This window comes from Rutidosis leptorrhynchoides, chromosome 1 (genome assembly GCF_046630445.1).
Source record: "Rutidosis leptorrhynchoides isolate AG116_Rl617_1_P2 chromosome 1, CSIRO_AGI_Rlap_v1, whole genome shotgun sequence".
In the NCBI taxonomy this organism is placed as follows: Eukaryota; Viridiplantae; Streptophyta; class Magnoliopsida; order Asterales; family Asteraceae; genus Rutidosis; species Rutidosis leptorrhynchoides.
This window is the reverse complement of record NC_092333.1, coordinates 257,302,009-257,374,097: the sequence shown is the minus strand read 5'-3', so window position 1 is coordinate 257,374,097 and position 72,089 is coordinate 257,302,009. Positions and strand designations below refer to the sequence as shown.

At 34.6% G+C, this 72,089-nt stretch overlaps 3 protein-coding genes across 4 annotated transcripts; all 3 read left to right on the top strand.

Moving 5' to 3' along the window:
* The first annotated feature begins 36,873 nt into the window (after positions 1 to 36,873).
* LOC139886545 (uncharacterized) lies at positions 36,874 to 42,405 on the top strand. Of its 2 annotated transcripts, none has more exons than XM_071870385.1 (2): positions 36,874 to 39,545; positions 42,289 to 42,405. In XM_071870385.1, the coding sequence occupies exon 1, from the start codon at positions 37,005 to 37,007 to the stop codon at positions 39,519 to 39,521; it is 2,517 nt and encodes an 838-aa protein (XP_071726486.1). In that variant the 5' UTR covers positions 36,874 to 37,004; the 3' UTR covers positions 39,522 to 39,545; positions 42,289 to 42,405. The 2 variants fall into 2 exon arrangements, with proteins under 2 accessions (XP_071726486.1, XP_071726485.1); XM_071870384.1 differs by having other exon boundaries at positions 42,278 to 42,404.
* A 23,237-nt stretch (positions 42,406 to 65,642) lies between these two features.
* On the top strand, positions 65,643 to 68,248 carry LOC139869128 (uncharacterized). The gene is made up of 11 exons (XM_071857452.1): positions 65,643 to 65,671; positions 65,761 to 65,920; positions 65,993 to 66,017; positions 66,268 to 66,357; positions 66,439 to 66,610; positions 66,685 to 66,758; positions 66,851 to 66,920; positions 67,024 to 67,095; positions 67,677 to 67,810; positions 67,913 to 67,986; positions 68,079 to 68,248. Exons 2-11 carry the CDS (start codon positions 65,773 to 65,775, stop codon positions 68,171 to 68,173), a joined length of 954 nt encoding a protein of 317 aa, XP_071713553.1. The 5' UTR covers positions 65,643 to 65,671; positions 65,761 to 65,772; the 3' UTR covers positions 68,174 to 68,248.
* Positions 68,249 to 68,660: 412 nt separating this feature from the next.
* On the top strand, positions 68,661 to 69,428 carry LOC139869118 (dirigent protein 16-like). The gene has a single exon (XM_071857445.1). It carries the CDS (start codon positions 68,661 to 68,663, stop codon positions 69,426 to 69,428), a length of 768 nt encoding a protein of 255 aa, XP_071713546.1.
* The last annotated feature ends 2,661 nt before the right edge of the window (positions 69,429 to 72,089 follow it).

Genomic DNA, 72,089 nt, shown 5'->3' with positions numbered 1-72,089 from the left:
AAGTTGTTGGTACATCTGCTAATAATGTGTTGGAATGTAAAAGGTTCCCTGGTAATGATGGTGTATATCTCAAGGTTATAATAAGGTTAGTCAGACTGAAAAGTCGAAGTTGACTTGCTGGAGCTGTGACAAAACTGGCTGCTTTGAATAGGAGTCGCAAAGTTATTTTTGCTAATAAATGTAGTGACCCGAACTTTTCCATGTTTATATATATTAATTGAGATTGATATTTACATGATTAAATGTTTCCAACATGTTAGGCAATCAAACTTGTTAAGACTTGATTAATTGAAATATGTTTCATATAGACAATTGACCACCCAAGTTGACCGGCGATTCACGAACGTTAAAACTTGTAAAAATGACATGACGATATATATATGGATATACATATGGTTAATATGAGATTATGATAAGTAAGTATCTCCATAAGTATATTAACAATGAGTTATATACATATAAACAAGACTACTAACTTAAGGATTTCGAAACGAGACATATATGTAACGATTATAGTTGTAACGACATTTAAATGTATATATATATCATATTAAGATATATTAATATATCATAATATCATGATAATATAATAATTTAACATCTCATTAGATATAATAAACAATGGGTTAACAACATTAATTGAGATCGTTAACTTAAAGGTTTCAAAACAACACTTACATGTAATGACTAACGATGACTTAACGACTCAGTTAAAATGTATATACATGTAGTGTATTTAGATGTATTAAAATACTTTTGGAAGACTTCAAGACATATATCAAAATACTCATACTTAACGAAAATGGTTACAGTTACTTTCCCATTCTTTTCTTTCATCAAGAATTCTAGTCGTATTCTTACCCGTATTATACACAGCTTCAAAACGTACTTACTATGGGTATATACCAAAAGGAACTAGCATGGGATTCCACTCTTGATTATGTCATGTATGACTCAATTTTAACTTCTACCATGAGCTAGTCAACTAACTAGAACTCCTTTTAACCCCACTCACCACTCACCAATTACCACTCATCATTCACTCCATTTCACTTCCAATTCTCTTTCTAATTCTCTCTCAACGCACACACACTATTATGAACGTATTTTTCCAGTAGTTAATCATCATCTTCATCAAAAATAACTTCAAGAATCAAGCTATAATCATCATAGGAAGAACACTTCAAGAACACTTCAAAAATCCCTTCAAGTTTACTAATTTACTTCCAAGCTTTCTAATCCATTCCAAGTCATCATCTAAGATCAAGAAACCTTTGTTATATACAGTAGGTTATCTTTCTTATTCAAGGTAATATTCATATTCAAACTTTGATTCAATTTCTATAACTATAAACTATCTTAATTCGAGTAAAAATCTTACTTGAACTTGTTTTTGTGTCATGATCCTACTTCAAGAACTTTCAAGCCATCCAAGATCCTTTGAAGCTAGATCATTTCTTGTCACTTCCAGTAGGTTTACCTACTAAAATTTAGGTAGTAATGATGTTCATAACATCATTCGATTCATATATATAAAACTATCTTATTCGAAGGTTTAAACTCGTAATCACTAGAACATAGTTTAGTTAATTCAAAACTTGTTCGCAAACAAAAGTTAATCCTTCTAACTTGACTTTTAAAATTAACTACACACATGTTCTATATCTATATGATATGCTAACTTAATGATTTAAAACCTGGAAACACGAAAAACACCGTAAAACCGGATTTACGCCGTCGTAGTAACACCGCGGGCTGTTTTGGGTTAGTTAATTAAAAACTATGATAAACTTTGATTTAAAAGTTTTTATTCTGAGAAAATGATTTTTATTATGAACATGAAACTATATCCAAAAATTATGGTTAAACTCAAAGTGGAAGTATGTTTTCTAAAATGGTCATCTAGACGTCGTTCTTTCGACTGAAATGACTATCTTTACAAAAACGACTTGTAACTTATTTTTCCGACTATAAACCTATACTTTTTCTGTTTAGATTCATAAAATAGAGTTCAATATGAAACCATAGCAATTTGATTCACTCAAAACGGATTTAAAATGAAGAAGTTATGGGTAAAACAAGATTGGATAATTTTTCTCATTTTAGCTACGTGAAAATTGGTAACAAATCTATTCCAACCATAACTTAATCAACTTGTATTGTATATTATGTAATCTTGAGATACCATATACACGTATACAATGTTTCGACCTATCATGTCGACACATCTATATATATTTCGGAACAACCATAGACACTCTATATGTGAATGTTGGAGTTAGCTATACAGGGTTGAGGTTGATTCCAAAATATATATAGTTTGAGTTGTGATCAATACTGAGATACGTATACACTGGGTCGTGGATTGATTCAAGATAATATTTATCGATTTATTTCTGTACATCTAACTGTGGACAACTAGTTGTAGGTTACTAACGAGGACAGCTGACTTAATAAACTTAAAACATCAAAATATATTAAAAGTGTTGTAAATATATTTTAAACATACTTTGATATATATGTATATATTGTTATAGGTTCGTGAATCAACCAGTGGCCAAGTCTTACTTCCTGACGAAGTAAAAATCTGTGAAAGTGAGTTATAGTCCCACTTTTAAAATCTAATATTTTTGGGATGAGAATACATGCAGGTTTTATAAATGATTTACAAAATAGACACAAGTACGTAAAACTACATTCTATGGTTGAATTATCGAACAGACACCCTAATTGACGCGAATCCTAAAGATAGATCTATTGGGCCTAACAAACCCAATCCAAAGTACCGGATGCTTTAGTACTTCGAAATTTATATCATATCCTAAGGGTGTCCCGGAATGATGGGGATATTCTTATATATGCATCTTATTAATGTCGGTTACCAGGTGTTCACCATATGAATGACTTTTATCTCTATGTATGGGATGTGTATTGAAATATGAAATCTTGTGGTCTATTATTATGATTTGATATATATATAGGTTAAACCTATAACTCACCAATATTTTTGTTGACGTTTTAAGCATGTTTATTCTCAGGTGATTATTAAGAGCTTCCGCTGTTGCATACTAAAATAAGGACAAGATTTGGAGTCCATGTTTGTATGATATTGTGTAAAAACTGCATTCAAGAAACTGATTTCGATGTAACATATTTGTATTGTAAACCATTATGTAATGGTCGTGTGTAAACAGGATATTTTAGATTATCATTATTTGATAATCTACGTAAAGCTTTTTAAACCTTTATTTATGAAATAAAGGTTATGGCTTGTTTTAAAAATGAATGCAGTCTTTGAAAAACGTCTCATATAGAGGTCAAAACCTCGCAACGAAATCAATTAATATGGAACATTTTTAATCAATAAGAACGGGACATTTCAGTTGGTATCCGAGCGTTGGTCTTAGAGAACCAGAAAATTTGCATTAGTGTGTCTTATCGAGTTTGTTAGGATGCATTAGTGAGTCTGAACTTCGACCGTGTTTTCTTTAAAAATGATTGCTTAACATTTTTGTTGGAAACTATATATTTTTAACATATGAATATTATGTGATATATTAATCTCTTAACCTGTTTGATATTATGTGATAGATGTCTACCTCTAGAACAAGTCCCATTGACTCACCTAATAATAATGAAGAGTCAAATGTAAATTGGAATGATTCGTGGACTGATTCACAAGTTCCCGAAGAGGAACCGGAAGAAGAGTCGGAACCGAAAGAAGAAATAGAACCGGTGGGGGAAATAATAAAACGGTTAAGTAAAAGAGAATCCTCAACCAACCGACCAAGGTTAATTATGGTCAATGGTGTTTCCGCCAAGGAAGCAAAATATTGGGAGGATTACCAATTCTCCGATGAATCGGATTCCGACGAGAATTCCGATGATGTTATAGAAATTACCCCAACTGAATTTAAAAAGGCAAAAGAAAATAATAAGAGAAAGGGCATAAAAATAGAGAAATCTAATTCCAACCCCGATGAACTTTATATGTATCGTCAACCCCCGAAGTCCTTAAGTTGTAACAATGACCCGAGAACCTCTAAACCACCAGGTTTTTCTAAACCAATGTGGACAACGGCGGCTCGTATTAGGGGAACATCATATATCCCTAGAAACTTGGCAAAACGAACCAAAACAGAAGAAGAAGAAACAAGCGAATCGTAATAAGATAGTTGTATTCGTGTGGTGTAATATATGTAATATAGTGTGCTTATGCTTTATGATATATGTAAAAATTGCTTGTATTAATAAGTATTTTTTTTTTATGAATCTAACTCTTGTCTATTTTACAGTATAAAAACACAAAATGGATAGACAACCCAATATTTTAAGAGACCTACCCGGAGACATGATTGATGAAATCCTGTCTAGAGTCGGTCAGAATTCTTCGGCACAACTATTTAAGGCGAGATCAGTTTGTAAGACATTCGAAGAACGTTCCAAGAATGCCTTGGTTTATAAAAGGCTTTCGTTCGAAATATGGAGGATATCACATTGGGAAATCCATAAGTTACGATGTGTTTACTTTGACGCATATATTGCGGGGAACCCAAATGCTATTTTACGCAATGGGTTAAGAAATTATTTTGACTCAATATATCCGAATATTGGACTTCGTGATTTAGAAAAAGCGGCTAACATGCAACATAAAGAAGCATGTTATGCTTACGGATTAGTAATGTTCGCTTCTCACCAAAGTGAGAACAAGAACATCGGCCTACAACTATTAAACAAAACGTTCCCACAAGTGACGGAGTCGGTAATTGGGGTAAAAAATGAGGTTTTTAGATTGTTACGAGACTGTTGGACATTACGTAACCCTCGTCCCTTTGACGACGTTACAATACGCTGTCTTATCAACGGCCATAACGGTTATGTTCCACAAGACCAAGGATGGGAAGTAGTCCTAGTAAAACCAGAATGCATGACTTGTTTCTGGACGTATGAATTACGTGTCTTTATTGCCTTTGTTGAACGACTTGTGTACTAGCTAGAATTATCTTCACAACTATCTTGTATCAAAGTTATTGTGTGCTATATTTCATGCTTTATGTAAAATAAGCGGTATTGTAAGTTTGTAAAATATTGTATAAAAGTTTGAACGCGAAATATTATTATAATCAGTTTTTCATATAGAATTATAGTAGTTGAATTGTATATTAGCTACTAAGTATGAACTTAACGGGTAGGTACTACCCGAATTTAAACTTATAAAACGCTAATATGAAGAAAAAGCTTTTATAAATGAGTTCATATTATGCTACGAAATACTATTAACTACTCTTAATATTCTGTATGAATAACTTGTTCCATTTGACTATTTTGAAGGAAATGGCACCGACTACTCGACACACCGTGAATATGAATGAAGAGGAATTTCGTACTTTTCTAGCTTCAAACATAGCCGCAGTACAGGCTGCGCTACATACCAACAATAACCTTGGATCTAGCAGTACAGGAAATCGTGTAGGATGCACCTACAAAGAATTCACTGCCTGCAAACCTTTGGAAATTGATGGAACCGAAGGACCGATCGGATTGAAACGGTGGACCGAGAAGGTCGAATCGGTGTTTGCCATAAGTAAGTGTACTGAAGAGGACAAAGTAAAGTACGCTACGCATACCTTCACAGGTTCGGCGTTAACATGGTGGAATACCTATCTAGAGCAAGTGGGACAAGACGATGCGTACGCACTACCGTGGTCAGCATTCAAGCACTTGATGAACGAGAAGTACCGTCCCAGAACCGAGGTCAATAAGCTCAAGACAGAACTTAGAGGGTTACGAACCCAAGGATTTGATATTACCACATACGAAAGACGATTCACAGAATTGTGCCTATTATGTCCGGGAGCATTCGAAGATGAGGAAGAGAAGATCGACGCGTTTGTGAAAGGATTACCGGAAAGAATCCAAGAAGATATAAGTTCACACGAGCCCGCCTCCATACAACAGGCATGTAGAATGGCTCACAAACTAGTGAACCAGATTGAAGAAAGAATTAAAGAACAGACTGCTAAAGAGGCCAATGTGAAGCAAGTCAAAAGAAAGTGGGAGGAAAACGGTGATAAGAATCACCAATACAACAACAACAGCAATTACAACACTAATCGCAACAATTATCCCAACAATCGCAACATCAATCGCAACTACAACAAACGGCCCAACAACAACAACCACAACAACAATAACAGCAACTACAACAATCATCCCAACAACAATAATAACCGCAACAAAAACAACAATCAGAAGCAGCTATGTCAAAGGTGTGAAAAGTATCACTCGGGGTTCTGCACCAAATTTTGCAACAAGTGTAAAAGAAATGGTCATAGCACGGCGAAGTATGAGGTCTACGGACCAGGGGTTAATAGAATGAAAGGAACAAATGGTGTCGGAACGAGTAATGGCGGAGCAAGTAGTGTCGGAGCAAGTTATGCCAATGTAGTTTGTTATAAATGTGGAAAACCGGGCCACATTATTAGAAATTGCCCGAACCAGGAGAACACGAATGGACAAGGCCGTGGAAGAGTTTTTAATATTAATGCGGCAGAGGCACAGAAAGACCCGGAGCTTGTTACGGGTACGTTTCTTATTGACAATAAATCTGCTTACGTTTTATTTGATTCGGGTGCGGATAGAAGCTATATGAGTAGAGATTTTTGTGCTAAATTAAGTTGTCCATTGACGCCTTTGGATAGTAAATTTTTACTCGAATTAGCAAATGGTAAATTAATTTCAGCAGATAATATATGTCGGAATCGAGAAATTAAACTGGTTAGCGAAACATTTAAGATTGACTTGATACCAGTAGAGTTAGGGAGTTTTGATGTGATAATCGGTATGGACTGGTTGAAAGAAGTGAAGCAGATATCGTTTTTTACAAAAATGCAATTCGCATTATACGAGAAAAAGAAAAACCCTTAATGGTGTACGGAGAAAAGGGCAACACGAAGCTACATATTATTAGTAATTTGAAGGCACAAAAAACTAATAAGAAAAGGTTGCTATGCTGTTCTAGCACACGTCGAGAAAGTACAAACTGAAGAAAAGAGCATCAATGATGTTCCCATTGCAAAAGAATTTCCCGATGTATTTCTGAAAGAATTACCGGGATTACCCCCACAGCGATCCGTTGAATTTCAAATAGATCTTGTACCAGGAGCTGCACCAATAGCTCATGCTCCTTACAGACTCGCACCCAACGAGATGAAAGAACTGCAAAGCCAATTACAAGAACTTTTAGAGCGTGGTTTCATTCGACCAAGCACATCACCGTGGGGAGCTCCTGTTTTGTTTGTCAAGAAGAAAGATGGTACATTCAGGTTGTGTATCGACTACCGAGAGTTGAACAAACTTACCATCAAGAACCACTACCTACTACCGAGAATCGACGACTTATTTGATCAACTACAAGGCTCGTCTGTTTATTCAAAGATTGACTTACGTTCCGGGTATCATCAAATGCGGGTGAAGGAAGATGATATTCCAAAGACTGCTTTCAGAACACGTTACGGTCATTACGAGTTTATGGTCATGCCGTTTGGTTTAACTAATGCACCAGCTGTGTTCATGGACCTTATGATCCGAGTGTGTGGACCATACCTTGACAAGTTTGTCATTGTTTTCATTGATGACATACTTATTTACTCAAAGAATGACCAAGAACACGGTGAACATTTGAGAAAAGTGTTAGAAGTATTAAGGAAGGAAGAATTGTACGCTAAGTTTTCAAAGTGTGCATTTTGGTTGGAAGAAGTTCAATTCCTCGGTCACATAGTGAACAAAGAAGGTATTAAGGTGGATCCGGCAAAGATAGAAACTGTTGAAAAGTGGGAAACCCCGAAAACTCCGAAACACATACGCCAGTTTTTAGGACTAGCTGGTTACTACAGAAGGTTCATCCAAGACTTTTCCAGAATAGCAAAACCCTTAACTGCATTAACACGTAAAGGGAAGAAATTTGAATGGAAGGATGAACAAGAGAAAGCGTTTCAGTTATTGAAAAAAAAGCTAACTACGGCACCTATATTGTCATTGCCTGAAGGGAATGATGATTTTGTGATTTATTGTGACGCATCAAAGCAAGGTCTCGGTTGTGTATTAATGCAACAAACGAAGGTGATTGCTTATGCGTCTAGACAATTGAAGATTCACGAGCAAAATTATACGACACATGATTTGGAATTAGGCGCGGTTGTTTTTGCATTAAAGACTTGGAGGCACTACTTATATGGGGTCAAAAGTATTATATATACCGACCACAAAAGTCTTCAACACATATTTAATCAAAAACAACTGAATATGAGGTAGCGTAGGTGGATTGAATTGTTGAATGATTACGACTTTGAGATTCGTTACCACCCGGGGAAGGCAAATGTGGTAGCCGATGCCTTGAGCAGGAAGGACAGAGAACCCATTCGAGTAAAATCTATGAATATAATGATTCATAATAACCTTACTACTCAAATAAAGGAGGCGCAACAAGGAGTTTTAAAAGAAGGAAATTTAAAGGATGAAATACCCAAAGGATCGGAGCAGCATCTTAATATTCGGGAAGACGGAACCCGGTATAGGGCTGAAAGGATTTGGGTACCAAAATTTGGAGATATGAGAGAAATGGTACTTAGAGAATCTCATAAAACCAGATACTCAATACATCCTGGAACGGGGAAGATGTACAAGGATCTCAAGAAACATTTTTGGTGGCCGGGTATGAAAGCCGATGTTGCTAAATACGTAGGAGAATGTTTGACGTGTTCTAAGGTCAAAGCTTAGCATCAGAAACCATCAGGTCTACTTCAACAACCCGAAATCCCAGAATGGAAATGGGAAAACATTACCATGGATTTCATCACTAAATTGCCAAGGACTGCAAGTGGTTTTGATACTATTTGGGTAATAGTTGATCGTCTCACCAAATCAGCACACTTCCTGCCAATAAGAGAAGATGACAAGATGGAGAAGTTAGCACGACTGTATTTGAAGGAAGTCATCTCCAGACATGGAATACCAATCTCTATTATCTCTGATAGGGATGGCAGATTTATTTCAAGATTCTGGCAGACATTACAGCAAGCATTAGGAACTCGTCTAGACATGAGTACTGCCTATCATCCACAAACTGATGGGCAGAGCGAAAGGACGATACAAACGCTTGAAGACATGCTACGAGCATGTGTTATTGATTTCGGAAACAGTTGGGATCGACATCTACCGTTAGCAGAATTTTCCTACAACAACAGCTACCATTCAAGCATTGAGATGGCACCGTTTGAAGCACTTTATGGTAGAAAGTGCAGGTCTCCGATTTGTTGGAGTGAAGTGGGGGATAGACAGATTACGGGTCCGGAGATTATACAAGAAACTACCGAGAAGATCATCCAAATTCAACAACGGTTGAAAACCGCCCAAAGTCGACAAAAGAGCTACGCTGACATTAAAAGAAAAGATATAGAATTTGAAATTGGAGAGATGGTCATGCTTAAAGTTGCACCTTGTAAAGGCGTTGTTCGATTTGGTAAACGAGGGAAATTAAATCCAAGGTATATTGGACCATTCAAGATTATTGATCGTGTCGGACCAGTAGCTTACCGACTTGAGTTACCTCAACAACTCGCGGCTGTACATAACTTTCCATGTCTCGAAATTGAAGAAATGTTTTGCTAAAGAAGATCTCACTATTCCGTTAGATGAAATCCAAATCAACGAAAAACTCCAATTCATCGAAGAACCCGTCGAAATAATGGATCGTGAGGTTAAAAGACTTAAGCAAAACAAGATACCAATTGTTAAGGTTCGATGGAATGCTCGTAGAGGACCCGAGTTCACCTGGGAGCGTGAAGATCAGATGAAGAAGAAATACCCGCATCTATTTCCAGAAGATTCGTCAACACCTTCAACAGCTTAAAATTTCGGGACGAAATTTATTTAACGGGTAGGTACTGTAGTGACCCGAACTTTTCCATGTTTATATATATTAATTGAGATTGATATTTACATGATTAAATTTTTCCAACATGTTAAGCAATCAAACTTGTTAAGACTTGATTAATTGAAATATGTTTCATATAGACAATTGACCACCCAAGTTGACCGGCGATTCACGAACGTTAAAACTTGTAAAAACGACATGACGATATATATATGGATATACATATGGTTAACATGAGATTATGATAAGTAAGTATCTCCATAAGTATATTAACAATGAGTTATATACATATAAACAAGACTACTAACTTAAGGATTTCGAAACGAGACATATATGTAACGATTATAGTTGTAACGACATTTAAATATATATATATATCATATTAAGATATATTAATATATCATAATATCATGATAATATAATAATTTAACATCTCATTAGATATAATAAACAATGGGTTAACAACATTAATTGAGATCGTTAACTTAAAGGTTTCAAAACAACACTTACATGTAACGACTAACGATGACTTAACGACTCAGTTAAAATGTATATACATGTAGTGTATTTAGATGTATTAAAATACTTTTGGAAGACTTCAAGACATATATCAAAACACTCATACTTAACGAAAATGGTTACAGTTACTTTCCCATTTTTTTCTTTCATCAAGAATTCTAGTCGTATTCTTACCCGTATTATACACAGCTTCAAAACGTACTTACTATGGGTATATACTAATAGGAACTAGCATGGGATTCCACTCTTGATTATGTCATGTATGACTAATCAATTTTAACTTCTACCATGAGCTAGTCAACTAACTAGAACTCTTTTTAACCCCACTCACCACTCACCAATTACCACTCATCATTCACTCCATTTCACTTCCAATTCTCTTTCTAATTCTCTCTCAACACACACACACTATTATGAATGTATTTTTCCAGTAGTTAATCATCATCTTCATCAAAAATCACTTCAAGAATCAAGCTATAATCATCATAGGAAGAACACTTCAAGAACACTTCAAAAATCCCTTCAAGTTTACTAATTTACTTCCAAGCTTTCTAATCCATTCCAAGTATTCATCTAAGATCAAGAAACCTTTGTTATATACAGTAGGTTATCTTTCTTATTCAAGGTAATATTCATATATGAAACTTTGATTCAATTTCTATAACTATAAACTATCTTAATTCGAGTAAAAATATTACTTGAACTTGTTTTTGTGTCATGATCCTACTTCAAGAACTTTCAAGCCATCCAAGATCCTTTGAAGCTAGATCATTTCTTGTCACTTCCAGTAGGTTTACCTACTAAACTTGAGGTAGTAATAATGTTCATAACATCATTCGATTCATATATATAAAACTATCTTATTCGAAGGTTTAAACTCGTAATCACTAGAACATAGTTTAGTTAATTCTAAACTTGTTCACAAACAAAAGTTAATCCTTCTAACTTGACTTTTAAAATTAACTACACACATGTTCTATATCTATATGATATGTTTACTTAATGATTTAAAACCTTGAAACACGAAAAACACCGTAAAACCGGATTTACGCCGTCGTACTAACACCGCGGGCTGTTTTGGGTTAGTTAATTAAAAACTATGATAAACTTTGATTTAAAAGTTGTTATTCTGAGAAAATGATTTTTATTATGAACATGAAACTATATCCAAAAATTATGGTTAAACTCAAAGTGGAAGTATGTTTTCTAAAATGGTCATCTAGACGTCGTTCTTTCGACTGAAATGACTACCTTTACAAAAATGACTTGTAACTTATTTTTCCAACTATAAACCTATACTTTTTCTGTTTAGATTCATAAAATAGAGTTCAATATGAAACCATAGCAATTTGATTCACTCAAAACGGATTTAAAATGAAGAAGTTATGGGTAAAACAAGATTGGATAATTTTTCTCATTTTAGCTACGTGAAAATTGGTAACAAATCTATTCCAACCATAATTTAATCAACTTGTATTGTATATTATGTAATCTTGAGATACCATAGACACGTATACAATGTTTCGACCTATCATGTCGACACATCTATATATATTTCGGAACAACCATAGACACTCTATATGTGAATGTTTGAGTTAGCTATACAGGGTTGAGGTTGATTCCAAAATATATATAGTTTGAGTTGTGATCAATACTGAGATACGTATACACTGGGTCGTGGATTGATTCAAGATAATATTTATCGATTTATTTCTGTACATCTAACTGTGGACAACTAGTTGTAGGTTACTAACGAGGATAGCTGACTTAATAAACTTAAAACATCAAAATATATTAAAAGTGTTGTAAATATATTTTAAACATACTTTGATATATATGTATATATTGTTATAGGTTCGTGAATCAACCAGTGGCCAAGTCTTACTTCCCGACGAAGTAAAAATCTGTGAAAGTGAGTTATAGTCCCACTTTTAAAATCTAATATTTTTGGGATGAGAATACATGCAGGTTTTATAAATGATTTACAAAATAGACACAAGTACGTGAAACTACATTCTATGGTTGAATTATCGAAATCGAATATGCCCCTTTTTATTAAGTCTGGTAATCTAAGAATTAGGGAACATACACCCTAATTGACGCGAATCCTAAAGATAGATCTATTGGGCCTAACAAACCCCATCCAAAGTACCGGATGCTTTAGTACTTCGAAATTTATATCATATCCGAAGGGTGTCCCGGAATGATGGGGATATTCTTATATATGCATCTTGTTAATGTCGGTTACCAGGTGTTCACCATATGAATGACTTTTATCTCTATGTATGGGATGTGTATTGAAATATGAAATCTTGTGGTCTATTATTATGATTTGATATATATATAGGTTAAACCTATAACTCACCAACATTTTTGTTGACGTTTTAAGCATGTTTATTCTCAGGTGATTATTAAGAGCTTCCGTTATTGCATACTAAAATAAGGACAAGATTTGGAGTCCATGTTTGTATGATATTGTGTAAAAACTGCATTCAAGAAACTGATTTCGATGTAACATATTTGTATTGTAAACCATTATGTAATGGTCGTGTGTAAACAGGATATTTTAGATTATCATTATTTGATAATCTACGTAAAGCTTTTTAAACCTTTATTTATGAAATAAAGGTTATGGTTTGTTTTAAAAATGAATGCAGTCTTTGAAAAACGTCTCATATAGAGGTCAAAACCTCGCAACGAAATCAATTAATATGGAACGTTTTTAATCAATAAGAACGGGACATTTCAATAAATGCCAAAGAATCTGACGCGGATACGTTGTTTAAACTTTTACTTTGGTTTCAAGAGTTTTTCGGGTACATAACTGTGGGTTACATGTAGTTGGATCATCATCTCGATTGCTCATCATTCGAAGTGTCTTCAGAAATTTTCGAAGGGTTTGAACACAGATTGTAAGCGTTAACATACATTTGATGTTCTAACACAGTTTTGAAGTCAAAATATAGTTTGTGAAAGATGTAAGGATCTAAGAGTGATGATTTTGGTCATATCTCAAGTTGAATTTTGAGTTTCAAAATCAGAATATGTAATTAAACTTTGAATGAGTATGGTTGTTTTGATTTCTATAAAAGAATGTATATTGTTGTGAAAGTAGGGAGTATAATGGATGATTTGCTGAATCAGATTCGAAGAATGTAACATATTAATTGTGAATTTATATATCTCTCGGGTATTACCTACCCGTTAAAAAAAATTTCACAATTAATATTTTGTACAAAAGAATTTTATTACAGTCTTTATGAAAATATATATATGTATATTTTCTTCAGATGTAACATAGATTTAATGAGTTAATGTTAAATTAAACTCATTTGATTTACGGTTGAAACTAGAATTGAATAATCCCTAAAGGTTTAAAAAGTACATAACTTTTACGCAGTATTTCTTTAATGACATTGAAATTATGAATCAATACTTCGTTATTTGTTGATGTATGATGTTCGGTTCGTGGAATTCTTGTGAATTTCGCAAAGTACGAATGATGTTATCTGAAAAGTTTCGGGTACATCGATGATGAAAGTGTAAAATCAAATATATACTTGATTTATTATGAATTGGAATTTGTTGAATTTCGACAGAGATTGTAGTTAACGCTGGTTAAGTTGCGGTCGAAGGACGTACATTATTGCATATTTGTAATATGAATTAATCGAGTAGTTAAGATTCACACACAATAGCTTAGCACGGAAAGATTTATTTCAATATATATATATATATATATATATATATATATATATATATATATATATATATATATATATATATATATATATATATATATATATATATATATAAATATACATATAATTTCTTCAGAGGGAATGAGTTAATTCTTCATAACTCGTTGATACAATATACATGTTATTGATTCGTAATGATGTCCACATTGATTCTTGAACTGACGGAGATTGTGATGTTATCTGTGTTGTTGATTCGGATGTTGACTGTACTGACGATGCTGGTAACGCTGACGGTACTGTTGATGATGTTGGTAAAGCAAGTTTAGCTTGTTAATCACACAACATTTTTGTCAGGGTTTCTACTCTTCCTTCTATCATTTTGGTTCGCTTAACTGATTTATGGTTAGGGCTAGATTAGATAATCTCTAAGACTTTAGAGATTACATAATCGCCGCGTAATGTTTCTCCAATGAAGTTATGAATTAATACTTCGTCAGTTATTGTTGTTGGTACTCCTTGGTATCTATGGTGCGTATGACGTTGATGCTCGTTGGACAGATTGTGAAGTTGAGGTTTATGACGCGGTTGTGGTTGGAGGTGGTAATGGTACTTTTGGCGTTGATGATGGTGGTACTGGTTATGCTGCTGATGCTGCTGCTGGTGTTTGTAATCTCTGCACCATATTCTCCAAAGCCACTACCCGAGCGCGAAGCTCATTGACTTCTTCTATTACACCGGGGTGATTGTCGGTTCGGACGAGCGGATAAATAAAATCTAAAATTTGATGTAATATAATAATCGTGACGAGATACTCTGGAAATGAGCGAGAAAATGGTGTTTCGGACAGGTTCGCCGGTAAGTGCTTCAGGTTCTTCGTCAATAGGGCAATGTGGTGGATGGAAGGGATCACCTTCTTCTTGTCTTCAATGATTGAGGAGGCTACGAACCCATCCCCAATTCATCCAGAATAGGTGATGACTGATTGGTTGATCTATTCCGGTCACACTGCTTTCGGAGCTTGAATGGGATTCCATTTCGGAATCTGAGTGACTTGAACTGATGACGAATTCCATTTCGTACGATTGGATAAAGGATTTTTTTTTTTCGATATGAAATGATTTTGGCTAACGGATGGTATTATAATTACATAGAATATATATATATATATATATATATATATATATATATATATATATATATATATATATATATATATATATATATATATATATATATATATATATATATATATATATATCAAAAGATTTCGTAGATTACGGAGGACTTTGTGGGATATGTCAGGCAAAGTTTAAAGTAACAGATACGATAAGATATGATTTAGCAGATATGCCAAGATATGAATTTTTGTCTATACACTATTCATGCAATCAATGCAGCAAGACGTGTCTTAGACTAAAAATGATAAGCATGTAATTTCCTGAAGATGATAAGTAGTTAATTTTCGACACAAAATGATAAGCAAAACTTTTGACATGCAGACACGGTCGAAGTCCAGACTCACTAATGCATCCTTTCGACTTATCAGTTAGACACACTAATGCAGACCTGGTTCGCTAAGACCACCGCTCTGATACCAACTGAAAGGACCCATTCATATACATTATAAATGATTCACAATAGTTGATTACATTACGAGGTATTTGACCTCTATATGATACATTTTACAAACATTGCATTCGTTTTTAAAAGACAAACTTTCTTTACATCGAAAGTTGACAGGCATGCATACCATTTCATAATATCCACTATCCAACTATAAATTGATTTAATAATAATCTTTGATGAACTCAATGACTCGAATGCAACGTTCTTCGAAATATGCTATGAAAGACTCCAAGTAATATCTTTAAAATGAGCAAATGCACAGCGGAAGATTTCTTTAATACCTGAGAATAAACATGCTTTAAAGTGTCAACCAAAAGGTTGGTAAGTTCATTAGTTTATCATAATCATTTATTTCCATCATTTTAATAGACCACAAGAATTTCATTTCCAGTTCTCATAAATATACGTCCCATGCATAGAGACAAAAATAATCATTCATATGGTGAACACCTGGTAACCGATATTAACTAGATACATATAAGAATATCCCCTATCATTCCGGGATCCTCCTTCGGACATGATATAAATTTCGAAGTACTAAAGCATCCGGTACTTTGGATGGAGTTTGTTAGGCCCAATAGATCTATCTTTAGGATTCGCGTCAATTAGGGTGTCTGTTCCCTAATTCTTAGATTACCAGACTTTAATAAAAAGGGGCATATTCGATTTCGATAATTCAACCATAGAATGTAGTTTCAATTACTTGTGTCTATTTCGTCAAATATTTATAAAAGCGCATGTATTCTCAGTCCCAAAAATATAATGGGTAAAAAGGCAAATGAAACTCACCATACTGTATTTCGTAGTAAAAATACATATAACGTCATTGAACAAGTGCAAGGTTGGCCTCGGATTCACGAACCTAAATTAATTATATATATTTATGTGTTGGTCAATATTTGTCTAACAAATTAGGTCAAGTCATAGTGTACCACAATCCTAATGCTCGAGACTAATATGCAAAAGTCAACAAAAGTAAATTTGACTCAAAATAATTTCCAAAAATCTATACATGATTAATATATAGTTTAAATATCGTCGTTTTATATTTTTAAATATTTTTTAAAAGATTTATTAGAGTAAATAATATAATTTATTTATTAATAAATAAAATTTTATATTAAATTTATATAATAAAATATACTTTTATATATATTAAGTAATAAAATTTATAGGGTTCATTTAATATCATAAAGATAATATGATAGGTATTATTAAAGTAAGTTATTACACGTAGTAAAATATGTTTTTATCATATATTTATTTGATAAAATAATATCTATAATGATAGTAAGTAAAAGTTGTATTATTTTGTAATAATAATTATTATTATAAAAATATCATATTTATAATTACTAAGATGACATTATGATAAAACGATAATTCTAATTATGATAACTTTAATATTTACGATAACTTTTAATATTATCTTTAAAATAATAATTCTATTTAAAATAATAATAATAATGATATTTTATAGTAACAATGACATTTCTATTAAAATGATAACTTTTGTTAAAATGATAGTTTTAATACTAACGATACTTTTTATAATAATAGTAATGATAAAAATAATAAGAACGATAATTTTATCTAAATCAATATCATATAATATTTTAATTTCATCATGATACTCTTACTCATTATTTCCTAATCGTTTCGTTTAATAGCTTTTAATCGTCTTTTATATCGTGTTCATAATAATGATAATAATAGTAATCAAAATAATTAGGTGTTACAAATATTTTTTTTAATTATACTAATATTAATAATGATAGTTACTATAACATTATTAACGATAATACTAATAATTATCTTAATGATAATATAGTAATAATAATAATAACAATAACAATAACCATTTTTAAATAATGATATATATATTAATAATGATAATAATAATAATAATAATACTAATAATAATAATAATAATAATAATAATAATAATTGGATAATAATAATACTACTAATTATAACTTTAACGATAATAACGATAGTAATAATAAAAAAAAATAACAATTTTTAATGATAAATCCCTTTTATTGATAAAGATAATAATAATCATAATAATAAGATAAAACTAGAACGACGATAATAATAATCATTTTTAATAAAAATATCGAAAATTCAATTGATTATAACTTCTAATCCGTTCATCGAAACCATTCGATATCTAAAGGAAAAGTTCTTAATTTTTTGCTAGCTTTCCAAGGACATGTATATCTTATACCTTATCTCAACAGCAAGTGTAACTAATTCAAGATTCAACCTAACCTGTCTAAGGGCAATATCAAAAGTACAAGCATGCATAATCCTAAATACTCGAGCACTAGTCAGGGATACACTATTAGTATGTAAAAGTTAAATTATGAGTACTCATGTATCAATATTGAGATTCAATATTGAAGGAAAGGTACGTATACGCAACGGAAATGATAAACACTATATTGACCTCACGAGCATACCCATGAACCATACTCAATCACCTCCATAGCTATAACCCATAATTTCCTTAATCCTATCCTACTCGAAAAACAATTTTGAAACCACTCGGACAGCACTCCGTCGTAATATTTTATGTATACTAATAATATCTTGAAATAATACGGAATAAATATATATATGTAAATCGATTGAGAGAGTTTATAGAAAAATATTTTCAAGTTTCTATGAAATAATGAAACCTATTGAATTCTATTTATAATAGATTTTTGAATTATTAAAGTGAATTATTAAAGTATGAATTATTAAAGTGAATTATTAAAGTATAATTATTAAAGTGAATTATTAAAGTATGAATCATTAAAGTGAATTATTAAAGTATGAATTATTAAAGTGAATTATTAAAGTTAAAGTAAAGTAAAAATAAAGTAAAGGTAAAGTTTAAGTATAGTAAAAGTATAAAACTATGTACGTATAATACGCGTATAAATATATATAATATTAATTTAAATCGTTATATATATTTAATAAAATAAAATATAAATATCGTTATCTTTATCATACTAGTTAAGTAATGAGTTGTCAAAAGTGGTTCTAGATATTTATAAAAGTTATATACGTTTTAATAATAAAGTTCTTTTTAAACTGAAAATGTTTTGTACGTTTGAAACTAAATAGATCAATCGAGTCTTTATGAGATTCAATCTTCCACTATCCTTTGTCTAGTTCTCAATGATTGACAATTTGTTCTTATTTATAAATCACTTTACCATTTTCCGAATATTGTTAAAATGGAAAGATTTCTCAAATCAACGTGGGCCTTTCAACAGAGACTTGTAATCATAATTCAATATATCTGATAATTCAATCATTTGATCTTATCTTCTAATTCCATTGATAAACATTTTGAAGCAGATACAATCATATAAATTATTTAATCTAATATTTTGTTTACGTTTCAAGTTATAATATATACACATATACATATATAATCATATTCGTTTAATGGTTCGTGAATCGTTGGAACTTGGTCGAGGTTGAATGAATGTATGAACATAGTTTAAAATTCTTGAAATTTAAATTAACAAATATTGCTTATCGTGTCGAAAACATATAAAGATTAAAGTTTAAATTTGGTTGCAAATTTCCGGGTTGTCACAAGGATGAGCAGGAGAAAGCGTTTCAATTGTTGAAGAAAAAGTTAACTATGGCACCTATATTGTCATTGCCTAAAGGGAATGATGATTTTGTGATATATTGTGATGCCTCAAAGCAAGGCCTCGGTTGTGTATTAATGCAACGAACGAAGGTAATTGCTTATGCGTCCAGACAATTGAAGATTCACGAGCAAAATTATACGACTCACGATTTGGAATTGGGCGCAGTTGTTTTTGCATTAAAGACTTGGAGGCACTACTTATATGGGGTCAAAAGTATTATATATACCGACCACAAACATCTCCAACACATATTTAATCAGAAACAACTGAACATGAGGCAGCGTAGGTGGATTGAATTGTTGAATGATTACGACTTTGAGATTCGTTACCACCCGGGAAAGACGAATGTGGTAGCCGACGCTTTGAGTAGAAAGGACAGAGAACCTATACGGGTAAAAGCTATGAATATAATTATTCGTACTAACTTTACTACTCAAATAAAGGAGGCGCAGCAAGGAGTTGTAAAAGAAGGAAAGTTGAAGAATGAAATACCCAAAGGATTGGAGAAACATCTTAATATTCGGGAAGACGGAACCTGGTATAGGGCTGAAAGAATTTGGGTACCAAAGTTTGGAGATGTGAGAGAAAAGGTACTTAAGGAAGCACATAAAACCAGATATTCAATACATCGCGGAGCGGGTAAGATGTACAAAGATCTCAAGAAACACTTTTGGTGGCCGGGTATGAAAGCCGATATTGCTAAATACGTAGGAGAATGTTTGACGTGTTCTAAGGTCAAAGCTGAACATCAGAAACCATCAGGTCTACTTCAACAACCTGAAATCCCGGAATGGAAATGGGAAAACATTACCATGGATTTCATTACTAAATTGCCAAGGACTGCAAGTGGTTATGATACTATTTGGGTAATAGTCGATCGTCTCACCAAGTCAGCGCACTTTCTGCCAATGAGAGAAGATGATAAAATGGAGAAGTTGACGCGATTATATTTGAAGGAAGTTGTCTCCATACATGGAATACCAATCTCTATTATCTCTGATAGGGATGGCAGATTTGTTTCAAGGTTTTGGCAGACATTACAGCAAGCATTGGGAACTCGTCTAGATTTGAGTAGTGCCTATCATCCACAAACTGATGGGCAGAGCAAAAGAACAATACAAACGCTTGAAGACATGCTACGAGCATGTGTTATTGATTTTGGAAACAGTTGGGATCGACTTCTACCGTTAGCAGAGTTTTCCTAAAACAACAGTTACCACTCGAGTATTGAGATGTCACCGTTTGAGGCACTTTATGGTAGAAAGTGTAGATCTCCGATTTGTTGGAGTGAAGTGGGGGATACACAAATTATGGGTCCAGAGATAATCCAAGAAACTACCTATAAAATCATTCAAATTCAACAGCGGTTGAAAACCACCCAAAGTCGACAAAAGAGCTACGCGGACATTAAAAGAAAAGATATAGAATTTGAAATTGGAGAGATCGTCATGCTTAAAGTTTCACCTTGAAAAGGCGTTGTTCGATTTTGTAAATGGGGGAAACTAAATCCAAGGTACATTGGACCATTCAAAATTATAGATCGTGTCGGATCAGTAGCTTACCGACTTGACTTACCGCAACAACTCGTCGGCGTACATAATACCTTTCATGTATCAAATCTGAAGAAATTTTTTGCTAAAGAAGATCTCACTATTTCGTTAGACGAAATCCAAATCAATGAAAAACTTGAATTCATCGAAGAACCTGTCGAAATAATGGATCTTGAGGTTAAAAGACTTAAGCAAAATAAAATACCGATTGTTAAGGTTCGATGGAATGCTCATAGAGGACCCGAGTTCACCTGGGAGCATGAAGATCAGATGAAGCTGAAATACCCTCACCTATTTCCAGAAGATGCGTCAACACCTTCAACAGCTTAAAATTTCGGGACGAAATTTATTTAACGGGTAGGTACTGTAGTGACCCGAACTTTTCCATATTTATATATTAATTAAAAACTATATTTGCATGATTAAATGTTTCCAACATGTTAAGCAATCAAACTTGTTAAGACTTGATTAATTGAAATCAGTTTCATGTAGACAATTGATCACCCAAGTTGACCGGCGATTCACGAACGTTAAAAATTTGTAAAAACTACATGATGATATATATATGTATATATATATAGTTAACATGAGATTTTTATAAGTAAGTATCTCACTAAGTATATTAACAATGAGTGATATACATAAAAATGAGTTTATTGAGTTAAGAAACTCGAAACGATATATATAACGATTATCGTTATAACAACGTCTTAATAAATACATATGAATCATATTAAGATATTGATACACTATGTTTAACATGATAAAATAATTAAACATATCATTAAGTATGTTAATAATGAACTACATATGTAAAACAAGACTACTAACTTAAGAATTTTAAAATGAGGCATATATGTAACGATTATCATTGTAACGACATTTTAATGTATATATATCAAATTAAGATATATTCATACATCATAATATCATGATAATGTAATAATTTAACATCTCATTAGATATAATAAACAATGGGTTAACAACATTAGATGAGATCGTTAACTTAAAGGTTTCAAAACAACACTTACATGTAACGACTAACGATGACTTAACGACTTAGTTAAAATGTATATACATGTAGTATATTTATATGTATTAGTACACTTTTTAAAGACTTCAAGACATATATCAAAGTACTTCTACTTAACAAAAATGCTTACAATTGCATTCTCATTCATTTTCATCAACAATTATACTCGTATGCAACTGTATTCGTACTCGTACAATACCCAGATCCTAGACGTATATACTATTGGTATATACACATAATAATTCAGCTCTTAGCAGCCCTAGATAGTCAACAAACATGTGGAACTAATAATTAGAAAACTAGCATGACTTATGAGCAAAGAAAACAAAAATAAGAACTCCTTTTAACCCCACTCACCTTCACCACTCACCACCCACTCCATTTCACTTCCAATTTTCTTCCCAATTCTCTCTCAAAACACACACACTCTTCCATGAATGTCTAAGTTACTATTTTTCCAGCAAAAATCATCAAATACAAGCTTTTGTTATTATCTATAATCATCATAAAAACAATTACTCAAGAACACATTAAGAACACTTCCAAGTTTACAAGTTTACTTCTAAGTTTCCTAACCCATTCCAAGCAATCATCTCAGATCAAGAAACCTTTGTTATTTATAGTAATTTATCTTTCTAAATCAAGGTAATATTCATATTCAAGCTTTGATTAAATTTCTATAACTATAACTATCTTAATTCGAGTAATAATCTTACTTGAACTTGTTTTCGTGTCATGATTCTATTTCAAGAACTTCCAAGCCATCAAAGATCCTTTGAAGCTCAAGTTATTTTTTTATCATTTCTAGTAGGTTTACCTACTAAACTTAAGGTAGTAATGATGTTCATAACATCATTCGATTCATATATATAAACTATCTTATTCGAAGATTTAAACTTGTAATCACTAGAACATAGTTTAGTTAATTCTAAACTTGTTCGCAAACAAAGTTAATCCTTCTAACTTGACTTTTAAAATCAACTAAACACATGTTCTATATCTATATGATATGCTAACTTAATGATTCAAAACCTGGAAACATGAAAAACACTGTAAAACTGGACATACACCGTCGTAGTAACACCGCGGGCTATTTTGGATTCATAAACTTAAGTTCAATATGAAACCATAGCAATTTGAATCACTCAAAACGGATTTAAAACGAAGAAGTTATGGGTAAAACAAAATTGGATATTTTTACTAGTTTTAGCTACGTGAAAATTGTAACAAATCTATACTAATCATATCCTAGCTAACTTATATTATATTATAAATGTATTCTAGCATATATTATGTACTCTTGAGATGCCATAGACACGTATACAATGTTTTGACATATCATATCGACCCATCTATATATATTATTTGGAACAACCATAGACACTCTATATGCTGTAATGATCGAGTTCGCTATACAGGGTTGAGGTTGATTCCAAAAATATATACACTGGGTCATGGATTGATCTAAGATAATTTATATTGATTTATTTCTGTACTGATAACTGTGGACAACTAGTTGTAGGCTACTAACGTTGGACAGTTAACTTAATAAACCTAAATCATTAAAACGTAATAAAAAATGGTGTGAATATATTTCTATCATACTTTGATATATATGTACATATTTGTTATAGGTTCGTGAATCGACCCGTGGCCAAGTCTTATTTTCCGACGAAGGAAAAATCTGTGAAAGTGAGTTATAGCCCCACTTTTAAAATCTAATTTTTTTGGGATGAGAATACATGCAGTTTTATAAATGTTTTACGAAATAGACACAAGTAATTGAAACTACATTATATGGGTGAATGATCGAATCCGAATATGCCCCTTTTTGATTGATAACCTAAGAATTGGAAAACTGATCTACTAATTGACGTGAATCCTAAAGATAGATCTATTGGGCCTAACAAACCTCATCCATGGTTGCGGATGCTTTAGTACTTCGATGTTGTTTTATCATGTCCGATAGATGTCCCTGATTGATGGGGATATTCTTATATGCATCTTGTTAATGTCGGTTACCAGGTGTTCACCATACGAATGATTTTTATGCATGCATGCTGTTTACAAGAAATGGAAATATGAAATCTTGTGGTCTATTAATACGAATTGATAAATATATAGGCTAAACCTATAACTCACCAACATTTTTGTTGACATTTTAAGCATGTTTATTCTCAGGTGATTGTTAAGAGCTTCCACTGTTGCATACTAAATTAAGGACAAGATTTGGAGTCCATGCTTGTATAATATTGTTTAAAAACTGCATTTGAAGACTTATGTTGATGTGTAATATTATTGTAAACAATTATGTAATGGTCGTGTGAAAAATGCTATATTTTAGATTATCATTATTTGATAATCGTCATAATATTTTAAAGGTTATGGTTTGTTTTAAAATCGAATGCATTCTTTGAAAAACGTCTCATATAGAGGTCAAAACCTCGCAAAGAAATCAATTAATATGAATCGTTTATAATCATTATGAACGGGACATTTCACATACTAATGAGATCATATCAGTTCAAGCATTATACATCATTTCAGTTGATATACTGAAAGTAAAGCAGATAGAAACCTAATAAATACCTAAACGGTTTATATGACTTAGTCCTAAGGCAACAATCAAACAAGAACATGCAATAGGCTTGGGTCACACAGTGAAGAAACTAACTAGATCTTAAAAGCTCCTAAGAAGTCTCTTCGGAATAGTCAATAGGCATACTAGGTCATTCATGTCTCAATTCCTAAGTTCCGTGTCCTGAAAGCGCATTAAATGCCTCTCGGGAACTCCGGCCATACCGAGTTCATAGAATCTTCAGATACAGTATAACCAGGGGTCTTAATCCTATGAAGTAGCTAATTTCATATAGGTGGACAAGTCCTGATCACAACCTAGGTTGGTCAATCCTTAAGATGCTAGCATGTAAATCTATCAGACTTCCTAGTTCAGTATTACGACAGTAATCGTACTAAATTAATAGAATTACGCTAACCCAAACTTCTATCATGGCAACATACAAATTATTTAAGCTATCATGGTAATATCGGAACGCATTATTAAGCATAAAAAAGTAAGAACACATGTTTAATACAAAAGACTAGCGTTTCGGATAAAAACCTAAAAAGGCTGAAGAAATCTGCCCGAGATCGCAGGGACTCGCCGGGATATCCTCCGGAAAATAAAAGCTAAGCTAACTACTACTAAAAACTAACTAAAAGCTTGAAAATAGAAAGTGAATTACAAAATTGAGTGTGTGTTGAAATGGATGGAGATAGCCCTTTAAATAGACTTGGAATTTACCTGCAAACGGCTGGCAGGCCATTTGGCAAATCGTTTGGCAGGCCGTTTGTAGGGGCCATTTGCCAGATCAAGCCGTTTGTAGGGGCCGTTTGATCAGGGTGTTTGGCAGGCCGTTTGGCAACCTGGTCAGCTGAAATTCACTGGATCGTAACTTGGTTTCTTGTCTTTCACCGTTTTCGCCCTAGAATATTCGTTTTAGCTCCGTTTTACTTGATTCTTTTTGCATCTCCTTCGTAATTACTTACTCTACAAAATCAATGGAAAAAGCTATAATTTTTCCGATAAAATTTGAATATTTATTGTTCTAGGGTTTAATATTGGGGGTAAAAATGTGACTTTTTGGCCGATATCAAGGTCCCACTTAAAACTATAAAATGAAACGTAATTAAATAAAGAGTTTAAAGGGTTTGAATTTCATAGAAAAGACTATGTTGAAGGGGGTAAAGTAGTAAATTTAAGTTAGAGGGACTACTTTTACTTTGTGTGTTTGCTTATTTATTAACATCATATCGCCTAGAAAGGCGGTTTCATTTGTCGTGTAACGAGGTTGACTGAAGAGTCCTAAAGGAGTGTCTGAATGATTTTTATTTATAAGTGCATGACATAAACATTCTGCTACCCCCTGGAATGGCCACATTCATTGGATTCTTCTCTTTGATTTTGTACCCTAATCTTTCAGCTATTTCTAGATCCATGAAATGAGTACTCCACAAATCCAACGATATGTGCACATTTTGCTTGTTAATTATGCCATTGATTCCTGTTGTTTGGTACCCAATTGTGCCTGTGATTGCATTTATAGATATATAAGGTGTCTCAAGTGTATGTTCTTGCTCAATTTCCTGCTCCACATACTCTATTGGCTCACTATAACCTTCACTAGATACATCTTCTCCTATAACCTTAATGCTATATAACTGTCCACTACGTTTATGGCCTGAAGAATACATTTCATCACCATAAAAACACTGATTCTTCAATCTTTTCTCCTCATATTCCTTTTTAGTTAATCTACTTCTTGGTACATTAGAATCACTTCCAGTGATCAAGTGATTATGTGTTGTAGCTGTGAGTGCAAAAGTAGTGTTAGTTGCAGGTAAAGAAGCTGATTTAGCTGGATTTGGACCATTGTAATTGCTTCTTGAAGCATAGTTGATAGTAGTAGTTTTGGGATTTAGTAATAGTGGGGTATACCTTCTTTTGGTGGCTGCAATAGTGTCTTCTTGTAGTTTAGTCAGGCTATAAGCTTCTTCCAACGTTCTAGGTCTGAACATTCTCATAGTGAGCTCAATCTCCCTCTGCAGACCTGCTAAAAATAAGCTAATTTCCTGTTTTTCACTTAGCTCTACTTTATTCAAGAGTGCCCCAAACTCCTCATAATAACTTTAAACTGAACTAGTTTACCTAAAATTCTTTAACCCTGACAATGGATCCTCAATATTTGTACCAAATCTCTTCAAGATTGCTTCTTCATAAACTCTTCACTCTACATCTATGCCATTGATTTTAGTGAACTATTGAAGCCAAACCAATGCCTTTTTGTGCAAATGAATCGATATAATTCTAATCTTCTCCTCATCTTCCATTTGATCCACTGAGAAAAATTGATTACTTTTATAGATCCATTTCCTTACATCTTCACCATCAAACTTAGGGAATTTAATTTTTGTAAATCGTGTATATTGAGATCCATTCATGTTACTTGTTCCTTCACCTCCATTTCTTAACTTCTGAATTTCATCCGTGAACCACTGGTGTTGGATAAGCATGTGATCAATTCGGCCATTAATGTCATTAATAGCCTTAGTTAGATAACCTAAAGCTACATTCATGTATTCTGGCATTACTTCATCACCGTTTGTTGCTCCTTTTGTTACCATAATGATTTTGACTAATCTCAATCACAAATTTCCCAGTAAAGTGCTTTGATACCAATTTTCAATGGGATAAATTGTTCAACCTGGATTATAGAATCGAAATTGAACTTTGTGACAATTTAACCTGAAAGCCCCTAATTTAAATCAACTTTGAAATTGACTTGAAATTGAATTGAAATTGATTCGATTGAAATGAACAATGGGTAAGGGAGAAATTCTATTGCAACAGATTTACAATTGGAAAACTAACTATTACAACTGATTCGACTAGTATTTAACAGAAATTGAAACGCGATCTTTTGGCAGGAAACTCTGTTATTGATTTGAGGAAGAAGAGCATGTGAGCTGCACTTGACTTTTAATTCATTCGATACTACTCATAGGATGTAATTTTATCACAAAGAAAAATAGCAGGTGTTGTTCTATGTGAAAGATATCAAATTAAGACATATGAAAAATAAATGGTTTGTGAGTTTGGTTGGATGAACGAAAATGACGAAGATGACCGTTGGATCAAGAAGAGAAATGATAGAAGGATAAAAATATCCATCATGTTAGGCACGCATGGGGTAATTAACGGAATTGACTAACGTCTGTTAGTGTTAGGGACCAACCGTGTAATATGTGCAAACTTTAGCTCATCTGTGTCAAATAATAACTTTAGGTATTTTTTTTACATTCATATTTTGTGACCACAACATACATTTGAAATATTTAAGTTTAAAATATATATATATTTAATAGTTAAACATATATATTACTAAAGGTCAACGTCCGATAAAGATCAACGTCCGACTAGTCCCTACTCAACCGACTAGTCGTTTCAATGTCCCGACCTACTCGTCTCTATCTCGTAACTTGTCTAACCTTTAATGTGCATTACCTTAATAGATAGAGGTTGATTTTCTGTCACTTAAGATGGTAGAGACTTAAGGATACTTATGTAGTTACACTGAATATGTATCATTTATGTTGATAGAGCTCATTACTTACAAAGCTATTTGGTTATCATTATATGTTTGAATGTTGTAAGTGAGGCAAGCGTGTCAAGGGGTGATCAAATGGGCAAGAACTCCATGGGAAGCTAGTGGTGGAACTTGTTACACGTTTGTTACAAGTTTAGGTAACAAGTTAAACCCTTTCTAGTCGTTCGTTTGATAGTTGCATATACATTGAGGAAGGAATCATACCAGGTTAATTTTAGTTGTTAAACCGTTCTATCTTCAACTAGTCACACAAAAATCATAGAATAAGAAACCCATTAAATAACTTTGTTTGATGTCAGTGGTGGTGTTGCTCTATTGCATGCATCTAAAGAGTTGGACAAATTTCCTGTTAAAATAATAATGTATTTCTAGACAAATGTAGAACTAATAGATATTTAGTGTGTAATTTGCTAGAAGTGACTAGTAGATATGTAGTTAGTAAAATATCATATGCTTCTAGATGATCCTAGTCCCCTTTGTTAGCCGACATTCTTTGGCTATAAATATCCAAGCTATGTTCCAATGTGATGTATCAAAATCTCAACAAATAAAAAGCATTCATTTCTTAAACTAAGTCTTCACCTTCAATATTTCAACAAACATCCCCTCTATTTTAATAACAATTCAATTAATCAATTAAAATTAATAAACTATAAACTATCAATCAAATTTAATTAATCTAAACTTCAACAATTCTAACAAGTGGTATCAGAGCCTATATAGATAACATAACTGATAAGAGGATAGTAGAAAAAATACTTTAATAGTATGACAAAAAAATACAATCATGTCATTACTGCTATTCAAGAGTCAAAAGACATTGATACTCTGTTAGTAACATAATTAGTTAGCTCTTTAGAAGCATACGAGGCTAGACTGTGTCGGCGTAGTGAAAATTCACTTGAAAGTGTGTTTCAGTCTAAACTCAAATTACGGTCTCAAAAAGATAACAACGGGGGAAAAGAAAATTTGAAGAAAATTCGAGAGGAAGATAAAAACCTAGAACCGGGTTCGTTCAAAGAAGAAAAGTCTATCCTCCTTGTGGTATTTGCAAAAAGGCAAATCACTTGGAGAAAGATTGTTTCCACAAAGGGAAGCCACAGTGCAATAATTGAAAAAGCTTTGGGCATCTCAAAAAAGATTGTCGTTTAAAATAAAATCATCGGGCAAACTACACTGAAGAAAATGGAGATGTAAACGAGAACAACAATCAACTATTCTATGCTTGTCATTTAGAAAATGAACTAAGAGATGACACTTGGTTCATCGACAGTAGGTTCAGCAAGCACATGACGGGAGATGAGAAGTTATTCCATAGTATCAACACATCTGTAAAGTCCCGCGTCAAACTAGGGAATGGAGCGCTTGTTGACACTAAAGGCAAAGGTACTATAATAGTTCAAACTAATAATGTCACTAGATCTGTTAATGACGTTCTTCTAGTACCAAGCCTAGCAAGTAACTTGCTAAGCGTTGAACAAATGATGGAGCATGGATACTCTTTACTCTTCGAAGATAAATCATGTGTTATGCGTGACAAGAAAAACAACTATAACTTAATAGCCGAGGAACCAATGTAGAATCAAAATTTTCCACTTCGTTGGCAGTATATAATATCAGAGACACGACCATGAAAGTTCAAGTTGAAGAATCATGGCTATGGCATCGAAGATTTGACCACTTTAACATTTACGCACTAAAAATCCTCGAACAGAAGAGTATGATGAGAGACTTTCCGAACATAGAAGAGATCACTGACACATGTAAAAGCTATATAATGGGCAAACAACATCGAAAACCTTTCCCTCGTGACAAAGTCGGGAGAGCGAAAGGTATACTAGAGCTGGTGCACACTAAGGTATGTGAACCAATGAGGACCTCATCTCTTAACCAAAACAGGTACTTTATTCTCTTCATCGATGACTATTCTAGAATGGCGTGGGTTTATTTCTTGCGTGAAAAATCGGAAGTATTTACGATATTCAAGAAGTTAAAGAACTTCGTAGAAAAGAGTAGTGGCCATTATATTAAAACACTAAGGAGTGCTAGAGAAAAAGAATACACCTCTACACATTTTAATAAATTATGTGAAGATGAAGGAGTTAAATGCCAACTCACTGTTGGTTACGCCCCTGAGCAAAACTGTGTATCTGAACGTAAAAACGGAACTCTAATGGAAATGGCCAAAACAATGATACATGAAAAAGGCCTTCCAAATAATTTTTGGGCTGAAGCTGTATACACGACAGTATATATATATATATACATATATACATATATACATATATATATATATACATACATATATACACATACATATATATACATATACATATACATATATATATATATATATATATATATATATATATATATATATATATATATATATATATATATATATATATATATTAAATCGATGTCCAACTAAAGTCGTAGAAAATAAGACTCCGATATAGGCATGTGTAACACCCTAGGCAAATCTCGCATCACCCACGGACATGAGTGATCATGGGATTATAAGGTAATACTCACGCTTAAATGACACAATGCATTTTGGGATCACAGCCTGAGTAGAAGTGCGAGTACGTTGTGGTTAAGCATGCTCGAGCGAGAGCACTACCAGGATGGGTGACCTCCTAGGAAAGTGCTTCTCGTGTGTGGTCGCCAAGAAAAAAGCCATGCGCCTGCGGGCAAAGTGGACAATATTGTGGTCATGTTAAGCTGGGGTGTTACAGAATGGTATCAGAGCCACTCATGTGCCGTTGGGGGTGGTGGCGCAAACCTCATCGAGGACGATGAGTCCCTAAGAGGGGGTGAATGTAACACCCTAGGCAAATCTCACATCGCCCACGAACATGAGTGATCATGGAATTATAAGGTAATACTCACGCTTAAATGACACAATGCATTTTGGGATCACAGACTGAGTAGAAGTGCGAGTACGTTTTGGTTAAGCGTGCTCGGGCGAGAGCACTACCAGGATGGGTGACCTCCTGGGAAAGTGCTTCTCGTGTGTGGCTGCCAAGAAAAAATCCGTGCGCCTGCGGGCAAAGCGGACAATATTGTGGTCATGTTAAGCTGGGGTGTTACAGCATGGAGTGGAAAGAAACCGTCGGCAAAACATTTACGAGTATTTGGGTCTATCTGCTACATCCATATTCTAAAGGAGAAACGTTACAAGCTCCAAGATAAATTAGAAAAAGGAATATTCTTGGTCTATAGTACACGGTCAAAAGGCTACCGAATCTATAACCTAAAGATAAATAAGATCGTGATCAGCCGAGACGTGGAGTTTGAGGAAGACGCTTCTTGGAACTGGGAGAAAGACAAAGATGAAAAACAAACATATATGCCGCGAATATCTATAGAAACTCCATCTCAACAACCACTATAGATGGAGCATTCTGAACAATATGAAAGCACCGGAGAAACGAGCCTTACTATGCCAACTTCTCCGTCAGCAACATTTCCATTAGCGCAAGACGAATCAAGTCCAAAGTCAACACCTGGAAGCGTTAAAGCGTTGGCAGAGGTATATGAGACTTGCAACTTCACGACTATAGAACCTGGAAGCTATGAAGTTGCAGCCAAAGATGCAAAATGGGTGACTACTATGAACGAAGAAATCAAAATGATTGAGAAAAAAAACATGTGGGAGTTAGTTAGTTGATCATCCCAAAGATAATGAAATTATTGGAGTTAAGTGGGCTTACAAAACAAAGCTCAACCCTGATGGTTCTATACAAAAACATAAAGCAAGACTAGTAACTAAAGGCTATTCACAACAACCTGGAGTTGACTATAACGAAACTTTCGCACATGTAGCTCGAATGGATACTATAAGAACACTTGTGGCACAAGCAGCTCAAAGAAGGTGGAAGATTCACCAACTAGATGTGAAATCAACATTTCTAAACAGGTTTCTAGAAGAAGAATTATACGTAGAGCAACCATGAGGGTTTATTAAAAAAGGAAAAGAAGATCAAGTCCTAAAGCTCAAGAAAGCCTTATATGGACTTAAATAAGCGCCACGTGCTTGGTATAGCCACATTGATAGCTACTTCACAAGTTCTGTGTTGGTTGAATGTTGGTTAATGGACTAACCGACAAAGTTAAGTATGATGATTAACCAAAGAATATGTTTTGATGATGACACATACATATACATAAGTGATGATCGACATCTTAACATAAAACGCGCAATGTCACTAATCCATACTTGATCTTGCAAATGACCAAGTCAAACAAAACTTAAAGAATGAAAATAAAGGTCAGCAAAGTGCACGGTCAAAGTACGGTCGACCGCATACCCAGCCGTAACAGCCCAGACTGAATTGCAACGCATTTTTGTGAAAACAAGTTGCACAATCGCCACCACGGTCAACCGCAGTGCGACCGCAGTTTTCTCGGTACTATTTTTGAACAAATTTAGTTTGACTAGTTCCCGACATCTATAATTCATGAAACCTTTCTCAACATGCTTAGAATAGATGCCCTCTCCATATTCAATTGAGTTTTGGTCATAAAAACACTAATCTTGGTTAATTATACTTAATTACATCTTGATGAAAAATTAACCATGATTAGGCATAACACATAAATGTTAATCAATAACTTGTGATCTTAAAACTTATCTAGATATCCTTAGTATGATCACCAAGTACCAACACACTTAAGCTAATGTCACTAGAACATTAATTACAATTAAAGATGACTTAGTGACTAATTAGGGCTAAATGAAGAATAATGTTTTCAAGTGTAACTAGTAAAGACTTGTAATCCTAAAATACACTTAGATACATTTAGGATGGTCACTAGGTCCCAACTAGAGATTGCTCTTCCCTTGTGTATGTGTTGGACATTAATGTGTGCTCACATATTAATCATGCAATATGTTATATTGCAAGTAAGCTTGCTAAAAGCTTAAACTATAATGTTGTGCAAATATCTATATGATTGATTTTAGAATAACTATCTCTTGCCATGTGTGAGTATTACTTGCTACTTGCTAATATGCTTAATACTCATCAATTTGCCAACTTGATTAATATGCTTGCTATGTGCTCACTAGTTAGAATACTAGGATTCAAGTAACTAGTCTACTCCAATGAATTAAGTGTAAAATGGTTCACAAAGGAATAATGGTCAATAATCTATTTGATCTTGTCTAAGTAACACATTGTGATTACTTGTCAAAGTATGACTTAACATTGTTGTCTTTACATGCTTAATGTTTATTTTAGAAAGACATCATTCAATTAATCTCCACTAAATCTTAAAATGAATATGACTTGTGATTAATTGAAACTAGGAAGTTAATGACATGATGACTAGTCTTTAGGATTGAACCAAATGCATTAATGAGCCTAACTAAGTCTTGACCAAAACTGAGATTACCCAAAATGTCAATCAAGACACTTCTCCAAGAATGTTGGGTTCACCACATTTGGAGTGTTATGTCATTTTAACTCAATAAGACTAAATCTCACACACTTAATGCATATAGTACTTGTATAGGATATTGGGTTTCTTTTGCAGGTGCTAGATGGAGTAAAGATTCCAAAATGTAATGTTCAAATCTGAGTCAAACGGCTATATAACGGATACACAATTTTGGACTGGAGCACGCACGGTCAAACCACGGTCGACCGTGTCAGCAACCGTGTGACAACGGCTATATTTTGAATCTCACTATAAAAGGCAAGCATTGAATAGCATTTGAAGCTGGCCCTCTTGCATATTTAAAAAGCTTATTTTCAGAGATCACAAGGTCTCTAATTACTACTCAAATGTGATCAAGCAAGAGAAGATTATATGATCTTATAGATATAGAATTTGGTTGTTGTAAACTTACAAATCAAAATTGTTCACCTTGTGAGTTTACTTAGTGTAATGTATATCCTATTATTGTTTTAGGATCATCATTACAAATTGTATAAGTCTTGTAACTTTTATTAGTAGAAGCATAGGCTAGCTTAGTGATCTACTTCCTTAAAGGGACTTAGGAAGTTGATTAATCTTATTTGAAGATTAATACTTGTCCAAGGTGAAGACAAGTTGAGCTAGGTTGGAGTTGGTCTTTCAAATGGATAGAAAGATTAGGTTTGTTGACTACCAAAGAAGTTGAAGACTTGTAAATCGGATCTCCACCGGGTTTGGAGAAAAGTGATAGTGAAGCAAGAAGTATTTTCGATTAGTGTAATCGGGGAGTGGATTAAGGTGGATTAGTTAACATCCACCCGAACCACTATAAATCCTTGTGTTTATGTTCTTTACATTACTTTGATTATCATTTTGAACATATACACCACACACATCAAGTTTGAGTTGAATTGGTTGATCATAGTTAATCAAATTTGGTGATCGATCAAAAAAGTGTTAAAAACGTATCAAGTAACTATTCACCCCCCCCCCCCTAGTTACTTACATTCTGGATTCAGGAGGAGTCAAAGTGAGCCCACACTCTACATCAAAACCCAAGGTAACTCTGACACTCCACAATTTCCTTGTATGTCGATGATCTTATATATACGGGAAACAATGAGAGAATTATACAAGAAATTAAAGAAGACATGATGAAAATGTTCGAGATGAGCGACCCTGGATTGATGCACTAGTTTCTTGGCATCGAAATCAGTCAAGAAAATGAAGGCGTCTTCATATGTCAAAAGAAATATACGGAAAATCTCCTGAAAAATATAAATTATACGGTTTTAAAATCGTAGCCATGCCACTAGTTGCCAATGAGAAGATGAGAAAAGAAGATGGATCTGAGAAAGCAGACGCTTCAAGATTCAGAAGTCTCATCGGAAGCCTAGTTTATCTAAAAGCAACAAGACAAGATATTATGTACGCAACTAGTATGCTATCCAGGTACGTGGAAAATCCTACTCAAATACATTATGGAGCTTCTAGAAGAATATTAAGATACTTGCAAGGTACCATGGACTATGGAATATGGTACAAGCCCACTACAGATTCGAAGCTCCATGGATACACAGATAGTGATTGGGTCGGATCAATGGATGACATGAAAAGTACTTCAAGATACTCATTCATACTTGGATCTGGTGTATTCTCATTGGCATCAAAGAAACAAGAAATGGTGGCATAATCGTCAGCCGAAGCCGAATCGCAGCCGCTAACTCATCTAATCAAACTATATGGCTAAGAAGAATACTTGAAGACATGGGCGAGAAACAAGATAAAGCTACACAAATATTCTGTGACAACAAGTCTACAATTGCAATGGTAAAGAATTCGGTGTTCCATGGTAGAACAAAACATATTTCCATTAAATGTCACTTTCAACGAGAAGTCTCCGCCAAGAAAGACATTGAACTAAAATATTGCAAAACTGAAGAGCAGATCGCAGACATTTTTACAAAAGCACTATCAAGACCAAAGTTCGAGTTCTTACACAACATGCCCAGAGTAACACCGAAATACATTAAGGAGGAGTGCTAAAATAATAATGTATTTCTAGAAAAATGTAGAACTAATAGATATTTAGTGTGTAATTTGCTAGAAGTGACTCGTAGATATATAGATAGTAAAATATCATATGCTTCTAGATGATCCTAGTCACCTTTGTTAGACGACATTATATATAAATAGCCAAACTATATTCCAATGTGATGTATCAAAATCTCAACAAATAAAAAACATTCATTTCTTAAACTAAGCCTTCACCTTCAATACTTCAACAAAAATCCCATCTATTTTAATAACAATTCAACTAATCAATTAAAACTAATAAATATAAACTATCAATCAAATTTAATTAATCTAAAACTTCAACAATTCTAACATTGCCAAAAGCTAAGGTCAGAAGATTATGCGTTCAGATAGTTCAGAATGTCTTAATGGCCACAGCTTGTTATAAATAGAAGGCACCGGTGCGAAATGTTTTATAAGGCAAGATAACTAGTAATTTTTATGTTTAACAGTATTCGGCTTGTGATTAGATTATTATTATCTTGCGTAATTTTTGTTAGGGGTAAGTTTAATGAACAAATGAACAATTATTGATCATTGTTTTGATCCCATTTATATTATTCATTTTTGCTAATGGAACGTGTGTTTGAGGTTAGAAAAAAAAAATGAAAAGTAAAAATTGCTAGAACTGGATATACTTTTACTCTGCCTCTTATAGTCTTATTTACTCCTAATTCCTGCCTACTACCACCTATTTCAATTACGTTCATATGCCAAATTATTTAGAACACTACCATACATTCCATATTTTGGGTAAAGTATACTTGAAGATACTGTATCAAAGAATTTTGTGCAATTTCTTGCAAGAAGGACATAGATCTTAATATTTGATTGTAAGGAGTTTTTTTTATCTACGGAGTATAATTTAGTAATAATGAAATTATTCATAAGAAACAAACATAAATGCTAAACCCAATCATGAGATTCCTAACAATGTATCCTGTTTATTTGCTCGATTCATCTCATCTAATTCTAATGAACAAACTAAAAAAAAAAAATCAATGCCTTTCAAACTGTAGATGATTCAAATGAGGGAAAATTGTCAACAAAATGAAACACTACCGGCGACGGCGATCTTCACCGGGAAATCGATTTCTCGTTTTCCTCAAAATTCGTTTCTAATTACTCCGTACTTCGTATCACAACTTCATTTCCCTTTCAGGGGGGTACTGTAGCTCTCTCCTTCATGTCTGTTCATCTTCTTCTTGGTTAGAAACCCTAATCTAAACATTCTGCTTTCGATTTTTTGATTCTAATTTCTGTTTTTGTTTTCTTCTTCTACGTGCTATTCTATTTGAAATACTCTTTTATCATGTCAAACATACCGACATCCCCTTTTACACCAAAAGCATCGAACAACCAATCCCAGTCGAAACAATCTTTCTTTGCTGATAACAAGCATATCCGATATCAGCCTATCAATCAGGGTATTTGGGTTAAAATTGATCATAATAAGCAAAACTCACCTTCAAAAAACCCTAACCCTAATTACAATAACCAGCAGAATCCAACCCAACTTGTCCGATCCAGATCTGGTCTCAATCATCACTCGACAAGGTTAAACTCATCCTACAATCAATTATACAACAACTTCAAAATACGGGAATCAGCCACCAACCTTATCAATCGTTATGGCAAGCCTTTTCCAGATGCGAATAATTCTAAAACAAATCAATTGCCAAAACCGATCGACAAGTCTAGAATTACTTCATACCTCTTCCACAACTTTCCCGAACACTGGTGTTCAACGGACTTATGGGATGTTTTCAAAAAATATGGCAATATCCACGAGGTTTACATCCCCAGGAAGACCTTAAAAAACGGAAGGAAGTTTGGTTTTGTTAGATTCTTAGACGTTCCAGATTACCACAAAGATTCTCTTGCGAGGAGACTAAGTCTCATTGTTGCGGGTGACAATTTACTCAAAGTATACAAGGCCCGTGATCCCGAAGGAAAGAAACAAGCTCCACAGCCTAACAATGCAAAATCGGGTTCTAGGAACAATGTTAAGGTTGCATTTAACTCACCTGTAGACGAAAGGAATTTCAAAGAAGTGGTCCTAAACAAGCAGGCTACAAACTACGGCATCCCCTCGATTAAGGTAAATTCTAATGATGATCTTATCCAAATACTTGGTCAAGCGGTTATTGCCAAAGTTAAAGATCTTGAATTCCTTGAATATTTTAATGAAATATGTGAAAGTGAAAACCTTGGTGGGTTTACTATCAAATACCTGGGCGGGCATGATCTAATGCTTATATTTGAGGAACCCAACCCGGCCCTAGACTTGATTAACAATTCGGAACACCCATTATGGAAATGGCTTGAAGATATAAACCCATGGGATCCCGAAATTTACAAAACCTCTGGTAGACTTGTTTATGTTAACATATTCGGGGTACCTATTACTTGTTGGTTAGAATCCACATTCATTGACATAGCAAAAAATTGGGGCGAGGTAATTGAAACGTTTAATTGCTCTATAACCAATGAGAACAACCAAGATTTATCGCATGGCTCGGTAATTATCAAAACAAACAATTTCTCACCGATAAACGGCCAAGTTATTATCAACCCCGGTGACGTCAATCAATCTAAGGCTTACATCATTGAAGTTCAAAACTTTTCTATGTTTAACACTTATGGTGATATCGATAATTCGTCGAATTGGGATGATGAAATTCTTTCGGACGATCACATTTCTGACGAAGAGTCCCACTTGGATTGTGAAAATCGAGTTGAAGGAAACGCTGAAAAGACCACCCGTAACAACAACCACGATCCCACGCCTCCTCACCAAACCTCCTCTAATTCCTCTAAACGAATGGATACTCGTCCCTTTAATAATAATGCCGATAACCAATCTCTCCAATCTCCTAGCATATCGAAACCCATCAACCACTTTGACACCACAAACCCTCACACCCATAATCCTTCCAATCCCGAAACTGTTTTAAATAATACTAGCTCTACAAAAGAAACTAGCCCATCGAATGAAACTGATCCAATTGAACCACCTCCTATTCCTGATTTTAATACAGCAAGGCCATATAATACCACCTCATATCAACCAAAACCAAAAACCATCCCTTTGGAGTCCACTGTAATCACGCAGCCCATTACCACCAATACCCCCCCAAGCCCACCAAGAGAGGATACCCTTGCAATCCCGCAGCCCAACACTGTTATTAACGGCCCATCGAATCATGTAAATGATACCCCTGTTACACCTAGCCACATCTCGGGTAAATCTAATATGGACAGCTCACCTCAACACATTCTAACAAATGATTTATGCTCACCAATAGTGACACAAGAACATGCAGATTCTGTTCCCGAAACCCTCCCTCACCATACCACAAACGACACCCCCTGTACTACCCCTTTAAACCCTCAATCCAACTCTCCATTAAATTTTATGCCTGCCCCTAACGCTACACAACAAACAAATTCCGATCCTTTCAACCTCGAACCTTTACTTTATACGGGTAAAGAAATTTCTAAAAAGAGAAAAATTTCTAGCACCATCGCCAAACCTATCATTAAGTCAAAAAACACCTCTCAAAACCCAGATTTTAAAAGACCTAGATCCAATATGCTTTACATCAAACATCTAGCTAGAAGTGGCCAAAAGCTTAGAATCTCTCAACTGGCTAAACGTTGTAAGTCCTCGTCTAACGGTGGTGGTAGCACATCCTACTTCTCGAAGGGATCTCATATGGACATGGTACATAACAAAAAGACTAAAAAGACAGGTTCTACCTCTAGCAAAAGCTTGGATACGTTCGAATTCGGGAAAAGCATCGGGATTCGTCGCAACAACCCATGAATCCACCTCCGTCACATCGATTCTGTAAGTTTTTTCTCATGTGTACGATTTCTCTTAATATTCGGGGTATTGGACAAACGGGTAAAATAAGCTGGCTTAAACGTATTTGCTATAAAGAAAAACCATCAATTCTAGGCCTCCAGGAAACCAAATGCGGCCAAACACGTGACAACACCATTGAATCTTTCTGGGGTAATTCTGATTTTAAATTCGTCCAAAAGGATTCGGATGGTGCTTCCGGAGGTATCCTAACTATTTGGGATACTAATATCTTTTCGTTCAACTATGCTATTGAGGGTGAATTCTTTCTTGCAATTTGTGGCACGTGGGCGGGTCATGACTCTGAAATTGCCTTCATTAATGTTTATGGCCCCCATTCCCATTCAAAAAAACTTAGACTTTGGAGCGAACTCTCATCCCTTACTAACTCCCTTAATATCCCACACATTGTTTTTGGTGACTTCAACGAAGTAAGAAACAAAACAGAACGCATGAACACAGAGTATAATCAAAATTGGGCAGATAATTTTAATAACTTTATAAATAACTCTGGATTAATTGATCTTCCTTTAGGCGGTAAAAGGTTCACAAGGATTTGTGAAAAAACAATGAAGTTTAGTAAACTTGACCGATTCCTCATTTCCGATGGCATCTTCACTATCTGGCCCAACACATCCTCCAAAACTCTTGATCGGGACCTTTCTGACCACTGTCCCATTATCCTAAGAAATAACCTCCTCGATTCTGGCCCTAAGCCAATACGTGTCTTTGACACATGGCTAGATTTAAAAGATGCCGACACCATCATAGAAAAGGCTTGGTTGATCCCAATTAGTGGGAATAGGCCTGACTGCATTTTCCGTAACAAACTAAAAAACGTTAAATTAGAACTTAAAAAACATAGTAATCAACTTGATAACTTAGACTCCCAAATACGTGATCATCTTACTGAATGTAATAATTGGGAACAAACCGCCGAAACTAGACCTTTATCCGAAACTGAAAAACAAAAATGGATCGATGAAAAAATGCATCACATCGTCAAAGAAAAAAAGAAAACAAACATGCTTAAACAAAAATCTAGAATCAAATGGGCGCTTGAGGGTGATGAAAATTCAAAATACTTTCATAACTATATCAAAAGAAGAACAAGTAAAAACAACATCCACGGGCTTTCAATTAATGGTACATGGACTGAAGATCCTAATCTAATAAAACAAGAAGCATATTCCTATTTTAACAACATCTTCCGATCCAAACACTTACGTGACGAATGCCCTTTCGATCATGTTTCACATCTTGAATACATTTCTTCCTTGGACAATCAACTCCTAGAAGCTAAATTTAACGAAAAAGAAATATGGGAAGCCATATGTAATTGCGATAGCTCTAAAGCTCCTGGGCCGGACGGTTTCAACATGAGATTCTTTAAAAAAACATTGGGAACTGATTAAAACCGACCTCATTAAATCTCTAGATTGGTTCTGGGAAAACTCAGAAATCTCCAAAGGATGTAATGCATCTTTCTTCACATTAGTCCCGAAAAAACCCAACCCAATCGGATTAAATGAATATCGCCCAATCTGTCTAATAGGTAGCTACTATAAAATTCTCACCAAAATACTCTCCAATCGCCTTGCCATGGTCATTCATAAAATCATTGGTAGTGAACAAACAGCTTTCCTCAAAGGTCGAAATATCCTAGATAGTGTCCTAATTGCAAACGAAATAATTGATGAATTAAAACGTAAAAAACAAAAAGGTTTAATCTTTAAAGTTGACTTCGAAAAGGCATTTGACTGCATTGAGTGGGACTTTCTATTTAAAACCATGCACTTCATGGGTTTTGGTCCAAAATGGATTGGTTTCATTCGGGCATGCCTTTGGTCATCATCTATTTCTGTACTAATCAATGGCTCTCCCACCAAAGAATTTTCCCCTGAAAGGGGAATTCGACAAGGTGACCCCATTTCGCCATTCCTGTTCATCATTGTTGCTGAAGGTCTTAACATACTTGTCAAAAGAGCATTAGCCAATGGTCATTTGCAAGGATTAAAGATCGGACATGACAATCTCAATATTACACACCTCCAATATGCTGATGATACAATCTTCTTCGGCGAATGGAATAAAAGAAACGCCAAATATATCTCCAAACTACTAAAATGTTTTGAAAATATTTCAGGCCTCAAAGTTAACTTCCGTAAAAGCAAACTTTACGGTATAGGTACATCTACGACCGAAACCGAACAAATGGCTTGCTACATGAACTGCTCTGCGGGTCATACCCCGTTCTCCTATCTTGGACTTCCTATTGGTGTACCCACATCTCACGCCTCCTCGTGGCAGCCGATCGTTGAGAAATTCGACAAAAGGCTTTCAGATTGGGCTGCTAAATCTATTTCTTTCGGAGGTCGACTTACGACCATCAAATCAATTCTTAGTAGTATCCCATTATACTACTTCTCCTTATTTCATGCACCATCCGCTATCCTTAAGGTACTTGAATCTAAAAGACGGAAATTCTTCTGGGGAGGATCTTCAAACGATAATAAAATTAATTGGATCAAATGGGACCAAATAATTTTGCCATACGATTGTGGGGGTTTAAACGTGGGGTCCCTCTTTGCTAAAAACATATCATTACTTTGTAAATGGTGGTGGCGTTTTAAAAACGAAGATAATGCATTATGGGTAAAAATAATCAAAAGCATTTATGGGCCGGGGGGAGGGTTGGATACTAACTTTTTATGCAGGAACATTTCAGGTCGCACCATTTGGAAAGAGATTATTAAAGCTGGAAAAGTTGCTGACAATATAGGCACAACCTTCACATCCTCGATTTCAAAGCGCATAGGAAATGGCACATCAATAAGCTTCTGGCATGATATATGGATCGGATCTGAGTGCTTAAAAGATACATTTCATAGACTATTCATGTTGGAATCCCGCAAAGAAGCAACTGTTGCTGATAGAATAATGAACGTTAACTCTACCTCGATCGGTAATTGGGATTGGTCCCGCCCTCCTAGTGGTCGTGCAAAGGATTATCTCACGGAGCTCAACAACCTAATAACATCTGTTATTATTTCAGAACGCCCCGACTCATGGAAATGTTCCCTTGACACATCCGGCATCTACACTTCAGCAGCACTGTCAAATCTGATCAATAAGCTTAAATACGGCACAAACTCTAGAAACCTTTCACTACCTCAAAACAAATTCGTTCCACAAAAGATATTCATTTTCTCATGGAGGGCCGTTCAACAAAAAATCCCGGTTAGAACCGAACTCGATAAAAAAGGAATTGACCTTCACACCATCTTATGTCCCTTATGTGAGCACCAAATTGAAACCATTGATCACGCGTTGTTAAATTGTCAAAAAGTATCTTCAATATGGATACAATTTCTCGATTGGTGGAATCAAAACAACATAAGTATCTCTAACATCAATGATGCCATCATCTCGGATCAAGGCATATCACATAATTCCATTGGTTCTTCAATATGGCAAGCTGCTAAATGGATTGCGTGCTACATTATTTGGAAACATAGGAACTTAAAGATTTTTTCCGGAAAAATATGGAACCCCGCTGTGATAATCTCCGAGATCCAATCTCAAAGCTTTAGCTGGATCTCAAATCGTTCACGGAAGAAAACACCTATCGATTGGCATCAATGGCTACTCAACCCGTCATTTTACGTGTCACCTCCTTCAAACCGCATAGGCGTCGGTTAACATAACTTAACTCAAATCGGGATGGTTTCGTTATTCTATATAGCCTATGTGGGTTAGATTAAATGGGTTGGTTGTGTGTCAACTTTGTAGTCGCTTGATCGGCACGGTTGTCCCCTCCTTCCCCGCTTGTTGTTCTTTTACGCAAGTTCGTCCCTCGTAGTGTTATCTAGTCTACGTCTCCCCCGATCATAAGTTCAGATAATTATTCCATATTTTCTCAGCTGATCCGTTTCGTTTATAGCATTGTATAAAAGCATATAGGGACTTGTATTGTAATATTCCATATAATAATAATAATATTTTTGCTTTTCAAAAAAAAATAACAAACTAAAAACAGCAATAAAGGTGGCAAGTAACAATCACATTCAATCTCTAGAAAAGCTTTGAACAACTCATCATGGACACATGTCATGGGCATAAGATTAATGAATATTATTAAATGTTATTTATCGAGCACCGTTCCGCTCCTAACAACGGTCTCTAGCGCCTGATTAGCCATAATAAACTTTAACATTTGGTCAACTTGTAAGGACCTACCACCTTTTGTCATTTTGCATTTGGGTTTTTGTTCATGTCTTCAACTGCACTCAAAGCAACATTTTTGATCTTCACATGTATACTTTCGATTTTCCCTATTTTACACTATTTATTATTAAAAGATGCCCATATTGCTACATCTTTGACAACTGTCTATGTTTAAGTTGGCGCTTCATAAATTTCATTTCTTGTATCTAATCTTCCTGACTCATGGATAAGTTTCCAAATCGTTAACTTGTACATTTGTACTCAAGAATCGATATTTAAATGAAAAAAAATAGAAAAATATGAAAATCTAATAAAACCTAACTTAATTGTCCAATTTTACATGCACAATGCACCCAGTTACTTTTTTAACCAAACAATACCAAGTCCAAATTGTTAACTTGTACATTTGTATTACTGTTTTCAATTAGTACTTGAATTTAGTTTTTCCTGACCTAAAGATATTTTATATATAACTCGTATTATTTATTATCTTGCAATATAAATACTAACAGTAAAAAAAATAATAAATTACCCAAGGAACAATAAGAAAATGATGACTTTTAAATAATACTAGAGTGCTCAGGAAATGGAGTGTCTGCAACCAGTATCTGATGGAAAATCGTGTGTACTTTTAGTCAGATTAACGCAGCGGATAGTTAAAATAATAATATTTTATTATTTTATGAACGAAATTTTACAAGATTAAATATTCACTTATTTAATGAAACATGCACACGATTAATATTTCTCAATGATCCAGTTACACCATAATAATTGTCATTAATATAAAACAAAAGAGGAGTTGACGATATACCTTTCTTGGAGAAATTGATGAGACGGAGAGAAACTTACGATCAAAAGTATGACCGTCTCTTTGGATAGTCCACACTACACTTCAAACGACCGTCAATGGATGCTAGTCCAAACCCAAGTAATATTAATCAACCTTTGGGTAATATTATGAAATCAAAATTTTTAGTTCATCGAAAGAAGAATGAGATATGAATTAATTTGGTACAATATATAGATATATTTTTTTTTAAACTGATCACCCGTGAACCTTTTTAAATGAACCCGTGAATTCAAATTACCAAATATATGTATCATAAAGTCCTATTTCTCAAATACTTCAGGGGTATATTATGTAACTTATAATTAATAATTTCTATCATCTTTCATGTGAATAGTAAATTAATTAATTTCGATTCATTTACTATTCATATGAATAGTAAATGAATTAATTTCGATTTACTATTTTGTTACTTGAGTAATATATATACATCATATATATATTTTATTTGACGTCTCGGTGTATATGTGTGTGACCCCGAAGGCTCAAATGAGGTTGGCCATATAGTTATATGTTGTACCTTGCACATTAATCCTACAGACTCCCACTTGTGCATGGCACAACACCAAGTAATTATACAAACAATGGTAAGCGTCTAGCAACACGTCATTGTTCCCAAATTCATGTGAGGGTAGTTTCTCAAAACTTTTTATGGTAAGTTTTAAATGTCATTCGTCCTTTTGTTTCAGATACTTTAGTTAAACTTGAGATATGGATCATCGGTCATTCTCATTTGTTTAACAATTTTGTTTCTCGATCTTAGAACTGAATTAGATCACCAAACTAATTAAGTATCATCTTAGTTACATTTGGGTGCGGCCACACAATTATCTTATTCATTCATCGAGGAGCTCAAAAAGTATTTAACTCCAAACATTTTAGAGGAACAAATCCTATATTGCATACACGTGTCTATCACGAGCTTTACATTATACCCAATAATGGCCTTTATAACAGCCTTATTCAGGACAGCATTTAACCATATCAAAGTACAATGTTTCACACATCAAAACTGGCGTGCATCTCAAGTCTAAGGACATAAAAACATAATCACTAAAAGATTCACTACTGACTACGATCCATGTAGTGACATCTCATGGTTGGGTCATTCCAATATTCATCATCAATGAATACATATGAATTTTGGTCTCAATAAGTTAACTATTCATCATCAATGAATATAACCAAAAATTTATATTAATCTTAATTCTTGTTATTCCCATAACATAACCGATTATGAAGATTTTGAATAATCAACAATTATTCATGGATTAAACATGCTAATATAGAACACAGTGATATAAATGAAACTAATCATACCAACTATATATCAATTCATTAAGATAAAACTGCTTAATGTTCCAAAAATATCCAAATACTAAATTACAAATTAAAAAGATCGGCAGCATAACGAAGTCCAATACTACTAGCATGATCATCATGCTTGTTGTATGTCATGGGCTTCGTGCACGGGTCAGCCACATTATCATCTGTATGAACCTTAAGAATACTAATATCATTCCTCTCAACGTCTTCTTGAATGTAGTCAAACTTTCGAAGAATGTGGCTGCTACCTTTACGTACACGTGATTCTTTTGCAAGTATAATAGCACTTGAATTATCACAGTACATTTCCATAGGGGATTCAATGCTGGGAACTACTCCTAGTTCAGCAATAAACTTCCTAATCCAGACAGCTTCTTGAGCAGCTTCTGAGGCAGCAATGTATTCTGCTTTCGTTGTAGACTGTGCAACTGTGCTCTGCTTTGAGCTTCTCCAATCAACTGTCCCGCCATTCATGACAAAGACATACCCTGACTGGGATCGAGAATCATCTCGATCAGTTTGAAAACTAGCATCTATATAACATCTAATACTCGACTCTTCTTCCAAACCACCGTAAACCAAGAACATATCTTAAGTTCTCCGCAATTATTTAAGAATGCTCTTAACAGCAATCCAATGTTCTTCACCTGGATTCTATTGATAACGACTCGTCAAACTCAAAGCTAACTAGACATCAGGTCTAGTACATAACATGGCATACATAATGGATCCTATAGCCGAAGCATACGGAACACATTTCATTCGTCTTATCTCATCAGGTGTGATATGAAATGTCCCGTTCTTATTGATTAAAAACGTTCCATATTAATTGATTTCGTTGCGAGGTTTTGACCTCTATATGAGACGTTTTTCAAAGACTGCATTCATTTTTAAAACAAACCATAACCTTTATTTCATAGATAAAGGTTTTAAAAAGCTTTACGTAGATTATCAAATAATGATAATCTAAAATATCCTGTTTACACACGACCATTACATAATGGTTTACAATACAAATATGTTACAATAAAATAAGTTTCTTGAATGCAGTTTTTACACAATATCATACAAGCATGGACTCCAAATCTCGTCCTTATTTAAGTATGCGACAGCGGAAGCTCTTAATAATCACCTGAGAATAAACATGCTTAAAACGTCAACAAAAATGTTGGTGAGTTATAGGTTTAACCTATATATATCAAATTGTAACAATAGACCACAAGATTTCATATTTCAATATACATCCCATACATAGAGATAAAAATCATTCATATGGTGAACACCTGGTAACCAACATTAACAAGATGCATATATAAGAATATCCCCATCATTCCGGGACACCCTTCGGATATGATATAAATTTCAAAGTACTAAAGCATCCGGTACTTTGGATGAGGTTTGTTAGGCCCAATAGATCTATCTTTAGGATTCGCGTCAATTAGGGTGTCTGTTCCCTAATTCTTAGATTACCAGACTTAATAAAAAGGGGCATATTCGATTTCGATAATTCAACCATAGAATGTAGTTTCACGTACTTGTGTCTATTTTGTAAATCATTTATAAAACCTGCATGTATTCTCATCCCAAAAATATTAGATTTTAAAAGTGGGACTATAACTCACTTTCACAGATTTTTACTTCGTCGGGAAGTAAGACTTGGCCACTGATTGATTCACGAACCTATAACAATATATACATATATATCAAAGTATGTTCAAAATATATTTACAACACTTTTAATATATTTTGATGTTTTAAGTTTATTAATTCAGCTGTCCTCGTTAGTAACCTACAACTAGTTGTCCACAGTTAGATGTACAGAAATAAATCGATAAATATTATCTTGAATCAATCCACGACCCAGTGTATACGTATCTCAGTATTGATCACAACTCAAACTATATATATTTTGGAATCAACCTCAACCCTGTATAGCTAACTCCAACATTCACATATAGAGTGTCTATGGTTCTTGCGAAATATATATAGATGTGTCGACATGATAGGTCGAAACATTGTATACGTGTCTATGGTATCTCAAGATTACATAATATACAATACAAGTTGATTAAGTTATGGTTGGAATAGATTTGTTACCAATTTTCACGTAGCTAAAATGAGAAAAATTATCCAATCTTGTTTTACCCATAACTTCTTCATTTTAAATCCGTTTTGAGTGAATCAAATTGCTATGGTTTCATATTGAACTCTATTTTATGAATCTAAACAGAAAAATTATATGTTTATTGTCAAAAAAATAAGTTACAAGTTGTTTTTGTAAAGGTAGTCATTTCAGTCGAAAGAACGACGTCTAGATGACCATTTTAGAAAACATACTTCCACTTTGAGTTTAACCATAATTTTTGGATATAGTTTCATGTTCATAATAAAAATCATTTTGTCAGAATAACAACTTTTAAATCAAAGTTTATCATAGTTTTTAATTAACTAACCCAAAACAGCCCGCGGTGTTACTACGACGGCGTAAATCCGGTTTTACGGTGTTTTTCGTGTTTCCAGGTTTTAAATCATTAAGTTAGCATATAATATAGATATAGAACATGTGTTTAGTTGATTTTAAAAGTCAAGTTAGAAGGATTAACTTTTGTTTGCGAACAAGTTTAGAATTAACTAAACTTTGTTCTAGTGATTACAAGTTTAAACCTTCGAATAAGATAGCTTTATATGTATGAATCGAATGATGTTATGAACATCATTACTACCTTAAGTTCCTTGGATAAACCTACTGGAAAATAGAAAAATGGATTTAGCTTCAACGGATCCTTGGATGGCTCGAAGTTCTTGAAGCAGAATCATGACACGAAAACAAGTTCAAGTAAGATCATCACTTGAAATAAGATTGTTATAGTTATAGAAATTGAACCAAAGTTTGAATATGATTATTACCTTGTATTAGAATTATAACCTACTGTAAGAAACAAAGATTTCTTGAGGTTGGATGATCACCTTACAAGATTGGAAGTGAGCTAGCAAACTTGAAAGTATTCTTGATTTTATGTAACTAGAACTTGTAGAATATATGAAGAACACTTAGAACTTGAAGATAGAACTTGAGAGAGATCAATTAGATGAATAAAATTGAAGAATGAAAGTGTTTGTAGGTGTTTTTGGTCGTTGGTGTATGGATTAGATATAAAGGATATGTAATTTTGTTTTCATGTAAATAAGTCATGAATGATTACTCATATTTTTGTAATTTTATGAGATATTTTATGCTAGTTGCCAAATGATGGTTCCCACATGTGTTAGGTGACTCACATGGGCTGCTAAGAGCTGATCATTGGAGTGTATATACCAATAGTACATACATCTAAAAGTTGTGTATTGTACGAGTACGAATACGGGTGCATACGAGTAGAATTGTTGATGAAACTGAACGAGGATGTAATTGTAAGAATTTTTGTTAAGTAGAAGTATTTTGATAAGTGTATTGAAGTCTTTAAAAAGTGTATAAATACATATTAAAACACTACATGTATATACATTTTAACTGAGTCGTTAAGTCATCGTTAGTCGTTACATGTAAGTGTTGTTTTGAAACCTTTAGGTTAACGATCTTGTTAAATGTTGTTAACCCAATGTTTATAATATCAAATGAGATTTTAAATTATTATATTATCATGATATTATCATGTATGAATATCTCTTAATATGATATATATCCATTAAATGTCTTTACAACGATAATCGTTACATATATGTCTCGTTTAAAAATCATTAAGTTAGTAGTCTTGTTTTTACATATGTAGTTCATTGTTAATATACTTAATGATATGTTTACTTATCATAGTATCATGTTAAATATATATATATCCATATATATGTCATCATATAGTTTTTACAAGTTTTAACGTTTGTGAATCACCGGTCAACTTGGGTGGTCAATTGTCTATATGAAACATATTTCAATTAATCAAGTCTTAACAAGTTTGATTGCTTAACATGTTGGAAACATTTAATCATATAAATATCAATCTCAATTAATATATATAAACATGGAAAAGTTCGGGTCACTACAGTACCTACCCGTTAAATAAATTTCGTCCCGAAATTTTAAGCTGTTGAAGGTGTTGACGAATCTTCTGGAAATAGATGCGGGTATTTCTTCTTCATCTGATCTTCATGCTCCCAGGTGAACTCGGGTCCTCTACGAGCATTCCATCGAACTTTAACAATTGGTATCTTGTTTTGCTTAAGTCTTTTAACCTCACGATCCATTATTTCGACGGGTTCTTCGATGAATTGAAGTTTTTCGTTGATTTGGATTTCATCTAACGGAATAGTGAGATCTTCTTTAGCAAAACATTTCTTCAAATTCGAGACGTGGAAAGTGTTGTGTACAGCCGCGAGTTGTTGAGGTAACTCAAGTCGGTAAGCTACTGGTCCGACACGATCAATAATCTTGAATGGTCCAATATACCTTGGATTTAATTTCCCTCGTTTACCAAATCGAACAACGCCTTTCCAAGGTGCAACTTTAAGCATGACCATCTCTCCAATTTCAAATTCTATATCTTTTCTTTTAATGTCAGCGTAGCTCTTTTGTCGACTTTGGGCGGTTTTCAATCGTTGTTGAATTTGGATGATCTTCTCGGTAGTTTCTTGTATAATCTCCGGACCCGTAATCTGTCTATCCCCCACTTCACTCCAACAAATCGGAGACCTGCACTTTCTACCATAAAGTGCTTCAAACGGCGTCATCTCAATGCTTGAATGGTAGCTGTTGTTGTAGGAAAATTCTGCTAACGGTAGATGTCGATCCCAACTGTTTCCGAAATCAATAACACATGCTCGTAGCATGTCTTCAAGCGTTTGTATCGTCCTTTCGCTCTGCCCATCAGTTTGTGGATGATAGGCAGTACTCATGTCTAGAGGAGTTCCTAATGCTTGCTGTAATGTCTGCCAGAATCTTGAAATAAATCTGCCATCCCTATCAGAGATAATAGAGATTGGTATTCCATGTCTGGAGATGACTTCCTTCAAATACAGTCGTGTTAACTTCTCCATTTTGTCATCTTCTCTTATTGGCAGGAAGTGTGCTGATTTGGTGAGACGATCAACTATTACCCAAATAGTATCAAAACCACTTGCAGTCCTTGGCAATTTAGTGATGAAATCCATGGTAATGTTTTCCCATTTCCATTCCGGGATTTCGGGTTGTTGAAGTAGACCTGATGGTTTCTGATGCTCAGCTTTGACCTTAGAACACGTCAAACATTCTCCTACGTATTTAGCAACATCGGCTTTCATACCCGGCCACCAAAAATGTTTCTTGAGATCCTTGTACATCTTCCCCATTCCAGGATGTATTGAGTATCTGGTTTTATGAGCTTCTCTAAGTAGCATTTCTCTCATATCTCCAAATTTTGGTACCCAAATCCTTTCAGCCCTATACCGGGTTTCGTCTTCCCGAATATTAAGATGCTTCTCCGATCCTTTGGGTATTTCATCCTTTAAATTTCCCTTTTTTAAAACTCCTTGTTGCGCCTCCTTTATTTGAGTAGTAAGGTTATTATGAATCATTATATTCATAGATTTTACTCGAATGGGTTCTCTGTCCTTCCTGCTCAAGGCATCGGCTACCACATTTGCCTTCCCCGGGTGGTAACGAATCTCAAAGTCGTAATCATTCAATAATTCAATCCACCTACGCTGCCTCATATTCAGTTGTTTCTGATTAAATATATGTTGAAGACTTTTGTGGTCGGTATATATAATACTTTTGACCCCATATAAGTAGTGCCTCCAAGTCTTTAATGCAAAAACAACCGCGCCTAATTCCAAATCATGCGTTGTATAATTTTGTTCGTGAATCTTCAATTGTCTAGACGCATAAGCAATCACCTTCGTTCGTTGCATTAATACACAACCAAGACCTTGCTTTGATGCGTCACAATAAATCACAAAATCATCATTCCCTTCAGGCAATGACAATATAGGTGTCGTAGTTAGCTTTTTCTTCAATAACTGAAACGCTTTCTCTTGTTCATCATTCCATTCAAATTTCTTCCCTTTATGCGTTAATGCAGTCAAGGGTTTTGCTATTCTGGAAAAGTCTTGGATGAACCTTCTGTAGTAACCAGCTAGTCCTAAAAACTGGCGTATGTGTTTCAGAGTTTTCGGGGTTTCCCACTTTTCAACAGTTTCTATCTTTGCCGGATCCACCTTAATACCTTCTTTGTTCACTATGTGACCGAGGAATTGAACTTCTTCCAACCAAAATGCACACTTTGAAAACTTAGCGTACAATTCTTCCTTCCTCAATACTTCTAACACCTTTCTCAAATGTTCACCGTGTTCTTGGTCATTCTTTGAGTAAATAAGTATGTCATCAATGAAAACAATGACAAACTTGTCAAGGTATGGTCCACACACTCGGTTCATAAGGTCCATGAACACAGCTGGTGCATTAGTTAAACCAAACGGCATGACCATAAACTCGTAATGACCGTAATGTGTTCTGAAAGCAGTCTTTGGAATATCATCTTCTTTCACCAGCATTTGATGATACCCGGAACGTAAGTCAATCTTTGAATAAACAGACGAGCCTTGTAGTTGATCAAATAAGTCGTCGATTCTCGGTAGTGGGTAGCGGTTCTTGATGGTAAGTTTGTTCAACTCTCGGTAGTCGATACACAACCTGAATGTACCATCTTTCTTCTTGACAAACAAAACAGGAGCTCCCCACGGTGATGTGCTTGGTCAAATGAAACCACGCTCTAAAAGTTCTTGTAATTGGCTTTGCAGTTCTTTCATCTCGCTGGGTGCGAGTCTGTAAGGAGCACGAGCTATTGGTGCAGCTCCTGGTACAAGATCTATTTGAAATTCAACGGATCGATGTGGGGGTAATCCTGGTAATTCTTTCAGAAATACATCAGGAAATTCTTTTGCAATGGGAACATCATTGATGCTCTTTTCTTCAGTTTGTACTTTCTCGACGTGTGCTAGAACAGCATAGCAACCTTTTCTTATTAGTTTTTGTGCCTTCAAATTACTAATAAGATGTAGCTTCGTGTTGCCCTTTTCTCCGTACACCATTAAGGGTTTTCCTTTTTCTCGTATAATGCGAATTGCATTTTTGTAACAAACGATCTCTGCTTTCATTTCTTTCAACCAGTCCATACCGATTATCACATCAAAACTCCCTAACTCTACTGGTATCAAATCAATCTTAAATGTTTCGCTAACCAGTTTAATTTCTCGATTCCAACATATATTATCTGCTGAAATTAATTTACCATTTGCTAATTCGAGTAAAAATTTACTATCCAAAGGCGTCAATGGACAACTTAATTTAGCACAAAAATCTCTACTCATATAGCTTCTATCCGCACCCGAATCAAATAAAACGTAAGCAGATTTATTGTCAATAAGAAACGTACCCGTAACAAGCTCCGGGTCTTCCTGTGCCTCTGCCGCATTAATATTGAAAACTCTTCCGCGGCCTTGTCCATTCGTGTTCTCCTGGTTCGGGCAATTTCTAATAATGTGGCCCGGTTTTCCACATTTATAACAAACTACATTGGCATAACTTGCTCCGACACTACTTGCTCCGCCATTACTCGTTCCGACACCATTAGTTCCTTTCGTTCTATTAACCCCTGGTCCGTAGACCTCACACTTCACCGCGCTATGACCATTTCTTTTACACTTGTTGCAAAATTTGGTGCAGAACCCCGAGTGATACTTTTCACACCTTTGGCATAGCTGCTTCTGATTGTTGTTGTTGTTGCGGTTATTATTGTTATTAGGATGATTGTTGTAGTTGCTGTTGTTGTTGTTGTTGTTGTTGTTGGGCCGTTTGTTGTAGTTGCGATTGATGTTGCGATTGTTGGGATAATTGTTGCGATTATTGTTGTAATTGCTGTTGTTGTTGTATTGGTGATTCTTATCACCGTTTTCCTCCCACTTTCTTTTGACTTGCTTCACATTGGCCTCTTCAGCAGTCTGTTCTTTAATCCTTTCTTCAATCTGGTTCACTAGTTTGTGAGCCATTCTACATGCCTGTTGTATGGAGGCGGGCTCGTGTGAACTTATATCTTCTTGGATTCTTTCCGGTAATCCTTTCACAAACGCGTCGATCTTCTCTTCCTCATCTTCGAATGCTCCCGGACACAATAGGCACAATTCTGTGAATCATCTTTTGTACGTGGTAATATCAAATCCTTGGGTTCGTAACCCTCTAAGTTCTGTCTTGAGCTTATTGACCTCGGTTCTGGGACGGTACTTCTCGTTCATCAAGTGCTTGAATGCTGACCACGGTAGTGCGTACGCATCGTCTTGTCCCACTTGCTCTAGATAGGTATTCCACCATGTTAACGCAGAACCTGTGAAGGTATGCGTAGCGTACTTTACTTTGTCCTCTTCAGTACACTTACTTATGGCAAACACCGATTCGACCTTCTCGGTCCACCGTTTCAATCCGATCGGTCCTTCGGTTCCATCAAATTCCAAAGGTTTGCAGGCAGTGAATTCTTTGTAGGTGCATCCTACACGATTTCCTGTACTGCTAGATCCAAGGTTATTGTTGGTATGTAGCGCAGCCTGTACTGCGGCTATGTTTGAAGCTAGAAAAGTACGGAATTCCTCTTCATTCATATTCATGGTGTGTCGAGTAGTCGGTGCCATTTCCTTCAAAATAGTCAAATGGAACAAGTTAATCATACAGAATATTAAGAGTAGTTAATAGTATTTCGTAGCATAATATGAACTCATTTATAAAAGCTTTTTCTTCATATTAGCGTTTTATAAGTTTAAATTCGGGTAGTACCTACCCGTTAAGTTCATACTTAGTAGCTAATATACAATTCAACTACTACAATTCTATATGAAAAACTGATTATAATAATATTTCGCGTTCAAACTTTTACACAATATTTTACAAACTTACAATACCGCTTATTTTACATATAACATGAAATATAGCACACAATAAATTTGATACAAGATGGTTGTGAAGATAATTCTAGCTAGTACACAAGTCGTTCAGCAAAGGCAATAAAGACACGTAATTCATACGTCCGGAAACAAGTCATGCATTCTGGTTTTACTAGGACTACTTTCCATCCTTGGTCTTGTGGAACATAACCGTTATGGCCGTTGATAAGACAGCGTGTTGTAACGTCGTCAAAGGGACGAGGGTTACGTAATGTCCAACAGTCTCGTAACAATCTAAAAACCTCATTTCTTACCCCAATTACCGACTCCGTCACTTGTGAGAACGTTTTGTTTAATAGTTGTAGGCCGATGTTCTTGTTCTCACTTTGGTGAGAAGCGAACATTACTAATCCGTAAGCATAACATGCTTCTTTATGTTGCATGTTAGCCGCTTTTTCTAAATCACGAAGTCCAATATTCGGATATATTGAGTCAAAATAATTTCTTAACCCATTGCGTAAAATAGCATTTGGGTTCCCCGCAATATATGCGTCAAAGTAAACACATCGTAACTTATGGATTTCCCAATGTGATATCCCCCATATTTTGATCGAAAGCCTTTTATAAACCAAGGCATTCTTGGAACGTTCTTCGAATGTCTTACAAACTGATCTCGCCTTAAATAGTTGTGCCGAAGAATTCTGACCGACTCTAGACAGGATTTCATCAATCATGTCTCCGGGTAGGTCTCTTAAAATATTGGGTTGTCTATCCATTTTGTGTTTTTATACTGTAAAATAGACAAGAGTTAGATTCATAAAAAAAAAAACTTATTAATACAAGCAATTTTTACATATATCATAAAGCATAAGCACACTATATTACATATATTACACCACACGAATACAACTATCTTATTCCGATTCGCTTGTTTCTTCTTCTTCGGTTTTGGTTTGTTTTGCCAAGTTTCTAGGGATATATGATGTTCCCCTAATACGAGCCGTCGTTGTCCACATTGGTTTAGAAAAACCTGGTGGTTTAGAGGTTCTCGGGTCATTGTTACAATTTAAGGACTTCGGGGGTTGACGATACATATAAAGTTCATCGGGGTTGGAATTAGATTTCTCTATTTTTATGCCTTTTCCCTTATTATTTTCTTTTGCCTTTTTAAATTCAGTTGGGGTAATTTCTATAACATCATCGGAATTCTCGTCGGAATCCGATTCATCGGAGAATTGGTAATCCTCCCAATATTTTGCTTCCTTGGCGGAAACACCATTGACCATAATTAACCTTGGTCGGTTGGTTGAGGATTCTCTTTTACTTAACCGTTTTATTATTTCCCCCACCGGTTCTATTTCTTCATCCGGTTCCGATTCTTCTTCCGGTTCCGATTCTTCTTCCGGTTCTGACTCTTCTTCCGGTTCCTCTTCGGGAACTTGTGAATCAGTCCACGAATCATTCCAATTTACATTTGACTCTTCATTATTATTAGGTGAGTCAATGGGACTTGTTCTATAGGTAGACATCTATCACATAATATCAAACGCGTTAAGAGATTAATATATCACATAATATTCACATGTTAAAAATATATAGTTTCCAACAAAATTTGTTAAGCAATCATTTTTCAAGTAAACACGGTCGAAGTCCAGACTCACTAATGCATCCTAACAAACTCGATAAGACACACTAATGCAAAATTCTGGTTCTCTAAGACCAACGCTCGGATACCAACTGAAATGTCCCGTTCTTATTGATTAAAAACGTTCCATATTAATTGATTTCGTTGCGAGGTTTTGACCTCTATATGAGACGTTTTTCAAAGACTGCATTCATTTTAAAACAAACCATAACCTTTATTTCATCAATAAAGGTTTAAAAAGCTTTAAGTAGATTATCAAATAATGATAATCTAAAATATCCTGTTTACACACAACCATTACATAATGGTTTACAATACAAATATGTTACAACAAAATAAGTTTCTTGAATGCAGTTTTTACACAATATCATACAAGCATGGACTCCAAATCTCGTCCTTATTTAAGTATGCGACAGCGGAAGCTCTTAATAATCACCTGAGAATAAACATGCTTAAAACATCAATAAAAATGTTAGTGAGTTATAGGTTTAACCTATATATATCAAATCATAATAATAGACCACAAGATTTCATATTTCAATACACATCCCATACATAGAGATAAAAATCATTCATATGGTGAACACCTGGTAACCGACATTAACAAGATGCATATATAAGAATATCCCCATCATTCCGGGACACCCTTCGGATATGATATAAATTTCGAAGTACTAAAGCATCCGGTACTTTGGATGGGGTTTGTTAAGCCCAATAGATCTATCTTTAGGATTCGCGTCAATTAGGGTGTCTGTTCCCTAATTCTTAGATTACCAGACTTAATAAAAAGGGGCATATTCGATTTCGATAATTCAACCATAGAATGTAGTTTCACGTACTTGTGTCTATTTTGTAAATCATTTATAAAACCTGCATGTATTCTCATCCCAAAAATATTAGATTTTAAAAGTGGGACTATAACTCACTTTCACAGATTTTTACTTCGTCGGGAAGTAAGACTTGGCCACTGGTTGATTCACGAACCTATAACAATATATACATATATATCAAAGTATGTTCAAAATATATTTACAACACTTTTAATATATTTTGATGTTTTAAGTTTATTAAGTCAGCTGTCCTCGTTAGTAACCTACAACTAGTTGTCCACAGTTAGATGTACAGAAATAAATCGATAAATATTATCTTGAATCAATCCACGACCCAGTGTATACATATCTCAGTATTGATCACAACTCAAACTATATATATTTTGGAATCAACCTCAACCCTATATATCTAACTCCAACATTCACATATAGAGTGTCTATGGTTGTTCCGAAATATATATAGATGTGTCGACATGATAGGTCGAAACATTGTATACATGTCTATGGTATCTCAAGATTACATAATATACAATACAAGTTGATTAAGTTATGGTTGGAATAGATTTGTTACCAATTTTCACGTAGCTAAAATGAGAAAAATTATCCAATCTTGTTTTACCCATAACTTCTTCATTTTAAATCCGTTTTGAGTGAATCAAATTGCTATGGTTTCATATTGAACTCTATTTTATGAATCTAAACAGAAAAATTATATGTTTATGGTCAGAAAAATAAGTTACAAGTTGTTTTTGTAAAGGTAGTCATTTCAGTCGAAAGAACGACGTCTAGATGACCATTTTAGAAAACATACTTCCACTTTGAGTTTAACCATAATTTTTGGATATAGTTTCATGTTCATAATAAAAATCATTTTCTCAGAATAAAAACTTTTAAATCAAAGTTTATCATAGTTTTTAATTAACTAACCCAAAACAGCCCGCGGTGTTACTACGACGGCGTAAATCCGGTTTTACGGTGTTTTTCGTGTTTCCAGGTTTTAAATCATTAAGTTAGCATATAATATAGATATAGAACATGTGTTTAGTTGATTTTAAAAGTCAAGTTAGAAGGATTAACTTTTGTTTGCGAACAAGTTTAGAATTAACTGTACTTTGTTCTAGTGATTACAAGTTTAAACCTTCGAACAAGATAGCTTTATATGTATGAATCGAATGATGTTATGAACATCATTACTACCTTAAGTTCCTTGGATAAACCTACTGGAAAAGAGAAAAATGGATTTAGCTTCAACGGATCCTTGGATGGCTCGAAGTTCTTGAAGCAGAATCATGACACGAAAACAAGTTCAAGTAAGATCATCACTTGAAATAAGATTGTTATAGTTATAGAAATTGAACCAAAGTTTGAATATGATTATTACCTTGTATTAGAATGATAACCTACTGTAAGAAACAAAGATTTCTTGAGGTTGGATGATCACCTTACAAGATTGGAAGTGAGCTAGCAAACTTGAAAGTATTCTTGATTTTATGTAACTAGAACTTGTAGAATATATGAAGAACACTTAGAACTTGAAGATAGAACTTGAGAGAGATCAATTAGATGAATAAAATTGAAGAATGAAAGTGTTTGTAGGTGTTTTTGGTCGTTGGTGTATGGATTAGATATAAAGGATATGTAATTTTGTTTTCATGTAAATAAGTCATGAATGATTACTCATATTTTTGTAATTTTATGAGATATTTCATGCTAGTTGCCAAATGATGGTTCCCAAATGTATTAGGTGACTCACATGGGCTGCTAAGAACTGATCATTGGAGTGTATATACCAATAGTACATACATCTAAAAGCTGTGTATTGTACGAGTACGAATACGGGTGCATACGAGTAGAATTGTTGATGAAACTGAACGAGGATGTAATTGTAAGCATTTTTGTTAAGTAGAAGTATTTTGATAAGTGTATTGAAGTCTTTCAAAAGTGTATAAATACATATTAAAACACTACATGTATATACATTTTAACTGAGTCATTAAGTCATCGTTAGTCGTTACATGTAAGTGTTGTTTTGAAACCTTTAGGTTAACGATCTTGTTAAATGTTGTTAACCCAATGTTTATAATATCAAATGAGATTTTAAATTATTATATTATCATGATATTATCATGTATGAATATCTCTTAATATGATATATATCCATTAAATGTCTTTACAACGATAATCGTTACATATATGTCTCGTTTAAAAATCATTAAGTTAGTAGTCTTGTTTTTACATATGTAGTTCATTGTTAATATACTTAATGATATGTTTACTTATCATAGTATCATGTTAAATATATATATATATCCATATATATGTCATCATATAGTTTTTACAAGTTTTAACGTTCGTGAATCACCGGTCAACTTGGGTGGTCAATTGTCTATATGAAACATATTACAATTAATCAAGTCTTAACAAGTTTGATTGCTTAACATGTTGGAAACATTTAATCATATAAATATCAATCTCAATTAATATATATAAACATGGAAAAGTTCGGGTCACTACAATCATAATCCCCTAGATGAGGTTCATTTGAATTAATCAGAAGATTTAACCTCTCAGGTTGATGAAGAGTTCTACTAGATCTACGAAGTATAGGTGCAACACGTTCTGGCTCACCAACAGTATCTTCAGCTTCAACGTGCGGTTGGCTAGTGCCTTCAGAAGCTATGTTACTTTATGATTCTTGAATTTCTTCAAGATCTACTTTACTCCCACTGACTTCTTGTAAGAGAAGATCTCTTTCAAAGAATTCAGCAAACCGAGCAGTAAACACTTTGTTTTCAGCTTGGTAGTAAAAGTAGTAACCCATTGTTTCCTTTAGGTATCCCACAAAGTGACATTTGATACCTCTGGGTTCTAACTTATTTGAAGTGTCACGTTTCACATACGCTTCACAACCCCAGACTTTCAAATAAGACAACTTAGGACTCTTTCCATGCCATAATTCATATGGTGTCTTTTCTACCTTCTTGGTTGGAACCATATTGAGTATGCGTGCAGCAGACTCTAATGCATAACCCCAAAAAGACATCGACAGTGTAGTTAGACTCATCATAGATCGAACTATGTCAAGTAAAGTTCGATTCCTCCACTCCGACACACCATTGTGTTGTGGTGTGTAAGGTGGAGTAAACTGTGAGACAATCCCACAATTCTTCAGGTGGTCCAAAAACTATTGACTCATATATTCCCCTCCCCGATCAGAGCGAAGGGCTTTAATGGTCTTTTCAAGTTGATTCTCTACTTCATTTTGGAAGATTTTGAATGTTTCAAAAACTTCATGTTTATGTTTCAGCAAGTAAACATAACCATATCTACTATAATCATCAGTAAATGTAACGAAGTATGATTCACCATTTCTAGACATAGTTCTAAAAGAGCCACATACATCAGTATGTATTAGTCCTAAAAGATCTTTAGCTCTTTCACCTAAACCGGAGAAAGGAGCCTTTGTCATCTTTCCACATAAACATGACTCGCATACATCAAATGACTCAGAGCCAGTTGATTCCAAAAGCCCATCAGATTGGAGTTTTGAAATGCGTTGTTTGCTTATATGACCAAGACGACAATGCCATAGATAGGTATTATTCAAGTCTTGCTTGACTCGTTTGGCAGTACATGTATATACAGAATTATTATTTGAAATCACACCATGTATATCAATTTCAAAAATACCATCACGTGGAATAGCATTAAAATAAAATACATTATTCTTAGAGACTGAAATACCAAAGTGCGTAAATGTAAGTTCAAAACCAACATTTTTCAAAAGAGAAACTGAAATTACATTGCTCGTAATACTAGGAGCATAATGACATTGTTCCAACAAAACAATAATACCACTAGGTAGAGTAAGCTCATAGGTTTCAATAGCTTCGACAGCAGCTCGAGCCCCATTGCCCACTCTTAAGTCTAGTGTGTTGTTCTTCAGTCTCTTACTTCTTCTCATTCCCTGCATATTGTTACAGATGTGAGTACCACAACCAGTATCAAAAATCCAGGAATGACTAGAAAAAGTATATAACTGTATATGAAATATACCTGATTTGCTGGTCTGGCTAGCTTTGCCTTTTCTGAACTCAGATAGGTAGGAAGGACAGTTCCTCCTCCAGTGGCCAACTTTCCACAGTGGAAACATTCGGCGTCTTTCGCTGGGCTTTCTTTCTTGGGAGGTGGTGGAATCTTTTTCTTAGCAATTGACTTGCCTTTTCCTTTTCCCCAAGTTTTCGGCTTATTTTTTTCACCTTACCATCCCTAATCATCAGGACACCTGGATTGGAAACCTTATATGGAATATCCTGTTCAGCAGTTTTGAGCATTGAGTGCACCTCTGCCAGAGATTTCTCCCAACCTTGCATATTGTAATTCATTACAAATTGGTGATACGATTTTGGTAGTGAAACCAAAACCGTGTTCACAGCCAAGTTAGGCGGCAAAGTAGTTCCAAGTTTTTCCAATCGGTCAATGTATCTTTTCATTTTCAAGACATGAGAGCTCACTGATTGACCCTCCTCCATTTTGCATGTTTGAAGAAGCTTATAAGTTTCATATAACTCTTGACTAGCCTGTTTTTGAAACATATTTTTCAGCTCAGTCATCATATCATATGATGTACGATCTTCCATTTTCTTTTGGAGGTCAGAAGTCATACTAGCAAGCATGATTAAAGCAATCTTCTCTTGCTCATCAAACAACTTCTGATAAGCATTCTTTTGAGCAGCAGTAGCTGTCTCAGGAGGAGCTTCGGGTAAGGGTCCTTCAATTTTGTTCAACTTCCCTTCATATTTGAGAACAATTCTCAGGTTGCGGTACCAATCGAGGAAGTTTGAACCATTGAGTTTCTCCTTCTCCAACAAAGAACGGAGGGTGTTTTGGTTTACGTTTTGATTGTTTGACATCTATAAAAGAACAAGGTTCAATTTTAGTATTTTTGATATAATACTTTAATAAATTAATAACCCAAGTTTTAATATATTTAAAAAACAATTAATTTACGAAAGGCTAAGATCCACATAGAGGTTCCATAACTACATATGTTGATCAGCTAGTAGTTATAGAGTCTACTGGTAGGTAGCGAGTACCAATTGCATCACAGGTGCAACTCTTAGATCTTTATGGGACCTTGAGATATGTGTAGTCTAACAAACCACTATTATATATTGGCATGTTTGTCCCATCCTTGCCTCGAACTCAGGTCTCATCGTGAATACAATTAAGTCGTCCAATTTAGAAACAGTGGAAATTCAGCCTAGTCTCACTCGTAACTGAAAATCCACCTCGTGGCTATAATTCGATTAGGTCTCACCGTAATCAAAAAATAACGAGGAGTGTTTGCAAGCTCATTGGATGGCATGACTTAAATTTGAAGGGTATTTTGAAAATGTTTGTATTAACGAATAATGCATGCACACAAGATTCGCTACACTATTTGTTAAAAATTATTTTAACCAATTAAATATATGTCGATCGTGTTTATGCGTCTAGTTTGTTATTTTATTTTATATAAAAAAAATAACAAATACACATTGTGTATCATTTTAAAACATTTTTAAAAGATGGCGCTCATATATATTATTTGAGTTTCAAAAAATATTTAACTTTAAACTCGTTAGAGTTTAACTTTTTAAAATCATCAATTTTAACTTTTGAAACTCGTTACTAGTTTTATTTTATGTTTTCATCAAAAACATTTAGCATATATTATAATCAACAATTAAATATAAATGCGTAAAAATAAAACACAATCATACCATGCATCACACACACATAGCCTAGCCCAAAAATCCTATGCTTGATCCCATGAGCCGAGATGGGATCAAGAGGTCAAACTAAGGGTAATATCGTAGCTCCCACTTGATTCAAGAATTAAGTGAAAACTTGACAAATGCCATCGTTGTCAACTTGACATGTTCGTCATCTTCTAAGCCAAAAGCACGTTGTATTTTATCTTCAATCTTCATCTTGTTACATTTATTTAAATTTGAAAATACAACTAAACTAGTACTTTTACAAATTGAAATAAACTTAAATACAATACTATGAAAATGAAAAATAAATATAATACAACTTTGGCTTCAAAATTGGCCTTTATAATAATACAAATAATCAACATGACATAATATTGCCGTAATCAACAATCACAACAATCATACATAGGTCGGGGCATTATGGGCTATTAGTGCAATCACAATTTTAATAACTACATTATTAAAACTTAAATATGGCTTGTCCATGGTTACAATACATGTGTATAACCATGGAATAAAACAATCAACAATTATAATAAATATTCAAGCCATAACAATTAAATCTACAATTTAAAATAGTGATATTCTTTCAATCATATTTGTGCGTCATGAGGTTAAGTTTAGATCAACCGAGTTGACTTTAAAAACCAAAAAGGTTTCGACTTTCACCAATATACCACAAAGCTAAATCTAAAGAATAGTCACAAGCCAATTAAGATGATGTAAAAGCGGCTCGGATACCACTGATGGAAAATCGTGTGTACTTTTAGTCAGATTAACGCAGCGGATAGTTAAAATAATAATCTTTTATTATTTTATGAACGAAATTTTACAAGATTAAATATTCACTTATTTAATGAAACATGCACACGATTAATATTTTCCAATGATCCAGTTACACCATAATAATTGTCATGAATATAAAATAAATGAGGAGTTGACGATATACCTTTCTTGGAGAAATTGATGAGACGGGGAGAAACTTACGATCAAAAGTACGACCGTCTCTTTGGATAGTTCACACTACACTTCAAACGATCGTCAATGGATGCTAGTCCAAACCCAAGTAATATTAATCAACCTTTGGTTAATATTATGAAATCAAAATTTTTAGTTCATCGAAAGAAGAATGAGATATGAATTAATTTGGTACAATATATAGATATATTTTTTTTTCAAACTAATCACCCGTGAACCTTTTTAAATGAACCCGTGAATTCAAATTACTGTGTCGGGCTCACAAATGCCCAAATTACCCTTTAAGTACAAAATACAAGTTCGACCACATGATTTTAATACAAAATAAAGACCGAGCATGGTGATTGGGGATACGCTACCCAATCCTAATCAATCCAAATTAATGGAAACCTGATCAAGCACTGGTATTCTTTTAGGCATATTTGCATATCTGCTTATCTGCTTATTGATTGTTCTGCATATCTGTGATCTTAAAGTCGTATTTCTCAAATACTTCAGGAGTATATTATGTAACTTATAATTAATAATTTCTATCATGTCACTTTCATGTGAATAGTAAATTAATTAATTTCGATTCATTTACTATTCATATGAATAGTAAATGAATTAATTTCGATTTACTATTTTGTTACTTGAGTAATATATATACATCATATATATATTTTATTTGACGTCTCGGTGTATATGTGTGTGACCCCGAAGACTCAAATAAGGTTGATCATATATTATATGTTGTACCTTGCACATTAATCCTACAGTATCTAGCTACTTACTAAGTCTTAGTTGTTGGGTTGACTTTAAAACCAATTATTACTCAAACCTGACAAATTGGAGCCTTGCTACCTTCTTCTAGTTTATTTTATTATTACTTTAAGGGTAGATAAAACATATATCAGGATCCAACACCATTTTTATAGGAGTAGCACCCAAGGAGCCTCACTCATCACTGCTTTGAGAGACTGACACCAACTAACATTTGCAGGTTCTTTAACCTTTTTTGTTACTCCTTATTCTAGTTAAGCTTTTATTAATTTCATAGCATTAAGCAAGGTTACTCATTAATGGGATGAGATTAATGTATGCACTCCACTTGTTTCACACAGTGTTCCAACAGTTCTTTCATTTGGTAGATCCAAGCTTTAAATTCGATTTTCTTGAAATTTGATGTGATTTCGACTAGTAAACTAGTTTTAAGATGTTTGTAAGTAGTGAAATGATCGAAGATGGAGTGTTTGTAGACATCAAACTAACCAATGCTGAGATTGTTCAATGCGAAATTATGAAGCAAATAAGCATAGAGAACTTGTTAAGTAAAAAGAAATCACTAAGAGCTCGCTTCACATACGGCATTATCTTCACATTAGTGAATCTCGTAGCTTGGTTTCTGCGCGACTATGGCCAACGACTCACGCTTCACTTCCACAGTAAATTTGTTAACTTTATATTATTACCAAAATCGATGCATCCATTTGGGCTAAATTTGCATTATTAATTAATAAGTTTACTTCTTTTTTGAAGTTCTTGAATTTTGTGGACCAAAAGGCCACGAATGTTTCCAAACAATGGGAGTTCTTCGTGTGAGCTTTGGGTGCTTTGTATCTTTTTTTAAGTTATGTTATTAAGTTCCATAAGTTTTGGTCAGTTTAGTTTATCTGCTGCGAGTTCCTTAACGTAAATTTTCTAGATATTTTTCTTTATGTTGTATCTGACCACGTGTGGAACTACCAAATTATATAACGTTCGTAATACGTGGCATTGCGGATGGTGGACTTCAAAGTTTTTTATATTGCTGATCACATTAGTGTTTTCGTTCTTCATCCCCTCGGATTATATTCATCTCTATGGTAAGTTAATCACTTTATAAGCAAATATGCTTTTCAAATAACTAGTGGACTAAAATTACACGGTTCTTGTAGGTGAACTTGCTCGAGTTGGTGCAGGGTAATCTTCTTTTTTGCTACAAGGGTTTCTCTTCCGATAGGCCCCTAAGGGCTGTTGTTAAGATGCATAAAACAATTGTATACACCAATATTAACCACTACTTTAAAGTTAACATATAACCGCTATGTACAATAGTTTTTGCAAGTTAACGATAACCCTAAACACAATTGTTAGATAAACCCTAATAAAAAAATAAGTTTTATATTTATATTTTCATCGACATCAGTTCTTACCATCGTTTATGGTCCAGGATTTTTCTTGTTCTCCAGCTTGTAAGCGTAATCGAGTTCATAGCATGGTGGAATGCGTACTGGATGCCTGATGAAAGAAAGATACAGAGGTTCAATCTTATCTCGTTATTTTCACCAAGAATGTTCACATATTTCCAAATTATTTGATGTTTGTCTTTCATGTTTTGCAGCTCGTGTTGTGGATTATTCATGTCGACACTGTTTTATTTGGCGTCGTTATGTGGGATCATCGTGATGTATGTATTGTATGCATCCAAACCTTCATGCACTCTCAACATATTCTTCATCACATGGACAGCAATTTTGCTTCTTGTTATGATGGTTATCTCCTTGCATTCAAAGGTACGTCCCGGTGCAAAATCAAAGTTACTCCATTATTTAAGAATCTAATATAACTGTCACAAGTCATTAAACAGGTGAATAAAGGTCTTCTATCATCAGGGATCATGGCATCTTATATTGTTTTCCTCTGTTGGTCTTCTTTAAGAAGGTTCTCTATCATTAACAAAATAAGCTCTCTTTTACATAAATCTGTTAATATTTTTTTTTTCTTTTGTTATATTAACTATCATGATTTTGCAGTGAGCCTGCCAGTGAACAATGCAGCCCTAAAAAGCAGGATAGCAAGCATGTCGACTGGATGACTGTTCTAGTAATTAAAATGACACCATTTACTTTAGACCTCAATACTCACATTGTATGTAATCATGCGTATTTAGCTGTGCATTTACATTCTTGCTGTTATGTGTTTTTAGGGCTTCCTGATCGGTGTTTTCGCCATTGTCATGGCAACGTTTTCCACTGGGATCGATTCACAGACATTTCAGGTTCTCCATTAGTTATAATAGATATCTCTGACCAAGGTTTGAGAACTCGTGACTCGGGGAGTACTCGGATGTTGTTGACCAAGTTTTACTTTGCCCGAGTTTTGACCTATTTTTCGAGTAATACCGATTTTTAACCTATTTTTCGAGTAATCCCGAGTTTTGACAGAGTTTGACCAAGTTTTGACCGAGGCAACTCGGGGAGTCTCGGATGTTGTTGACCAAGTTTTACTTTGACCGAGTTTTGACCAAATTTTCGAGTAATCCCGAGTTTTGACAGAGTTTGACCAAGTTTTGACCGAGGCAACTAGGGGAGTCTCGGATGTTGTTGACCAAGTTTTACTTTGACTGATTTTGACCGAGTTTTGACCAAATTTTCGAGTAATCCCGAGTTTTGACAGAGTTTGACCAGGTTTTGACCGACTGTGACACAGTTATCCTGAGTTTTGACCGATTTAACCGAATACTCGGACTGATCTAAAAACCGAGAACTCAGCGAGTAGTCGCCGAGTTCTACAATCCTATCTAGGACCCTTCCAAAATTTGTGATTGGTTGCTTTTGCCCAATTGTTTTTCGTGTTTAGCTCAAGAAACAAGAAAATCAGATGGAAGATGACATCCCCTATAATTATGGATTTTTTCACCTGGTATTCTCCTTGGGTGCTATGTATTTTGCTATGCTTTTCATCAGCTGGAATCTGGATAGTCCAGCCAGGAAGTAAGATCCGGATCCCAGTTTCATTACGATAAAAAAATAAAATCCATTAGTCGATTTACGACATTTTAAGAATGTTTCTTGTGTAATTTTGCGAAATAACAGATGGAGCATCGATGTTGGGTGGGCAAGTACATGGGTGAAAATAGTTAATGAATGGTTTGCAGCCACAATATACTGTAAGTTTGTAGTTAAAGGGAGATGTTATAAGTGCCTTACTTAAGTATGTAGACTTTGACTTTAAAGTGTTTGACTTTGATTTTGATTGCAGTATGGAAATTGATTTCTCCAATTGTGAGAAAACCCAAGGTCATGAATCATGAAGAACCAATGCCAGAAGAGCAACTGCAGGATTCAGATCAATGATGCTGTAGTCTTGTTGAATTCCACTATTTTATTAATGTTATTATTTAATTATTTATTTTAATGTAAAATATATAAAGTCAGAATCTTTTATGTAAAGGATGATCAGTAATTCATGTTAATGGTTTAGTTAAAACCACTACAACATAGATCATGTATGGTTTAGATAGATTTCAGGTCAACATATATCAAAGTTAACAACTCATTAACAAAAAAAAATAAAAATAAAAAGACCCCAGAAAGCCTATTCCAGCAAAGAACACATTAGTATCGTAACTGTATTTAGAACTAAAATGTTAACAAAAGTAGCTCAATAATCAATGTATTTTAACATTAATATATAACTAACACAACATTAAGCTACTCCATTTCCTTATACTTTTGTACGTTGTACTAATGTAGTATTTAAGCACCATCTCTATACCTCCATACCCATCCAAAACAACAAACTCCCATCTCTCTTTTCGCTTAACTCGATTCAATTTTCAAGATGTCGAAGCAATCTTTATTGTTGATATTCACCGTTCTCGTACTCCATTTAGGAATTTCGAGTGTAACATCAATCGATCCAACTGCAGCCACATCAGCAACAGAAGGAGGAGGTGAACATGTTTTCGAACTATACATGCATGACATCCTTGGTGGTAGCAACCCGACAGCTAGACCAGTAACCGGTCTACTAGGTAACATTTACAGTGGTCAAGTACCATTTGCTAGACGTATAGGTTTTCGTGCACCACAAGGTGGGGTCGCCATTCCTAACGCAAACGGTGCAATCCCTACCGTTAACGCTAACGGGGTCCCACTTGGAACTGGCTTAGTTGGCACACAATTCGCTGGTAACCTTAACCAAAACAACATTCAAAACCAGATTGCAGCACAACTGGGACCAGATGGACTGGGGCTTGGGTTTGGTACTATAACTGTGATTGATGACTTGTTGACTATTGACCCGAAGTTGGGTTCACAGTCGTTAGGTAAAGCGCAAGGAGTTTACGTTTCGAGCTCGGCTGATGGAAGTAGACAAATGATGACGTTTACTGCTATGATGGAAGGTGGTGAGTATGGAGATAGTATTAACTTTTTTGGTGTTTATCATATTGGAAGCGCGATGTCTCGGTTGTCGGTGACAGGTGGGACCGGGAAGTTTTTACATGCTTGTGGGTTTGCGGAAGTTAGGTCGTTGATACCGGCTGGTCAGATTGTTGCTGATGGTGTCGAGTCGTTGCTGAGGTTAACTGTTCATCTTTCATATTGAGGATTGCTTGTTAATCAGAAGTTTGGGCATTCATGAATTCGTGTATGTGTGTGGTTTTGTGAACAAAATGTGATGATCTTTGTTCCATGTATTTTATATTAATATGTATATCGATCCATGTTTCTATGATTGAAGTGTTTAAGTTTTGCAAATCCTTTTTCTTGTCTCAAACGGATTTATTATCGATTGAAACCTCATAACCATTATAGAGCAGTCACAGCGGTCCTGTCTCCCTCCCCGTCCAGCGAACCGCCCACCTGGGTACTATTGGCAGGAGCCTCCCAAGCCACCGCCTTTCTTTTCGTCCGATGCCATGTCTTGTTGTAAAATATTCGTGAACGTGAGTAACGGGCAAAAATATTCCCGTTTGAATGCCCAAGGGCTATATTTAATTTTATTAATTTACAGTATATATACATGTCTATTTCCTCAATTATACTTAAACATAACACTCTCATCAATAAAACACTTTTTCCATACTCAAATACAATTTCATTTTACCATTTTTTACTTCGAAATACATTAATATTAATCGCAATCGCAAAACTGCAAAATCGGATCCCGGCCTAAAAACGGTATTAACGATCATGAATAATCTAAATTATAACCAATCACTCGAATTACTTGATAATTTGGATGAGTTAAACGATGATGAAGAAGTCGAACCCATACCAAGAGCACATCTACGTAGAGATCGTGAAAGAACCGTAAGAGCTTTATGAAATGATTATTTTTCCGACAATTGTACGTTTCCACCGGATTACTTCTGAAGACGTTCTTGAATGAGCAATCCTTTATTTTTTTCGTATACGTCAACGTATATTGAATTTTTCTCAAACCCCGATGTAAGACCCTAAAACCAAGTGTACAAGTGTACATAAACGTTGGATATATTAACTGAATTAAACAGAAACTGACAGGCTGAGTTTGAGCTTGTGGGCAGTGGTGCGCGCCGCGCACCTATCCTGGGACAGAAATCTGCTTTTGCTATTTTGAGTTAAATGAAGGGCATTTTGATCTTTTCACTTGAGGCCGGATGTGTAGCCATATTATCAGTTTGGGATCCAATTTTGGATCATATTTCACATCCACAAACATTCTCATTTCATCAAGAGAGAGAGAGAGATTTCTAGAGAGGGATTTGGAGATTTGGGGAAGAAGGAGCTTGAATCGATCAAAAGCTCGAGTGTTAAAGTTGTTCATCTCGCTCCTAGCTACGTTGTGGTAGTATTGGTAAGTTCTAACTCCGAGTTTTCATAGTTTGATTAGTGTTCATAATTGGGGTTTTGATTTGGGTGTTCTTGAGTAAACCCACTAGTTGATAATTGGGTGATTGAGCTAGTAAATGGTGTTGATAACCATTGTTGGTGGGTTTTGGGTTGGATGATGAAATTGATTGGTTGATAATCATGTTCGGTGTTAATATCACTAGTTAACTTAGGTTATAAGTGATTAATTGTGTAAGCTTGCAAATGGGTGTTTTGACTTGAGATTAGGTCAAAATGGGTTTTGTGTAAATTGATGCAAGTAATATGTTTTGATGATGAAATCTTGAGTAGAATGAGTTGTTGGAACATAATCACTAGTCGATTGTGATTATGGGGGTTTTCGGGTGAGATTTGACTTAGTCAAAGTGGAAGTAAGTGCAAATGGGTCAATATTGCACTTATTGGTGTTTTGGGTATAAGCTAGAGTGTTTAGCTTATTTGTTTGTGAATTACTTAGGTGATTTACATTTGGACGATTAGGAGCTCAAGCAGGAGTTGCCTTTCTCATAACCGAGGTGAGTGGAATATTTATAGGTTTATGTATATAATTTGGTTGCTTGTGTGCGGCGTGGTAAGTGACATCCGTTAGGATTCACTTTTCGGGGACCATAATTGGGTTGGAAAATATAGTGTGATATTCGTATGGATAGCTCTTCGTTGGCTATATTTGGTTGCGATATGTGGTGAGTGATATCCGGAAGGAATAACTCTTTGTCGACCACGATTTGAGGTGAGGCATGTGACGAGTGATTAATGTTTGACCTATCGCTCTTCGTTGGTCACATGTGTGTGTTTGGTTATGTAGCGAGTGATTAACGGTTGACCTATCACTCTTCGTCGGCTACATGTGTGCGTTTGGTTATGTGACGAGTGATTAATGCTTGACCTATCACTCTTCGTCGGTCACATGTGTTTGCTTGGTTATGTGGCGAGTGATTAATGTTTGACCTATCACTCTTCGTCGGCCACATATGTGTGTTGGGGTAAGTGTGTGTGTTATCCATTTAGGGATCCGCTCTTCGTTGGCCACTTATCGTAGGATGGTAAGCGGTTACGCTTTTCATCAGCCATCCTTGTGATTGAGGTAAGTGTTAACGTTTCGGTTGCACTTTTCGTCGGCCTCATGGTGCGTAGTGGTGAGTGGTTAACATATTTGACCTATCGCTCTCCGTTGGCCATGTACGCGTTGCGATGGGTGGTGAGTGGTTAACGTATTTGACCTACTGCTCTTCGTCGGCCACCATCGAGTCGAATGTCGACATTGTGTTTGTTGGGGTGTGTAAGTTTCACTAGCATTATACGTATTTTGTTATTGGCACGTATTATTGTTGAGATCTCTATGCTAATGGTGTTGACTTGTTGTACACACGAATATATGTTTATTGCGGTTCGC

Excerpts from the sequence above, each read along its gene's own strand:
- LOC139886545 (XM_071870385.1), top strand. The coding sequence starts at position 37,005 with ATGTCAAACATACCGACATCCCCTTTTACACCAAAAGCATCGAACAAC.
- LOC139869128 (XM_071857452.1), top strand. The coding sequence starts at position 65,773 with ATGTTGTATCTGACCACGTGTGGAACTACCAAATTATATAACGTTCGT. Across the intron at positions 66,358-66,438 it reads GATGAAAGAAAGATACAGAG|CTCGTGTTGTGGATTATTCA; the intron begins GTTCAATCTTAT and ends CATGTTTTGCAG. Across the intron at positions 67,096-67,676 it reads TCGATTCACAGACATTTCAG|CTCAAGAAACAAGAAAATCA; the intron begins GTTCTCCATTAG and ends TTTCGTGTTTAG.
- LOC139869118 (XM_071857445.1), top strand. The coding sequence starts at position 68,661 with ATGTCGAAGCAATCTTTATTGTTGATATTCACCGTTCTCGTACTCCAT.